The 71,752-nt window shown below is 46.2% G+C and overlaps 1 protein-coding gene and 1 long non-coding RNA gene across 2 annotated transcripts; one reads left to right on the top strand and one right to left on the bottom strand.

Moving 5' to 3' along the window:
- Nucleotides 1-24,666: 24,666 nt before the first annotated feature.
- Cops8 (COP9 signalosome subunit 8) lies at nucleotides 24,667-34,498 on the bottom strand. The gene is made up of 8 exons (NM_001013227.2): nucleotides 34,371-34,498; nucleotides 33,429-33,499; nucleotides 32,368-32,416; nucleotides 31,158-31,290; nucleotides 27,604-27,711; nucleotides 26,843-26,905; nucleotides 26,202-26,249; nucleotides 24,667-25,607 (listed from the first exon to the last, which is right to left on the bottom strand). The coding sequence occupies exons 1-8, from the start codon at nucleotides 34,446-34,448 to the stop codon at nucleotides 25,528-25,530; spliced, it is 630 nt and encodes a 209-aa protein (NP_001013245.1). The 5' UTR covers nucleotides 34,449-34,498; the 3' UTR covers nucleotides 24,667-25,527.
- A 21,152-nt stretch (nucleotides 34,499-55,650) lies between these two features.
- LOC148003844 (uncharacterized) lies at nucleotides 55,651-61,891 on the top strand. Its single transcript, XR_015629224.1, has 4 exons — nucleotides 55,651-55,926; nucleotides 57,091-57,181; nucleotides 60,328-60,414; nucleotides 61,690-61,891. It is a non-coding gene; the product is annotated as an uncharacterized LOC148003844 (long non-coding RNA).
- The last annotated feature ends 9,861 nt before the right edge of the window (nucleotides 61,892-71,752 follow it).

Below are 71,752 nucleotides of genomic sequence, written 5' to 3'. Positions count from 1 at the left end.
GGAAAAGATTGCAAAATAAAATAATCTAGAGCCAGAGAGATGGCTCAGCAGTTGAGAACACTGGCTGCTCTTCCAGAGGACCCAGGTTCAATTCCCAGCACTCCCATGGCAGCTCACAAGCATCTGTAACTCTGGTTACAGGGGATCCAGCACTCCCTGCAAGTTGAACGCAAAGCAACCATACACATAAAAGAGTAGAATAAAATGTAAATTATTTGGGTTTTAGAAAAGAAAGAATCTAAGGAAAAAGGGGGCAGAGTCAATGAATCTGTGAATCACTGGAAACAAACCAGAACTCCTAGGGAGAGATACTAAAGCATTAAGGTGAATGGCTCTGGGAGGAAGCAAAAGCCAGTCACAGGGCAGCCACTCATAGGGCAGGGATGGTACTTGCCCTTCTGATCTCAGAGGAAAATGCTAGAACAGTGTTTCTCAACCTGTGGGTAGTGACCCCCACAGGGAGCACATAGCATGTATATATGATATTTACATTACAATTCACAACAGTAGCAAAACTAGTTATGAAACTAATTACTTTTGTAGTAACAAACGTAACTATATGGTGTGGAGGTCACCACAGCATGAGGAGCTGTAATGCGGGGTCTCAGCATTAGGAAGGTTGAGAACCACTGCTCTAGAGCACAGGTAAGGTTCCCACAATTCAGTAATAACAAAATGGGAAAAAACAACCCAAAACATCCCACAAGAGAGACGGCACGGTGACCAGTAGCCATTTGCAAAGCCTCTCAGTGTCCTTGATCACTGGGGCCAGGCAAACTCTGTGTCATCAGGTTGACTAGCATTACAAAGCAAGACAGACGGTGTCAAGCATTGCTGAGGACCTAGACTGAGGACAGCTCCCAGACCCTTCCTCCCAGGAGCACAAACTGGTTCCACCATCTTTGAAAAGCCATTGGCTGACCAAGAAGCATTGGCTCAAGGATTCTGAGTCTTAAGCGTGGGCTCTCCCTGATGTTTATTTACATCTAGGACTTGTGGGTTGAGAATGGTTCTGTGAGAAGAATTGTCTGAGTGACAGTCACCAGGAAGCAGAAGGTGCCACTCTCTCCTGTGGCTGAGCTGAAATCCTGTTCCTTCTCAGCCTCACTACTCCCCATCATAGGAGAGGGGCCACTTCCGGCTCCTTGAGTTGGATGCCCCTGCTACCCCCAGGGGTCACTGTAAGGGATCCTCCAAAATGAGGCTGCCATTTTTCTTAGTCTCTTAGAGCTACTGGATCACAGATAGACAGGCCTTGCTCTGTGGATGTTCTGGGCTGGCCATTTCTCTGTGGCGGACTGATCCCATACAGTATAGGTTTTTCATTTGCATGATTGGCCTCCTCTCTGCCTGCTTGATAACAGGAGCTCCCTGCACCAGTAACTGGGGCAGCCTCAATGTCCCCAAATATTGCTGGCTGTTCCTCGGAGGGCAAAGTCACCCTGGTAAGGAGGGCTGCTCTTTCAGTAGAAGGAAGGCTGAGGACAGATGCTCAGCTCTGCGGGAACACCCATGACACACTCACCCAGTATCCAGGGTGCTTTCTTCAGGAGCTGCACAGGAAGGTGAGGACCTGACAGGATGCCTTGTGTGCCTGCTTCCTTTGCCCAAGGCCTTCAGATCACCTGCAAACCCCACCCAGAACTGAAGGCAGGGCTTCCTGTGAAAGTCACCCAAAATGAAGTAATTTTTTGTCTTAATCTCCTTAAAAAAACTGTGAGGCCACTTAGTATTGAGGAGATCAAAGGTACTAGAATCAAACAGAGGTAATCTGGTTCCAGCTAGAAGAGGTCAACTTTCTGACCTCTGGGGTCGGGGGTCAGATATGAAAGTGTGGAACTTGGAGCATGGCTCTTGAGAAGGAGGAAGGAGGACAGAATGACGGGTAAGAGAGAGAGAAAGGAGGAAGGGGAAAGAGTAGAGAGGGGAGAGAAGAGGGGAAAGAGTGGAGAGGGAGAGGAGGGGGAGGAGGAGGGTACACTGCACCCCGGCACAGATACAGCTAGGCTTCCAGCTCACCCATGCTCTGTCTTGGGCTGTCAGGCTTTCTGTACCTCCCTTAACACATGCTGCGTCCCCACCTCACCACAGCGGACAAGAATGTCAACAAGGAGAGGCCAGTTCCCTCATTGCTGCCTCTGTTCTATTTGTCCTCAAGAGCTGGGCGGTGCTGAGCCCTCTGCCCAGCTGAGAGCAGAACTTGAGACTCTTGTAAACATCTCCTGAGGTAACAGAGGACAGCCCAAGTAAACCAGTAGGTGGGGCCCACAGAAGAAGACTCTGTGGAACCTTAGGGCCAGGCCCAGGAGGGCCAGGTGGGTGGAGGAGGCAACCAAGGTGGTCTGTGGAACCAGGCCAGCATGCTAACCAGGGCTGCAGAAGTGACGCCATCAGGTGTCAATGGAAAGGGCCTGTTTCTCTCTCAGAGAAAGCACTTGAGAGAGGGTAATACAGGGTGAGGGAAACAGGGATTCATGAGTGTCTTCATACAAGTACACCTAACACAGGCTGCCTTACATGTACACATGTACGGAGTCACATACACATGTGGTCCCATGAACACATAAGCACAGACTCTCCCCATCCATTCATACACACATGCACACATGCACGCATGCACACACACATATGCACTCTCTCACAGTTAGACATCTGCCTTGCCCTTACAAAGACCACAGAGGACTCATATCTGTCTGCATGCAGTTCCCCATCTGTTAGAAGTGCCACCCTCCAGCCACCCCCCATGACTCAGGTCTCCAGAAGGAGGTGCCCTGTGGTTTGGCTCAGATCTGCCCCATGTTGAGGCCACCTCACCCTGCCTTGAGTCACAGGCTCCTTGTTTGTTCAACCTTCAACAGGCTGGCCTTGTTTCAGGTGCTTTCTTGGGCAGCAGAAGACAGGAAGTTAGCAGGGAGCCGCCAAAAGCAAAAACAGAGGAATTCTTGACAGGCAGTGAAGAGGGAGGGCAGGGCCAGGGATACCCAATGGGGCAGCTTGTGCCCCACCTATGGACCTCTGGTGCCCTCTGCAGATCAGGGGATCCTAGGCATTTGGGTCTGGCTGGTCCTTTAGGTCCCCAGCAGAGGCGTGGAATACCTGATAGTGGACAAGGGTGAGTCTCCAAGCTTGGAGCCATTGCTACTGACAGATTCCAGAAGGTGGGTGTCACCCCCCTTTAAAGAAGATCCCTTACTGGAACCTCATGCATGAGCACTGTTGAGCAGACCAAGTAGATGGCTTGTGTGAGGCACTCACAGCATACTGGGAACAAGAGATTTCAGGGGACAAAGACTCTGCCCTGAGACAAAGGGAGGGCCTTTATCCATGCAATGACAGGTCCAGAACAAGAAGCTACATAGACAGTACTTTCTCTGCTTAGTTCTCATGGAATGAAGATATGATGTGTGTGTGCGTGTGTGTGTATGTATGTGTATGTGTGTGTATCTATGTGTGTATGTACATATGTGTGTGTATCTGTGTGTGTATGTGCATCTGTGTGTGTGCATGTGTGTATGTGTGTGTGCATGCATGTGTGTGTATATGTGTATGTGAGTGTGTATGTGTGTGTGTGCATGCATCTGTGTGTGTGCATGTGTGTGTATGTGTGTATGTGAGTGTGTATGTGTGTGCATGTGTATGTATGTGTGTGTATGTGTGTGCATGCATGTGTGTATGTGAGTGTGTATGTGTGTGCATGTGTATGTATGTGTGCGTGTGTATGTGTGCGTGTGTGTATGTGTATGTATGTGTGTATATATGTGTGTGTATGTGTGTGTGCGTGTATGTGTGTGCATGTGTGTATGTGTATGTATGTATGTGTATATGTGTGTGCATGTGTGTATGTGTATGTATGTATGTGTATATGTGTGTGTATGTGTGTGTGCGTGTGTAACTCCCCATGCCAATCCACGTGTGAAGACCACAGGTTGACACTGGATGTTCTCTGCTATCACTTTCTACCCTACTCTTTGAGATAGGCTCTCTCATTGGCCCTGGATCTCACTGATTGGCTATATGAGTTGCCAGCATCCTCCTGTCTCTGTTTTCTGTCTGAGGAATTATTAGGTGGCCCCCCAGGCCTAGCTTTTTACCTCTCTCCTGGGACTCATGCTTGCATGGGGTGTCTCCCCAACCCTGCCTTACAGAAGGCATTTTAAAAGGCAACTTGACACCTAACAAGACAAATGTTAAGGTAAGAGGGAGGTTGCTAGTGATGGTGGTGTGTGTCTGTGTGTGTGTGTGTGTGTGTGTGTGTGTGTGTGTGTGTGTAATCAAGTCAGCTCAGTTAGTCAACTAGTTCTCCAGTGGCAGAGTGAGGATTAAAAACAGACAATTAGACAACACTGTGGCGTGACCCCCAGCCAGTTCTGAGGCTGAAGACAGGTTTATTTTTCCTATTCTGCCTTTATACCATTTTAACTACATGCAAGTAACAAGGTCAGTTCTATGTTAAGGAACATGCAAGACAATAAACAAAGTCCTGGGATCACTGTTTCTAAGGGCTTACCAGGATGACCAAGACACCCTGCTTCCCGGTCCTAACCCAAAGTCATACTCTTGCCTGAAGCCTGCTTCTTTGTTCTAGCCTGAAGTCAGGTTCCTGCCTGAGCCTACTTCCCTGTCCTGGCTCAATGTCAAATTCCTGCCGAGCAGCCCCCAAAGCGCTCTACATCTCCCCCATTTTATTTCATAAACAAGACGGTGTCTGTCTTAGGTTGTTCTGACAAGAATGCCTTCCTTCCCATTGTGGAGTATGCGTTACACAAAGCAATAGACTTCTGTCTTTAGTTGGTAAGGCTCTGTGCAGAATCCTATCCATCTCTGACTGCCAGCCTGTTAAACTAATGCCTCTGTCTGGGGGTCCATTTTTAAATTCAAGCCATGTACTTTGGCTGCCGACATATCGATGCTGTTAAAGGCAAACTTTATCATGATGGGCAGGAATAAAAGTATTCCTAGGACAAGAAGGGCTAGCATGACCAAGCTGTCTATGCCTTTCTTGAAGCTTGACCAAGATGGAAATACTGGCTTTAAGCCATGACTAATTTTATCAATAATATCTGCAGCATCAAAGCTCAGCAGAGCAGCATTCTTTGAATTCATAATCTCGCTATGCAAACTTAAAACACCCAGGTGTTATAATTATGCTAAACACCCTGCAAGTGTCTTTAAACTATTTCCCAATTATACTATCGTTGTAAATTTTAGAAGTAAGGCAAATCCATCATTATTAAGCATGACACTCGAGATGGCTTCTTACTCTTAAACTCTGAACCCCCTCTCCAATAACTTAAATAGCATCCTAAAGATCATCAAAACACCTATCTAGATCCTCTTGAGTGCTCAGAGCATTAGTAATATTTTTTGCTAAATGATTAACAAAAGTAGCTGTCTTAATTTCCTGTGTCAAAGCAATGGCAGAAGCAATGGTGCTAACTATTAATGTAATTAAAGCTGCTGCACCAGCAATAACCAAGCCTACTACCCTCTTGCTTCTGCTTAAAGTCTGACTCACTTCTTCCAGTACTCGAGAGCTTTTTATTTTTTTTTTCAGAATACCAAGGTCCTGTAATACTCACCGGTAATAAGACAAGAGCTGGTTGATGAACCACCATAACAGACACGCCAGATACTTTAACACATTAGAAAGTATATAATCAATACATCTTACATTAAACACTGTGGAAGAATCAAAAGTAATTTTAACATGACCAATTAATAAAAGATTAAGAGCCTTAACACTTGTTCAGAGTCCAGATCCTGTCCCAGATTTCTGCAGCTAACTTACAAATGTGTCTCTGGAAATGTCCAGAACCAGCCTTTCTAAATGAAGACCGTTAGTTCCAATATTGGATTGATTTCCAAACCAGTCCATGATTGGGTCAGAATAAAGGAAAGAGAAGAGTCATTATGACTTCTCTTTTTAAGTTTTTAAAGGTGGTTTCCACAATCTCCATGTTCTCTGTCCCTCAAGGTCTAAGACCTTGAAGCAAGGCAGCGTGTACCACCCGGGATATAGGCAAGCAAAGATGGGTCAGGAACATACGTCCAATACAGCTTTCCGTCACCCTTGTCAGGGTGCAAGCTCACGGGTCAGCATCGTCCTTTGTCCCAGCATCAGCGTGTCTCTCCAGTCACTCTGACAGCTAGCACACCCCTGCAGCATCCTGAGGAAAGAACACAAACATGCCCTCTCCCCCATATTGAATACCTGATCAGGACCAGGACCATATGGCAAAGTGAGTGGGTCCTTCCATTTCACCTAGGCATCAGTATGCCTAGTGGCAGGGTGCCATGGACACTCAGAGAGTTCCTTGGCATTCAAATTTTTAAAAATGTAAAATAAATAGACCGTGATTTAATTATGTAGTGTGTGGGGATTTAACTCCCCCTTTTTTTATTTCATGAAGATATTGATTTAAAAGTTCCACAATACCTGGCCCGTGAGAATTATAAAGAATCCCAGTAACATGGGTACCATTAAATTGTCTACAAAACATCCCAAATGCTTGACCGCAATAGCCAGTTCTGCTATCTGTTTTAATCTGATTTGGAACACGAAGCATAGAGAAACAACACACGCGATGACTGGTTACATTTTTAGTTGCTTCTCCTGCTAAAGCAGTTGCAACTAGAAGGCCTGAGAAGGTCACAAATAAATATTTTCATTTTCCCAAGTTGGAAATAGGAGTAATATCCATTTGCCATAATTGATTAGGTACAAGTCCTCGAGGATTGACACCATTATGTGGTACAGGTAGAAACTGAGGACATTCAGGACAAGTCTTTACAATTTGACTTGCACATTTTCTAGAAATACCAAATTGTTGTCTCAAGCTATTACTATTTTGTTCCTGTTACAACAGGAACCTGTAATCTGCCTGGTACGCAAACCCCCTGTGGCTTTGCCCTCATGAAGGGGTCCAGTATGGGCTCTTCATTGCCCTGTGAAGTTAAGGAACAGTACGTTAAGCTGTATTCATACTAATAATTTTAAAATTTGAGAATTAGCAGTATCTAAAAAAGGAACAGTTTCAAACAATTGTAAACCATGACATATGTATATATACATATATATATATACACACATACACACACACACACACACACACACACACACACACACACATATAGGCTATCAGAATACAAATTGAAAGCTTGACTTTCAACATTTCAAAAACAGTGGCTACAGCCCATAATTCAGTAATCTGTGCTGAAGCCGGGGGAAACTCAAGAGAATGAGCATTTGACCCAATCACATACGTTGCTTTCCCATTGGATGAGCTGTCTGTAAATACAGTAAGTGCATTTTCTATGGGTTGCCTGGGTAAATTTACAGGAAATAGGAAAGCATGCATAAAGAAAAATTGTAACAACTTGTCTTTTGGATAATAATTATCAATTTTGCCTAAAAACTTGCACATAAAAATAGGCCAAATATCAGTATTCTGCAATAACCAATTTAATCGCTGTTTGGAATAAGGCTGTTTCATCAGGTTCTTTCCCAAAATACTTCCGTGGTTCTATCCTATAATTCTGTATCCGCACAGCAACAGCTTCATTATAGGGTGTTAAAACTTTACTTGGAGATGAGGAAAGATGAATCCACAGTAATGGTCCCTTTTGCCAAAGGACTGCTGTGGGAGCGTGAGTTGTAGCAAGGATGCAAACAGCCAACAATTGATCATAATCTACATAATGTATCTGTTGTAGACTAATAGCATCCTCTACTTTCTGCAAAACTATGTGTCCCTCGTTAGTTAATTGTTGAGGGGAATTAGGATTTGCACCCCCCTTAAGAATATCAAACAGGGGGGCTGGGGATTTAGCTCAGTGGTAGAGCGCTTACCTAGGAAGCGCAAGGCCCTGGGTTCGGTCCCCAGCTCCAAAAAAAAAAAAAAAAAAAAAAAAAAAAGAACCCAAAGAATATCAAACAGGGATTTAAGTTCTGTGGTAAGCTTAAGATGAGGTCTTAGCCAATTAACATCTCCTAGCAACTTTTGAAAATCATTTAAAGTAAGTAAATTATCCTTTATTTGAATTTTCTGTGCCACAATCTGTTTAGGATATAACCGATGGCCCAAATATTGAAAAGGATATTGCCTTTGCATCTTTTCCAGAGCAACAACCACTCCCCAAAATTTTAAAGCTCTTTGTATAAGAGCAAAGGCTTGCAGTAAAACTCCTTCAGAGGGATCAGCTAATAAAATATTCATATAATGAATAATACACCCTGGAAGATTCAAAGTCCTAACTTCTTGAATTGAAGCAGCAACCAATTTTCAGCACAGTGTAGGGCTACTAGTCATTCCTTGAGGCAAAACTTTTCAATGATATCGCTTCATAAACTCTCCAAAATTACAAGCAAGCTCTCTAAATGCAAACCTTTTACAAACACCAGGATGCAAAGGAACACTATAAAAACCAAATCCATAATAATTCTATATGCATTTCCTGGAGTGGCAGCTGGGGTAGGCAAGCCAGGCTGTCATGCTCTCATAAGCTCCACAGACTCATCGACCCTTTGAGAACCCTGCAACAATCATCACCTGCATGGTTTTTCTTAATTACAAATACACGTGTGTTAAAATCCTGAGCCTGTGATCGAACTGCAAACTGCAGCCGATGCAACACTGGCAGTTTCACTATAATTTCCCTCGCAACGACAGAGCACAACTACAACCTTGGAAAGCAAAACTCAACCTCCAAACAGTCCAGTCTCTCCAAAATCAACACCAAGTGCATCAGTCCCGTGCTACAAAGTTAGGCTGCCAGTTCCAATGGTGCAACCGCCAATACCTCAACAAGGAGACATCTCCCTTGTAGAGGGCCGCAATAACATTCGCCACCGCTAGATGGCGCTGGCTTCCACTGCGCCCCACGTGGAAGGCCAGGATAGCCTCCGCCATTACAAGATGGCGCCAGCCTTCGCCGCGCCAGCTGACTTCCTTTCAGGAAGTTAACTGTGTGCGCATGTGCAAGAGTGCCTTCGTGCCAGGTCTTTGCCCACTCCGGGGCGTGCCTATGAGATCATGGGTAAGCAACCAATCAGGCGTGGACACGCCACATTAGGGTGTATATAAGCAGCGCCATTCTGGGGCTCGCTCTCTCCTCTTCAAGATGTAATAAACACTTTGCTGCAGAAGGATCCTGGTGTCTGCACGTGTTCTTGCTGGCGAGACATTGGGCGCGCGACACTCCCTAAAACCTATCTTTTAAGTCTGGTTTCTAGGATAAGAATTACATAAAATATTACTCGATTTAGAGACCTGTTTCCCTGGGTTAGCCCAGCCACATGTCGTTGTGAATGACTCCGGCTCTGAGTTACCAGTTTTAAGTCAACTTTCTGTTACCAATGTTACAAACTTTTTAATCATACCCAATAACTTATAAGCCAATAATCTATAACAAGACGTGGAGAGCATATTTGTACATAAAACCAGTCAGAAACAAACATGAAGTGGCCACATATTCACGCTTCCTTTCCCGTGGTGTCCTTCACTGTATCCACCTTACTGGAGCCAGATGTTGAGGTACCACATGACCAAGCTCAGTCAGTCACCGGGTTCTCCAGTGGCGGAGCAAGGATTAAAAGGAAAGAGACAAATAGAGGACACTGTGGTATCAGTACTGAGGCAGAGGCAGGTATATTTGTTCCTATTCTGCTTTTATACCATTTTAATTACATGCAAGTAACAAGGTCAGTTCTAGGTTAAGGAACAAGCAAGACAATAAACAAAGTCCTGGGATCACTGTTTCTAAGTGCTCATCGGGATGACCAAGACACCTGAGCCTGCTTCCCGGTCCTAACCCAAAGTCATAGTCTTGCCTGAAGCCTGCTTCTTTGTTCTAGCCTGAAGTCAGGTTCCTGCCTGAGCCTACTTCCCTGTCCTGGCCCAAGCAGCCCCAAAAGCGCTCTCTCTCTCTCTCTCTCTCTCTCTCTCTCTCTCTCTCTCTCTCTCTCTCTCTCTCTCCCCCCCCCCCCTCTCTCTCTGTGAGTACCTGTGTGTGTGTTTGTGTGTCTGTGTATGCCAGTGTCTCTGTGTGTATGTGTGTGTTGACATCAGCTTGGGCAGGGTCTGCCCAGCAGGCTCAGGCCTGTCAAGGAGTGGGGATCCCAGCCGTTTCTGGATCAACCTTTGTGTCCAGGCAGAGGAGCAGGCCAGCCTCAGATGGAGGGCTATTCCTTCTTCATAACTGCTATGGTAAACATGAAGGCCAAATACTGGTGGTTCTTTGAAAAAAAATCACAAAACTTCCTTTACCACCTGTGTAAGCCTCGTTTCTCATGACTGTAACCAAGCAACCCCCTCCAGCCAGTAGAGAGAATTTAAGGGAGGAAAGATCTGTTTGGCTCACAGTTTAAGATGGGACATGGTTCATCACCGTGGGAAAGCACAGCAGCAGGATCACTATAGGTGGTGGCCAGTCACATCACATTCACATCGAGGCAGTGAGGTGAATGCAGGGGCTTAGCTCACCTCTTGTTATTCAGTCACAGGCCCCACCACAGAGGACCATGCTGCCCATGTCCAGGTTAGGTCTTCCCTCTCAGACCTTTATGGACGCTTCCTCACAGAGTTGACTAGAGGTGTCTTCTGGATGATTGATAGTCAATATTTCCAGTCACGGGCCTAAGGACACGCAGGGAAGATCGTTAGCTTTCATCAGGAGCATGAGTTTGTTTATGTATCCCCCCTCTCTTGCTCTAGCGATGATCCAGAAGGTATTTTCAGAAGAGCCTTCTAGACAAAGAAAGCCACAAAGGCATCATGGGAATGGGGGATAAAAGGAAGAGATGGCATATTTCAGAAGAGAAAGGATGAGCAGAAACAACACCTGCGAGGCAGATGGGATACACTAGACAGTCTCCAGACACAGAGACCTGAGGGATCGTTCATGGCAAGGAAAAGGGACTCCTTACTGAAAACATTAAGTGGTCCTGTGGGAGACAGCTTTCTCCATATTTTAATAGAAATATAGTACCCCGTGTTGGCATTTCTTCTATGCCTGGCTTGCTATAAAAGGGACTGTTTGGCCTCTCTCTCTCTCTCTCTCTCTCTCTCTCTCTCTCTCTCTCTCTCTCTCTCCCTTTTCTCTCTCTGACCACCTTCGCTCTCTATCACCCCTTTCTCCTTCTCTCTCCTCCCCCCTCTGCCTCCTGTCTCCATGATTCCCGGCTGACCTCTTCTCTTTTTCTCTCTCTGTTCTTCTCTGTCCCCTCTCTTTGCCTCTACCATCTCAACTCCCCTTCCCATGCCCCCCAAATAAACTCTACTCTATACTAGACTGATACCTGGGAGGGGGGAGTGGTGCCCCCTCCCATCACACGTACTGTGCTCTACAAAACACATCCTCGGTTTTATAAAACACCACCCAGTCCTAAGGCACCTTCTCATGCTTTACACTCTGGGGCACAGCCTCCTCCCCGCTAAAAGTTTTACTTTGGGTTCCTATGGCTGTGATGAAACACGTGACCAAAAAGCAAGTTAGGGAGGAGGGTTTATTTGGTTTACAGTTCCTCAGCAATATTTATAATTGAAAGAAGTTAGGACAGGAACTCAAGCCTGGACTGGAACCTGGAGTCAGGCCCTGATGTAGAGGCCACAGAGGGGTGCTACTTACTGGCTTGCTCAGGCTGCTTTCTTATAGGCCTCAAGACCAACAGCCCCGTAATGGCACCACCCACTGTGGGCTGGGTCCTCCCCCATTGACCACTAATTAAGAAAACTCCTATCAGATGGAGAAAATATGGAGGCATTTTCTCAACTGAGGCTTTTTCCTCTCTGATGTGTCAAATTGACATGAAACTGGACAGTATACCCAAAAAACATGTATGTAGAGTAGAGAGTTGGCCAAACCCTTATTGGACTTCATGGGGCTCAAGACTCAGCTGGGTCTTGGTGAACGCAGGTTTTGAGTCAATAGATCTTGGAATCAGGACATACCTTGAGAAACAGGTCTATAGAAAGTTCAGAGTCAATGTTCTCTCGACAGTCACCAGGGGCTATCCTGGGCTTCCATCAAGGATGAGACACATCCTTTTGCTGTGAAGGCCAACTTGATGACCTTGAAGAGAAGGGTAGGCTGAAGCAGTGATGGACTTGTCACTGATGCCCATCGGAGTTTCTTCACACCAATCATAGATGGCTACGATCCTTTGCTTTTTTTTAAATTTTATTTATTTTATTTTTTATTATTTTATTTTATTATTTATTTTATTTTATTATTTTAAATTGTAACACACATTCAGATTTTCTCTTCTAAGTTCATGTCACACGTGTGTCCCAGAATGGAATGTTAGTACATTGCTGGATATTTCAAATCTCCTTTTCTCTAGTTACCAGGGTTCTGGCTCCAAATTCACCCCAGATTTTGTGTTCTATTTTGCCTCAGTAAACTATGGCTTTCCCAGCAATGACCATGAACCGACAGTCAAAGGATGGGGTGCTCAGGGTGAACCTGCGGCCTGAGAGTGCCAGGCCACAGTGAGGGGTGACAATCCATTGCTGGCCCCACTACCTGCATGCATATTGCTGTCCGCCAGGTACTTTCAACAATGCTGCGTGCGCCATACGGAGATCTCTTACTTGGAAGAGGAAAGGTGGGTGAGCAGAAATGCTTTGCTTCCCAGTCAGCAGCAGCCCTGCCCCCACAGCTGGTACAGCACTCGAGTGTGTAGTCCATATCCTGTCAACAACTGAAAGTAATTCCAAAAGTGGACAGAAAATAGGCAAACGGAAGCCCAGGGAGCTTATCTGTGAAACGGGAGTGGGGGAGTGGGGGAGGGGTGGGGGCTCTGGCTGTCTAACTGAAGTTAAATGACGAGGCAGCCTGCAGCTGTGAGACTGAGAGTGGACTGGATTCCCTGATCTCCCTTGATCCCAACCTCACAGGAATCCTACTCTAGATTTCCCACCAACTTCTATAGGGGACACGGAACATCATGGATGGGTCCTCATCACCTTAGCTCTCACCAGGCATTTCCCTCAGTGTCCTGAATTGCTCTTCTTGGAGACTTGGGCTCAGGCACATGACTTGGAGAAAATAATTAACTCCAGACTGGCCCTGGCGATTGTTTCTGTCATGAGATTCACAAGTGGAAAAATGTCTGGTTCCTCTTTTCTCCCCAATGAAAGTTTTTTTTTCTATAACTCCACCTAGAAGAGATGTGTGTCCTCTGGTCCGGAACAGGAGTGAGGGTGCACGCGGCCTCCTCACCAAGACCCACTCATTTTTGGAAGAAATGTCAGAAATAAAATCAGAACCTGCTTGTTTCTTACAACCTCAATTCACCCAGGAGGCTGTCAATTTCCAGACTACCCTTAGCTTATCTGTAGGAATTTAATAATTTAATAAAAGTGACCAACCAGCATAGTTCTCAGGGTGTTTTGAAAGCCTCCTTTAAAGTTCTATAAGTTCAGAGAAAACTTAGAACTTTGGTCACAAAGGGTGATCAAATTACCTAAGGCATTCAGTGGCGCGCTGACAATCTCCTCAAACTCTGGTGCTGCCAAGGTTTTCCAAATGAGTGGACACACAGGGATTGCACACAGGGATTGCACCCACAGAGGCCGACTCACCACAGCTGGTGAGCTGCTCTGTCTGAGTCACTAGGTTCCTTCATTTTCTTGTCTTTCAATGCTTAGCCTCCATGAAGGTTGCCGCATCTCCCCTACCCCAATCCGTGAAAGGATTACTCATGGACAGCAGTCTTACATAAGTGGTTAGCACAGAGGAATGTGAGGCCTAAGAATTACTTTTCCTTCAGCTGTGGGTTAGCTGATAAAAAGCAGCTTACATAGGGGAAGGTTTATTTTGGCCCATGGCTTGAAAGGAACCATCATGACAAGGAAGGGCTGACACCTGGTCATGTTATATCCATGGTCAGAGACCACAGAGAGGAAAATGTTAGCGCCCCCTCCCCCAGTCTCTTCCTCAGTCTGGTTAAATCTTGCTGGAAACACTCTTATCAGATCTACTCAGGAATGTGTCTCCTTGGTGATTCTAAATCTTGGTCAAGTTGATAATGGAGATGGATTTATCAAGAGTCCACCCCTTATCAATCAGACACGTAAACACGTCAGTTTTAAATCATAACATCCCGCCCCTCATCATCAAAGGTTGACGGTTCGCTCGTAATGCAAACATGCTTTTATTCAACCTATGTAAAAGTCTGTGTCTTCGTTAGGGTTTCCATTGCTGTAAAGAGACACCATGACCATGGCAACTCTTATAAAGGAAAACACTTCACTGGGGCTGGCTTACAGTTCAGAAGTTTGGTCTGTTATCATCATGGCGGGAAGCATGGCGGCACAAGGCAGAGGTGGTGCAGGAGAGGGAGCTGAGAGTTCTACATCTGGATCAGCAGGCAATGGAGAGAGTGACACTGGACCTGGCTTGAGCATTTGAGTCCTCCAGTGGAACACTTAGTCCAACAAGGCCACATCTAATAGTGCCACTCCTATGGGCCTACGGGGGCCATTTTCACTGAAACCCCCACAGTCCACAAGTTTTTAAGTTTCAATGCAGTTCAAAAAGCTGGAGTTAACTTCTCTTCTAAGACTCAAGACATTCACATAACTCCAATCTGTAAAACCAGAACCAAAGTCACCTACTTCCATGACCCAATGATACAGAATAAACATTGCCATTTGAAAAGGGGGAAATGAGGCCATGACAAGGAAAAAAAAAAAAAAAAAACCTCAGATCAAATCGATATGGAAACCCAGCAGGCCAAACAAACCCTGCAGCTCTGAGCACGACCCTGGGAACTTGTGTTAGCATCGTCTAATTACCAGTGAGCATAGACAGCTAACTCAGCACCGTCTCCTGGGCTGGCTCCACTCTGGACAGCTTTTCTTGGTAGATGTCTCATCCTGGCATCATCAGCATCCCAGTGTTTCCATAGTAACTTAGGCTCCACCTTCACAGCATTACGCAATAACCCCCAGGGTTTTGTTTGTTTGTTTTGCAGGGAATCTGGCCCTACTACACCTTGCTTGACCTAGCAGCTTTCTGGAAGCATGGTGCAAGCCTCTACAAGCCTATATAACCCTTGCATCTGCGTGCTTGCAGAGCCATGTGGATGCTGCTGCTAAATTCTGCTGCTAGCTCAAGACTCAGTCTGCCTGTCACCTACCCTAGCCTAACCTGGGAGCCTCCTCCCCAGTGGTTGTTTACGAGCAGGGAACCCCTTCAGCAGCAGGGCAGTTAGGGTTCTCCTCTCAAATGCATTTGCATTTTCACCGCTTGGGGGCTTGGATGGGTTGAATGTCCTCTTCTTTTTTTTTTTTTTTTCTTTTTTCTTTTTTTTGGAGCTGAGGACCGAACCCAGGGCCTTGCGCTTGCTAGGCAAGCGCTCTACCACTGAGCTAAATCCCCAACCCCTGAATGTCCTCTTCTAATGAAGACTAAGGGGGTTGTCTTCAGTTGCAGGCATCTCTTCAGTTGCAGCATCTCTTCAGTTGCAGCATCTCTTCAGTTGCAGCATCTCTTCAGTTGCAGGCATCTCTTCGGTCCCATGCATCTTTTCAGTTGCAGCATCTCTTCAGTTGCATGCATCTCTTCAGTTGCATGCATCCCCAAGAGCTGCAGCTGCTTTCTCGTCATCTGAGCTTGTCTGTGACTTTAAATCCACCCACGTTCCTTCCTTTACCAAGGTACACTTTGTTGTTTTTGTTGTCTGTTTTCTATAAAGCTAAATGAGAGTTTTGAGCGACAATCGAGATGCAGCTTGGATGTTTTGCTGTCTCTAATTTTTCTTTAATCAAACAACTTCGTCCATTAGTTTATTTAGCATTCAACCGCACTCACATTTTCAAACTTTGAGCAGAAAGAAATGACATTCATCACGGAATGTAGCACAGGTGGCCTCTAGCCCAGCTCCTGATGAAGTCTGTTTTCCCTTCATGAACACACTTTTACTGTCTTGGCAGGGTGGCCTTCCACATTCCTGTCAGAATGGTCCACTACCCTATTGCACCAACTGCAGCACCCTAGGGTGTTTCTAGACTGAGGCTCCAAATTCTCCCACATTCTTCCCACGAGCTAGTTCTAGAGGGTTATAAACCACATGGTCAGGTTTATCACAGTAATGGCTCTACTCCTGGTATTGAATTTCTGTATTGGCTATTTTTCTCACTTCTGTGATAGAAATTACTGAAAAATCAAATCTAAAGAGAGAGGGGTCTGCTTGGGCTCACGAATTGAGTCTCGGTTTATCCTGGCAGCTGCCAGGATAACAATGGATGCCGTTGTCCCCAAACACAGGAAGGGAGGGAAAATGTTGGTTTGATACTCAGCTCACTTCCTCTTTTTTAAAGTTTTTATGCATTCTTGGACCCCAGTCCATGGATTTAAGCTGTGCACACTTAGAACGGGTCTTCTACCCTCAGTTAAATCTCTCTGGGAACATCCTCACAGACACACCCACTACTAGGTGATTCTAAATTAGTCAAGTTGCTAATGAAGATTAACCATTACTAGTGGAGGTCTTGTGTGGCAAGTTCTGTTTGTATGTGGTGTGTGTGTGTGTGTGTGTGTGTGTGTGTGTGTGTGTGTGCTCTCAAGCATGTGTGTGTACATTTGTGGGTGCTTGTGTGTGCACAAGTAAGAATTCCTTCCCTGGAGAGAGGTAAACAAACATCCACCTTCTCTTTTTAAGACCCTGATAGCAAACCAAAGAACAATTCAACCAAAGTCTGACGTCCAGCTTGGAGAACCAATGAATTTATTGGACTGACTTACAGAGTGTGGGTGAGGGGGTGCTGCTTAAAGGAATGTGGGTAATTCTCAAGCGCCACACTGGAGAGTTCACCCAGCATAGATGGCTTCCCTACAGATGTATAAATGTTTTCACTTCTAGTGAACTTTTCAGTCTGCACTCTAGCATTGCCTGAGACCATGAGGCCATGTGCAGTTAGAGCAGAATCACACACAGATGGCTGGGAGGTATGGAGTGTTACAGCTGGAACCTCAGCTGGGGGTTCACTGGCGCTCCCCATCCCCTCCTGTGAGGGAACATCTACAGGCCAGAAGCTCCACCATGGTGGTGTCTTAAGCCAGGCTGATCTGATGAAGATGACAGGTTTTTGTACTCAGAGAAAAAAAAAAAACATCTACAACAGTCTCTCTCTCTCCCCTCTCTGTATATACTCTCTCTCTCTCTCTCTCTCTCTCTCTCTCTCTCTCTCTCTCTCTCTCTCTGTGTGTGTGTGTGTGTGTGTGTGTGTGTGTGTGTGTGTGTGTGTGTGTGTGTGTTTACATGAGGAAGCCAGAGGTCAACCTGGGATGTCATTCCTCAGGACATTATCCACCTTGATTTTTGAGACAGTGTCTCTTACTGACCTGGAACTGGCCAACCAGCAAGCCCCAGAGATCCCCCTGCCTCCACTTCCCCAGTTCTGGGTTTACAAGTGCTCACCTTCACGCCTAACTTTCACATGGGCCCTGGAGACCCAAACACAGGTCCCCAAGCACTGTGTAAGCGCTACCAACTGAATCTGTCCTTCCAGGGCCTGCCCTCTCTGCTTTTGTTACAGAACGAGGGGAGGAAGACAGAGAGAGAGACAGAGAGGGGGGAGGGGAGAGAGGGGAGAGAGGGGAGAAGAGAGAGAAGAGAGAGGAGAGAGGAGAGAGGAGAGAGGAGAGAGGAGAGAGGAGAGAGGAGAGAGGAGAGAGGAGAGAGGGGAGAGGGGAGAGGGGAGAGGGGAGGGGGGAGAGGGAAGAGAGAGGAGAGAGAGGAACCGAAGCTGTAATATAGGCAGTGATTCACCAGTGGAAATCACGCTTACTTTCAGTGACTCTGGCTAGCAGTATCTCACCAGCTCTCAGACACTCTGGCCACTCACATGCACTGTCAAGTGACTACTAAGGGCCGAGAACAAAAGCCTACTACGGCTTCTGTACAAGTTAAAAATCATAGGTGCTGTTGGCTTTCCATCATTAGAAAGCATGGGTCTAGACAGTTTGAAAGCTTTTCTTGGCATTAAGATTCAGTTGGCCTTTTAAGTTCTCTTGATTTTGTGTTGTGAAGAATCAACAGAATTCTTTCACAGGAAGTCAGTTCAGTATTTGAAGACATCCCCACCCCATCTTTTTATGACATGTGTCACAGATTATTTATGGAGACATCAAGCTGGGCGATTTTGTTAATAGCTTATCTAACTGGCTGGGCTCTCAAGGGACAGAGCTGAGTTCACAGCTGTCCCCTTATCAGTTCTAAGTAGTTCAACTAGAGAGCAAGGGATGATTTTTTAAAGTATGAGATGAAATGCAAAATTCCTGCTAACAGAGCCTGGAGATTATGGGAAGAGCATCCTGTTGGCCTTCACCATCATCCCCATCTGGTCGTTGGGGACCCAGCTCCTCATGGACTGTGTTTTTTCTAGTTGGTGCTTTTCAACTTGGAAGGAAGGGTCTCACTGAGATGTTCCCTGAGGTAGTGTCCTTCTGACCCCTGCCGCAGAGTGACAGTCTGCAACAGACAATGCTGCCACTACATTGACCAGAAAGACTTCTGTGAAAGGCCATACTCCTGCTTTGTTGTAATTTGATATAATCCCACCTATCTATTCAGATTTCCTGAGCCATTGGCTACTGAGCTGGAGACTCAAATTTGGTCTCCAGAGCCCACGTGAAAAGTTCGGCATGGTGGTGTGCACTTGTAAAGTCAGTGCTGGAGAAGTGGAGGCACGTGGGTCTCTGGGACGTGCTGTTTGGCCTGCTCCAGTCCAATAAGAGACTGTCATAAAAACAAAATGGACAGCGACCTGAGGAATAGCATCCCGGTTGACCTCTGGCTTCCTCATGTGTACCTTCAGGCTCCTGGGACTACATCTTGAACTGCTTCGCCTTGTGTTTTCTTTAGAAATTTTAGAACTTTGAGTTTTATATCAAGGTCTTTCCTCTGTTTTAAGGTGATTTTGATATAAACATCACAGGTATTTATCACTGATATTTGGCGAGAGAGAGAGAGAGGGGGGGGCGGAGGGGGAGAGAGAGGGGGGAGAGAGAGGGAGAGAGAGAGGGAGAGAGAGAGGGAGAGAGAGGGAGGGAGAGAGAGGGAGAGAGAGAGAGGGAGAGAGAGGGAGAGAGAGGGAGGGAGAGAGAGGGAGAGAGAGAGAGAGGGAGAGAGAGGAGAGAGAGAGAGAGAGGGAGAGAGAGAGAGGGAGAGAGAACACCCGTAGGCTTCTTTAAATGTTTATTTTCTCAAAGGAAGTGTATTCTTTATCGTAGTCACAGCGAAATCAGCCAAACATGCAAAATTATGTTGACAAAAACAAACAAACAAACAACAATAAAGACAACCTATATCAGGATTGGGGAATTTCTCTCTCTCTCTTTTTTTTTTCTTTTTTCTTTTTTCGGAGCTGGGGACCGAACCCAGGGCCTTGCGCTTGCTAGGCCAGCGCTCTACCACTGAGCTAAATCCCCAACCCCTCTCTCTCTTTTTTTAAGCTTTATTTATTTTTATTTAAGTGAGCACACTGCAACTGTCTTCTGACACACCAGAAGAGGGCATCAGATCCCATTACAGATGATTGTGAGCCACCATGCGGTTGCTGGGAATTGAACTCAGGACCTCTGGAAGAGCAGTTAATGCTTTCTGTCATAAGTCTTGATCTCTGTGATTGACAATTCAGCCACAACCAGAACATGAATACATGGATTTGGCCATATTCCAGAAAAAAAAAAAAAAACATGTTATTTGTGAAATGCACAGCCCACAGGCCATGGTTACCAAGTGCAGGTCTAATCTGTGATGGCTACCCAGATCTCACCCATTTCCCAAGAACCTGCCATAGCTTTGCCTTTCCAGTTGCTTGGATTCTCAGCTTCATTCTAACTGAACGTGCTTCTGATCTGTCTTCCTCTCTCGCAGAGGAGTCTGGGGAAGACAGTTACTTTGCAACACGTTCTGCACTCTGTGTCTGTCTCTTGCCTGTTTACATGGTTTACATGGGCCACAAATGCCACTGCACCAGTGTTCTCTCTTCGTTTCACATTCGGAGGCCCACGTGCCAACCTCAAAGGTCACCTGACTATGGTACTGCCACCCTCAGCCTCTCAAGTACCAAGATACTTGCGGGTAGGGATACCCGTAGGACGGATGTCTGGGCCTGGAGAAACTCCCAGTTCCCACGTGTCCGTCCACGCATATATCTCCTCAGCTGATCCTTACTTTCGTTCTCCTTTGAGATGAGCTTGAGGTATCTGACTCAAGTCAGCAATGTGCTCAGCTCTTGGCTTCTGAACTCCCAAGTGCATGGCCCCACATGTGGCGTGGATGGCAGAGGTATCTATCGGGGTATATGGGTGTCCAGACACATACTAAGCATAGAAAAGACAGCTGGCTCTTGGAATGACTTGAGTGGTCTCAGGAGGCCCAAGACCTTACACAAGTGCTGAGGCCATGGCCTCGATGCCCTACTGACATCCCTAAGTCTCCATCTGCTAGAGTTCATGACTCTGCACCGTCTGGGGCCAAGCCTCAGTTCGGGGGTTCTGAGGAATGTTGAGCAGCTAAGCATAGCTACTTCCAAGCGGAGATGCTCCATTTGTAGTTTCCTCCATATCTGAGCTGGAACTGTCTTTCGCGTGCCTGTTGCTTGATGTATTGGGACAGAAATGCAGCTTAATGGCTTGTACGATAGTTATTTATTGTGATATGAAGCTGGCCCCCGGCCCTTTGGCCTGTCTCCTATTCTTTGACCTCCCTCTCACTTCCTGGCACAACAAGCTCACAATGTCCCGAGCTGTTCTGTACCACCAGAGCTGGCTTCAGCTATTTCTCCTAGGAGCCCCAGCTCCTTTTAAAGAAAAAGCCTTTTCTTTTATCTGTCATGGTGTGGTTTCTGTCTTCTGCGCTTGCATTTTCATTAGCTGTTTATGTGAGCCTTGACTTGCTCTGCTTCTAAACTACTGAGGTGGAAGCTGAAGTGCCTTATTTAGGCATCAAAAACATGTTCCCTCTGACAGAGCTCTGCTCCCACAGGCTTTGCTGAGTATTCCTTCCTAGTTCCCTAACTGATGGGTTATCTAGAAGCGCATTTTAAATTTACTGAACTGGGGGTCATTCTTCACACTTCCTGCCGCTGGGTTCCTAATTTGACCCGGTTGTGGTCATGACACGTGACTTTAAACCTGGTGACTGGAAACTTTCCTCACAGCCCTGTGCACATCTTTCTTGTTGACAGAATGCTCTGCTTGTTGGGGCGGATGTCCTACGGGTGTCAGTGAGGGCCATGGTTGTCCTGTTGCTCAAGCCTGCTGAGGTCTGCTGATTTTCTGTCAAAAATTAAAATTTGTAGACAGAGGAAAGGAAGCTAACAGGCAAAACTGTGGGTTCAAGGAATTAATGATACAGGCATAGGCAAGAATTGACAAATGGGATTTAAGTAAAGCAGTCGCACAGCAACAAAGTGAGGACAACTCTCCCCAGCCACACTCAGAACACCTCAGATACCACTCTGGCGGAAAGATTAATAAAAAGAGATCCAATCGACAATTGTGAAAACTGATTTTGCCATTCTTAAAAAAAATACAATGACCAAAAATATAATTAAAATGTCGTTTAGTCGCTTGCCATGCACCGTGGTTCTCGGATGTTCTATTTGATGTCTGAATGTGGCATTAACTCAGTCCTGTCTTCCACCCGTGGTATTTCTTCTGCCTGATCACGTCCATCAGGGGTCGTTTCCCCCTGCTCTTTAAGGCTTCCTCTTTTCTGTTTGCTGCCTTTCAAGTTGTTTCCATGCTGACTTTCTCTTCCATGTGGCTGGGTTCATCTCTGTCTTGACTCCTTTTCTTTCCCGGCTCATCTCTTGCTCCTTCCCTTTTGAAGAAGTTAATTTTAGAAGCTGCCATTTGAATTCTTTTCCCAGCTCTTCAACCAACTCAGTGTCACTGGACTCATTGACGGAAAAGTCATGATCTCTCAGAAGCATCATGTTTGTCTTTTTCATGGTGCGGCATGTGTGTGTGTGGTTCTGTGTTGCGACCTGCAGATCTGTTGTGTTTGGTTATCTCTTCTGGACTTATTTGGGCATCTTCTTCATAAGCAGCCAACTCTGAAGGGATACCTACCCAGAACCACAAAAGGGAGACAAGTACTTGGCACCACATGGACACTAAACTGATAAGAGCTAGAAACACACTCAAAATTGAAAATTAAAATAAAACACCAGCCAATACATAACTGAAGTCCACAGAACAGAAAATGGGCAAGACATAAGGGACTACGGCATGAAGTTAAATGGGGCAATGTAGAAGTAGTAAAGGAAGGAAACAGGAAGCAGAGAAAACAGGAAGCAGAGAAAACAGGAAGCAGAAGCAGAGAGGAAACGTAGGGAAAAAGGAAGGGGGAAGAGTGTGAGGTAAGAACCGATTCCCCGGGGGTTGGGGATTTAGCTCAGTGGTAGAGCGCTTGCCTAGCAAGCGCAAGGCCCTGGGTTTGGTCCCCAGCTCCAAAAAACAGAAAAGGGGAAAAAAAAAAAAAAAAAAAAAAGAACCGATTCCCCATGACAAAGGAGTAAACACACTTGATAAACCAAGGAGAGTGAATCAAAAGTGTTTAGTTAAACAATGAAGTCTAGGACTGGAGAGGTGAACCAATGGTTAAGAGTATCCATGTGGCAGCTCACAAGCACCTGCAATTGCAGTTCCAAGGGATCTGACATGACACCCTCCTCCGGCCTCCATGGGTCCTGCACATATGTGATGTATGTCCATGCAGGCTCTGGCTTGTGTGTCCCCCACTGTTCCCTTCAGTGCTTCATGTGGTGCTGTGCTGACTGATGCCCACTTGCAGTTTTCCTAAGTTCTACACTAGCTGAGAGGCACACTCCCACCCACCCAGCCAGGAGTGAGGAAATGGGCTGTTTAGCACAGGCTTTAACTGTGGGGTGTCCTATAGGACCACTTTGCAGGTTATCCCTTTTCCAGTTACTATTCTGTCCCCCATTCTCCTGAAGGAGTCCCAGTCCCAGACTTCGAGGCTGTCCAGTGAGGGACAGCCCAGGACCAGCAAATGGGTCATGTTTGTGAATTTCTCTTGACTGTGGTTCTTGTAACCACACTGCCTTAGGGCCAGCAGTTTTCAAACATTGCACTGGCTCAGCTGCTTGGGACACTCGAGGTGGCCTTTAGGTGTTTCGACCCGGGAGCTGAGGTTTCACATACTCAGTGCCATCTCTACAATTTGTCTTTTATTTCAGTAGGAAATTCTCCAGTCTTCCTGTGGTGAATGTTGCTAACACAGAATCACATGGGAAGTCTCCATTGTTGAGAAGAGGCTGACTTGTAGGGGACTGTTCTCATTGTCTTACTTGATGTGGGAAGACCCAGCCTGGAAATGGGTAGCACCATTCCCTAGCTTTGGGCCTGGGACTGTATGGGTAGAGAAAGGCAGCTGAATATTAACCTCCCATCAATTCATTCTCTCACTCTTGATTGGTTTCTTGACTAGCTGCTTCAAATTCCTGCCTCAACTTCCTTGTAATAACAAATTCCGACTTGGAATTGTGAGCTAAAATAGACCATTTCTCCCCTAAGCTTTGGGTCAGGAAATTTTTTCAGACCAATAGAATAAATGACAGCCAAACTTGGTACTGAGGAAGGTGGAGTCATTGCTGTGACCTAACCATGGCTTTTAAGGGCCTTGGTAGGTGTTCAGGGGAAGAATGTGGAGGTGTTTTTCGTGTTGGACTGGGAAAATGGTGGAATGCTGGATGCAGGGCTCAATAGTTCTGTGGGGGCGTGGAATTGTAATGGTGCCAGAAACATGAACAGCAGAGGTCTGGCTTAGAAGACCCCAGTGGGAAACAGCTCCATCAGTAACTGGGCTGGTGGCCATCCATGTGGTATTCTGGCCAAAAATCGTGCTCAGCACGAGATCACCTCACTCCATTCCTAGCTTCAGTTACTCACAAACAAAATCCCCAACCCTGACAGGACACAGCTGGGTTCATTCCAATGAGCTATTAGAAACAGGAGCCATCCAGTCAACTTAGGCCTGGGTACTGGCAGTGATACTGCTGGCTTTACTGCCCTTATTCTCAACACTTTGACTTCTGAAGGCTTCATTTCCTCAACTGTTAAACATTTTAACATGATTTCCCAGGATGAAATAAAATGCTAATTTAAAAGTATTTCCAAATGATTTTTAAAAAATTGTACTTCCAGAAGAGCCAATAAAAATCAATCAAAACAGGAATTAGGTAACTCATCACAAAGTCATAGGTGAGACAGTTTCTTTTAAATTAAGTTCTAAGGGAGGGGTCAGAGGAAAAGGAGGATGAATTTGATCTAAACACATTAAAGGCATGTATAAAATTCCCAAATAGGGCTGGAGAGATAGCTCAGTAGTTAAGAGCACTGTCTGCTCTTCCAGAAGTTCTGAGTTCAAATTCCAGCAACCATATAGTGGCTCACAACCATTTGTAATGAGGATTCGATGCCCTCTTCTGGTGTGTTTGAAGACAGCTGCAGCGTGCTCACATACATTAAATGAATAGATAAATAAAATATGTTTAAAAAAAATTCCCAAAAGAAAAGTAGTTTTTGAAGTTAAAGTATTTTTGAGACAAGAACAAACTTATAATGTGCCCACAGTTAAGACCAAGATATGAAATTTCTAGAACCAGCTTTAGATGAAACAGTTTACGAATTCAATTAAATATTTATTGAACAAATGCAGAATAAATGAACCAGGGCCGTTTTAACCTGAAGATACATTAACCAACTCAAATCTTCAAGGGCTGCTGCCATAGGAGAACAAAAAGAGATGCACTGAGCTTTTCTACACGGGGTCTGGATGCGCAGCAGGAGGATGCGCAGCAGGAGGGCTGCAGGCCGGCCCTCAGCTCAGGAGCTCCCTCAGCACACACTGCACTCCATGCTCCTCCCTTCCTCTGAAAGGAGGCATCAGAACTTCGAGTTTCCCATCTGCACCTAAGTTGCGTTCTCATTGCAGACTGTCTGTCTCATGCAATGGATGCTTGCACAATGGGAAGACAAACATAGCATTGACAAGCTCCTCCCCAGGAGACACCTGCCACCATCGGCTCTTTCTGATTCTACATCACTGATTCCTTGTTCTGGGAAGGGAAGAAGAGCACATTCTCCAGAGCACGAGTGACAATGTGGGTAGGGCACCGCCCAGGGCAGTCCCCAAATCCCCATCACTTCAGCTAGAGGCCAGTGCTAGGCAGGAGTGTGTTGTATGCCAGAGCGCCCTCTCGCTACTTGAAGCAGGACAGCTTGTGTTCGGAGTCCGGTCCTTGACAGAAACTCTGTATAATACTGATGGCTCCAACCAAAGTGATCAATACAAAGGAAAACTGCTCCAAGGACATTCAAAAGTGTCTGAGGAGAAAACTGTACAATGCGTTTCATCTTCTATGTGCATTTTATCACACCCAAAGGACACAGAGGTGCTCACCCTGTTCCGAACTCAGAATAAAACTCCATGTCTGTTTGCCAGTGACAGGGATTGAAGGTGAATCTTGAACTCAGAGTGATCGATCAGTTTTCCAAGAAAGCCACGTAATCGGTGAGCCTGGCAAGCTGCTGCTCGTTGGGGATTGGCGGAACTGGGGCAGGCTCTGCAGGACAAAGAGGGATACACACTTTAAATAAGCTGGTGTATGGCAGAACATCCACCTTGCCATCAGCCTGTGGAGGGAGGTCTAACTTTCTTAAACAAAAATGGCTGCCAGAGGCCTGGACAGTTCAGAACAGCAGGCATGAACTCTCCATTTTGGCAGGCTGGTTGTGTCAGACAGACATGAACACATGTCAGGACAGCTGGTGATGCTGCAGCGGGCTACGTAAAGACTCAAACGTCTGCTGTGCTGCGTTTCTTCAGACCCCAGCTCTGCCTGGACAGCCCTTGGAGGACTAGGGTAAAGAAGACATCTCATGTGCCTGGTCCAACCAGAACACGGCACTGTCAACAAGTGACAGCAGCACAAACAACCTCAGGGATTTACACACCAATGCTGGATTGGACTGTGGGGGCCCTGGGAATATAGTCCAGAACCCCAGAGGCCATCAAATTAAGGACAGGAAGGCTCTGTGGCTGGGCTGAGCTACAGGAGCCTACAGCTTTCTTACAGCCATGCGTATCACTACTCATTACAGAAAACAGGTCAGCCAACAATGCAACACTTAAACATGTCCGGTGTGAAAACACATACCTGATAAGGGAATAAACCTGTTCAAGGAAACATCCAGGGCTCCAGGGGCTAAACAAAATAAGAAAGACAGTTACACACAACCAAGAGAAGTCACATCAAGACCTTAATGGCTCACACCCACAACAAACAACTGATTCTCAAGTGGAGACACGAATCTGCCCTCTTTAAACACTATCTGTTCAGTCTTCCTTATAGCCCATGACTGTGGGGCTGGGGCTAAGCACTGACATCTGACAAATAGCAGGTGCCCAGAGCAGGGGAAGGGAAGTAGGGTTGATGCAGGAGGACGGTGATGAGGGCACGGCACCTGACTCTGAAGACTGGGGAGGACAGTCCTGCACCCAGGAGGAAGCAGCCCAAACAGGAATGAGCATGTCCTGAGGGTGAGATGAAAGGGCAGGGATGCAGATGGAAACAATGGGGGCAGGGGCAGGGGCAGGGGCAGGGGCAGGGGCAGGGGCAGGGGCAGGGGCAGGGGCAGGGGCAGGGGCAGGGGCAGGGGCCTGGGCCCGACCTGAAAGAAGATCTAAGCAACTAATCCAATCAGTTACAGGAGTCTCTCGTAGGTGACCTTCAATGTCACTCTGCTCTCATATCAACTGTTCAATGCTTCTGTGTCAAGTGTCTGAGGTCCCACTTACCTGGCTTCCTGGGAAGAACCATTCTTGTGGTGGAGTCAGCCTGCCATCCTTGTTCCAACACACCTGAGAGTGCAGAGTTCACACAGATGGGAGAAGGGCACAAGCAGTGCATGACCCAGTCCCACCCCCTCACCATGTCATGTGTGGGATATTTACTAGGTTACTACAGACAACTTATTTTTGAAATATTCTACAAAATACCAAAGGCCTCTCAGGGGCCAATAGAATTACGGACAGATGCTTGGTCTTCTGGAGTAGTAGCTAGTTAGTCTAACTCCAAACAGACATGAGAAATTTCTATGATGACTCTCTTAGTGCACAAGTCCCTGGGTTTAATGTCCCATCCCCAAGCCAACTGCTCACAAAATAATACACCGCCACCCATACTGCCACCTCCAGCGCCTGCTGTCCTGTGAGCCTGAGACTGCTCCAGCTCTGGAAACTGAAGAAGAATAGTCAATACTCTACACTTATGGGCTCCCATTTTAGCTGGAGAATCCAGACTGTCAATCACCGTAAACAGTGTGACCAAGTGTACCCAGTGTTCTTCCACTGGGTTAAGAGTCTCTCTCAGCAGGCGTGGGACTGACTTTGAGTAGGTGCTACACGGAAAGCTATGTGAGAAGTGCTTTATATCACTTCCTCAACAAACCCACCACCCAAGTTGCAAAAGCATTGTTGTTCTAGAGTTCTAGAGCCACAATGAACCTATGGCTTACATCATTTCTGTCCCCTATATGTAACCAGCCAGCTCCAAGTACCTTTCACAGCCTCTTCCACAGGAAGTCCGACAAAGGCTGCAAAGTCGTCTGCGATTATGGAGGTGTATGCTTGCGAGACCAGGGCAAAGGCACGCCTCCTTGTTGCATCTATTGTAGGAGGAAGGGACCAAGAGAGGAGGACACGGCTCTATCATCCAGTTTCTATTTATAGGCAAGACTCGACCCACCAAAGCAGACACCACATGCCCAGAAGGTATGAGGGACCCTGCACTCTGTGACCGCACACATTCCTCTCATCAGACTGCACAGGGACAAAAGCTACAGAGACGGAAAACAACACCCACAAGACCCCAGTCATAGGAAAGCAAATGTTCATGAATTTAAGGTGCAAGCCTTTTAAATCTCCTTTGCTCCATTTCTCTTGCAAACACTAGGAGGAGGAACACCACTGCCCCTCCCGGGAGGGTCTCCGATAAAGCATCTGTTGGTGCAGATGGACAAACCTTACCCCCAGCACTTGTTCTAACTCACAAGTGTGCATTAAGTCAGGATCCTGAGCCCAAGCCTGAAGGTCTGCTCTCTAGAGAAGTGCTGCCAGGCCCCAGCACAAGAACTCTTCCTGCAAACAGTCTTCTGCATTGCCCAGACTCACACTGACATTAAGGAAATTCCAGAGAGACAATTGCCCCATCCAACACAGCCAGTCTTCCTATTTAGTGCCCTTTTGGTAATACTAGGGCTTCTCCAGAAGGCTGCCAACCTGGCTAAGAAATACTCAGATTTTATAAATTACTCCTGAGGGCTGGACGTGTAAAATCAACCCTTACCACACTGAAACTCCCTCTGCACTCTTAACTAACCAATGTAGGTCCTTGCAGGAACCTTTTGCTCCTGAATAGTCCAGTCCCTTAGCCCAGACTACTCCTCCTATTCCACTCTTGAGCTCTGGGCCCCACTGTCTAAAGGTCTGAAACAGCCCTTGCTGTATTCCTGTGAACATGGGCATACTGACAGTACTGCTGGAGCCAAAATGGGGCATGACCTCAGCCATAGGCTTTCTCCCAGGCCTCAAACACTCCAGACAATGGCCCTAAAAATGGCTCAGTGGGTAAAGGGACCTGCTACCAAGCCTGGAGACCTGAGTTTCCATGTGAAGATGGAAGGCAAGACCCCTCTTACCTCTGCAGTCACACACATGAACAACACACGGATGCCATGTTGCATTCCCTCATTCCCCACCGAGGACAAGGGACATTTAGAATGTCTCAAGAGGTGCAGAGATTTCCCTATGAAACACTCAGTGGGAAAGAAGCAAGGCAGCAATGGCAGGAACACACATGCAGCATGGAGTACGCGCCAAATCTCCTACCATCTAAACTTACTGTCTTAGGTCAGGTATTTTTGGTCAGATTTTTGGAGTAGGGAATACAGAGGGGCCAACCATGAATGGAAGAAGAGCAGCAGGTTGTGGAGAGGCAGGAGAGGTCTAACAGGCAGAAGCAGGCTTTCTGGTGACAATCAGCAGCCACACCCTTGCTCTAGCTGCCATCCCTGCACAGCTCCGTAATCAGTCCTGTTCTACAGGCCCTCATGCCATCCTTCAGGCTGTGTGTGAAGACTGGCTGCTTGAACAAGTGCTCCCTCAGTGCTTTGCCAGCCCTTTCTGTAATAAAGAGCTCTCCTACCAGGCGCTTCAGCCAAGATGTCTGATTTCCTGGTAGAACTGACTGGTGCGCACAGAACTGAAGGTGCTATCATTTGAATGCACTCTGCCCCCACAGGTTTGTGTCTCAACTCTTGTCCCCAGCTAGTGGTGCTGTTTGGAGACATTGTGGAACCTTAAGAGGCAAGGCTGTGGTTGTTCTTAACTAGCAAGTTTATCATACACAGAGAAACAAAACTTGAAACTCTGAACAATTCCAATTTGTTCTAAGACTGCCTTTCCCAGGCTGGCATTTAGAGAGAAAAAGGTGTATGTACCACTTAGGGATCAGTACCATTTCAGTCTCAAGAAAATCTCTTCATGCATAGAACAGAATAGTACCTCAGGTATGACCAGTGTTTACAAGTCACCTCTTCAATTTTGTCTTACAACACCAGCAGGTGAATGTACAGAATGAGAACTTAAAAGCCCGGCTCCAGAGATCAAGCTCCAGCATGCTACACTAGACAGGACGGGTGTCTGTGGGCTGGAAGCAACTCTTAATCTCACAGGTACAAGGCGGTACGAGAAAGAATAGAGTTCACACAAGAACACTTGCTGGATGAGTTGGGAGCTCCTATCCAAATCCTGCCAATGATCTTGCAGTTCAGCACCAGGAAAAGGCAGCTTGCATCTTTAAGACTGTACTTACTACTTTTTGGGCTGACCTAATCCTGTCAATCCCACCTTTCAGTGACTCCTCCCACTGATGTTTCCTAGATTAGCTTGCGAGCTGTCCCAGGGCATTCGCATGACCTCATTCCATACTCCCTCCTCCCCACCCAGTCTACCCAGAAATTCTGCTCTTGATTCAAAGCAGCTCTTTCTGTTTTGTTGTTTATACTGTTTCTTTGAGTGCTGATCCAGGTACTAAGGCAAAGAGCTGATTGGTGTAGCTGCCTCCAGGCAATCCTTACCCTCTGCTTCCTGGTAAACCAATGTCCTTACCGTGCTGAGGAGGACCTGCCCACCAACTGAATGAATACCCAGTAAAGGCAGGTGGTGATGAAAGAAATGAAGGGACAGGAAGAACTGAACAACGTAAGAGAGCTCACTGTCTGAATGTGTGTGTTGGGGCTAGAAACTTGGCTCAGCTGCTAAGAGTGTGTGCATTCTGCTCTTATAGGACTGGAGTCTATTTCCTAGCTCCCATGCTGGGTGGGCTCAAAACGTCAGGGAGTCCACCCCAGAGGATCCAATGCTGTCTACCTGAATTGGATCCCCCTGAACAATGAAAAGAACACGAGTGACCCAGAAAGACCCTAAGCATGAGAACGTGAGAAAGGAAGGCAGCAAGGACAGAGCTATCATGTGTCAGAGCCACACCACGCCAGCCTCTAACATCACAGAGGAAGTGAAAACACAACTGAGCCTCTAGGCGCTGTGATGGTTCCTTTTACAGGATCTAGAGAGGGGACATAACAGCTATCAAAGGCCGAGGCCGACAAAGCCCAAAGTCCAGCTGCTACCTTTGATTACTGCCTGGTTCATTGCCATGGATTTTTGATTATTACCTGGTTTCATGTTAGCAGCAAAGAAGACTCTCACAAGGCCACACGTGTGATACCCACCAGTAACCAAAGAAGGAAAGGACAGTAGGGACCACACACGAGACCCCGTCTACCACAAAAGCAATGATGAAGAGGATAAGATATTGCAATGACACAACTGCAACCTGGAATCCAGTGACAGCCTCTACTCCCGATACATTCCCAGCAATGAGATGAAGAATCACAATTAGCATGGATCTAGCTCAAATCTGAACGGTAGTCCCAAAATCAGAACTGTCTACTTTGACAGTACACACTGACACAGCAAAGCACAGCAGAGCACTGTAGAGTTCCAAGGACAGCTTAGTGCAACATGGCTTTTAACCGCAGGAAAATGCTACCTCTAAGGGCTTCCATGATTGGCTGCACAGTCTCTGACCACTGGTGTGCGTTGATGGTCGTATAGATCCCAGGGAAGTCTCTTTGCCAGATTCGCTGTCCTACTGACCAAATTCCCCCAAGTTCAGAATTTGCCTGCAATAAAAAGTGTTGTCTTTGAAGGTACCTGCTCTGTAATAACGAACATATCTTCAAAAATTATCAGAAGTGACAGAATTTGTTAGCTGTATCATTAAAATACACTCTATTCATTTTAGGAGATGAAATTACTTTTCTAATAGATGTATCCAGCCCGCAGGTCACAGGGCCAACAACAGGTATAAAATGTGAAACCTTTTCTTTTTGGTAGCTTGCATGCCCAGTTCTAGACTATGAACTCTGCAAATAACATCATTTTGCAATGTCCAAAGGTTGGATCTGCCTGATTCTAAAATGCTGTGAGCAGTTATGTCAACAATTTCTATAATTAATGTTTTTATTGCAACAACATGAGAAAGTAAAAAAAAAAAATTTCAGAATGAAGTCTGGGGATCAATTATCATAACTAAGCACTGCTGCTTAAATTTAAGATGCTAGCACTTCTTCATGGGACAAAACTACCACCAGAAAGCTGATTAACAAGGCCCTGTCAATTAGAGCCTACTTGCAGAGTTCCCATTCATAACAGCTCATCTGTTTCATTCTTATAAAGAGAATGGGAAAGGAAGTGAAGTAAGTCTTACTTCATTCTACCTGGCAAGACACCTTTCTCAGGTCATTTCATTTCATCTCCATCCCAAGTAAGAAAACCAACTAACAGAGTGAGTGTGATCTTAATACAGTGACTATCCATGTAAATAATGCCAGTTTACAAATAGACATCATTACAGCAAATTAAGTAGTCTGCTGAAATTCCTCAGCCCTTCAGCCACCTCCTAGACCTCACTGGCCAGTGTGAACAGACCGGTCCACACGGCAGGCCTCATAAAACCATCATTACATAAACAAGATTTCTGAACCTCCCCGTTAGAGACCTGCTGGTCTGAACCTCCCCATTAGAGAGACCAGATGGTTTGAACCTCCCCGTTAGAGAACCTGCTGGTCTGGAACCTTAATATTCACTCAACAGTGGCTTCAGTGATATACATGAGAAAGAAAAGAGGAACTGGATGCTGTCATTTAAGTAAATGCTAGTATTCTAAAAGCAACAGGGGACACTGCAGGAGTACTTACAGACTTTATAGCAGGTGGTATCCTCTTCCAAAGATATCTTGCATTATTCCTAATGTACACAAAGATCAGTTTAAGCAAGTCATCTCAGTCAATATACAGAACGATAGGACCTAATGTAAACGCACAATAGAACACCTACCAAAAGAGGCCACGGCACAACTCAGTTCTATATGAATTTGTTGAGGAAAAGCGGTTTTCCAGAAAAAAGGACATGAAATAACTTTTATTCAGGGTAATTTTTTTCATTTTTTTTGCTGAATTTTTAAAAATTAACAATTCAGATCCTAAACTACAGCAACAGATTTAAACCACGGACTTAGATACAAATGTGTCCATTTAAAGGCTCTGAGTGTCCCTCTCAATATATGTGTTATATTTTTGGAGCCATTCTCCTACTGAGTGCAAAGGGGTTGGAACAATCATAGGACACATGATCACAAAGCAGAAATAACTCATGTATGTATAATGAAGAAACTGAGCTTAGTTTCTGTAAAAAATATCACAACGGGTTGTTCGGAACCACACCAGGCCTCTATTCTCTAGCCCTCTCAAGCTTCTGCTTCCCACCCAGGAAGACTAATTCAAACATATCTAATCCTTCCTGGCTCTCCCAGTGTTCCCTGCCAGCTCCAGCTTCTTCGCTTCTACTGAGTACAAATTTGCTTTGCTTTGCTTATTTGATTTTTTGAGGCAGGATTTCTCTACGTAGTCCTGGCTGTACTAGAGCTGGATCTGCAGACCAGACCGACCTCCAACTCAGAGAGCAGCCTGCCTCGGGCTCCCAAGTGTGGGGAATTAAAGACATGCACGACCACCACACAGTCTCTGAGTAAACATAAGTTAAAAAATAAACACCATTGTTTTTATGTTCCATTGGTTCGTGATGCTAGATTCTCAAAAAAACTTACCATGTTTTTTAGGGGTATATAAAACACACACAACAACAACAAAGAAAAATCTAGCTTAATTATTCATGTGACTGAACAAGAAACAGATACAACATATTATGGTAAAGGTAACCTATCTGTTACTGCATTATCAGTGCAAAAGGCACTACTTACATGTCGTTCTGCAGCAAATACAAAGCGAGAAGCTGACCATACACTGGCGGCGTGGCGATTCCTCCAGGAGCCTACATAAACAAAGGGGGGGGGGGGTGGGCACCTTATTTCCCAAAAACGTTCAGAAAAAAGAAAATTAAAACTTAAAAAGTAAGTTTTCTAGTACTACAGATGCAGACAAATGCTGAGGGAAGTACCACAGATGAAAATCTGAGCTTAGATGTTGTGAGCTGTTATTGATCCCCAGTGAGCTATCAGTTTCTTTCCATATTCACAAATATGTAATGCCATCACCTGCTGAAATTCCTCAGCCCCTCAGCCGCCTCCAGCACCTAACTGTCCAGCTGGGAACAGGCCAGTCCACACCAGCACGGCAAGCCTCATAAAACCATCATTACATGCACAAGATTTCTGAACCACCCCGTTATTGAACTAATTAGTCTCAAATTTAAAAAAAAGTAAGAAATACTTCCAACAGGTTCTTAATGCACTATTTCTCTGCCCGTTATTTTAAAAGGTTAAGTAAGATTAAAACAGAAGACTACCAACGGGTAGTTATGGAGGTCTCTGCTCAATCTTTATTCGTTCAACATGGTCTGCGGTCTGCTAAATGCTCATCGACAAGCTGCTGCTGTCCCCTTCAGTCGGTGAGCCCCCTGCTCTCCCTTTTATTTTTTGTTTTGATTTTTCGTAGCCCAAGCAGGCATCGAATTTACCAGCAATCCTCCTGCCTCCGCCTCACGTGTGCCCACGGGATTCCTGTGACACTGCACCCAGCTTATTTAGTGAACTTTTTATCTTAACATTATAAATGGAAGTGTCTCCTGATTATAGCCAGAAACTGGGGCTTGATGAACCCGGACTGTGCTCCTAGCAGGCCGCGGCCTGGCCCGTTACCCTGGAAACGGGCGCCCACCCGACCGCCGCACTTTGCCGCACTACCTCAAGCTCCTGGTTCTCGCACTGATCCAACAGCTTTCTGAAACTGAAGGCGTTGTCCGCCATCACCGCCACTGGCATCTTCCCGGCCGCTCTCGCCGCCGCCACCCCGCCTGACCAAAGCACAAGCTGGCCCTCGGGGCGTCGCGCCCTCGATGACGTAAGAAGCTGGCTCTCCGTACGCATGCGCAAATGTGTCGTCATTTCCTAAGCGACGCCGTGGCTGAGAAGCAGGGCAGCGAGCGCTCTGCCCCGCCACCTCGGTGCTCTGGAGGACCTGCTCCAGACTTGGAGGAACCGGCTTTCTAAGACAGGCCACTGTCACTGGGAGGGGCTTGGCTGCGGCTTGGATTCTCCGCCCAAGGAAGGAAGTGATAGTGGGACTGCATCTTTCACAGCCACAGTCGCCGTGGGAGAAAAGTAAAACCATTGGACCTCCACGTGTTTTGAGAACGCTGAACTGTACTTCTAAGCTAAGGTGTTAAAGAGGAAACTCTAAACCCGAAACTCTTCTTGGCTTGTGCTATACACACATCCCTTTTCTAACAATGCACTTGGCAGCCTGAGGATCTCACCTACACCTACTATTCACACACACACACACACACACACACACACACACACACACACACACACACACACACCTCCTTTTCCGAACAACTAACACACACACACACCTCCTTTTCCGAAAATTCACCTAGCAACTGTCAGAAAACCAGGACCCCTGTCCACAACCTGTGTGGAGCTTGCAGGCACATCCTCTCCAAGTAATGGGATAAGTTTCTCCTCTCTCTACTGACCTTCAAACAGATTCTATTCACTGATACTTCAGTTATGTACAGTATGAGGGCAGGAGGTCTGATCTAACCTGAATTGGTTTTAGGTGACTGCCCAGGAAGGTAAATCATGTCTTCTAAGTGAATTTGCTAGGAGAAACTCCTATTTACCGTCTTGATTGTGCATGCTTGGGAATGCATTTGATTAAAATCAAATACATTATGGGAAGAGATATATACAATGGAAAAAGGGAGGTAACATAGCTAAAATCTTGCAATCATAACAGAGTGCAATGCCTCTTAGCAATCAGACTCCTTCTTGAACTCCATAAAAGCCCCGAACAGTAATTGGGACTCTAGTATGCTAGCTCAAGTGGCCAACTGTCACTCATGACAACGTATTTCTTTCTAATCTGTAGTATGGCTTTGCTTTTGCATAAGGTTTCCTTGCTACTTTGCATATCTGGGTGCCTGAATTTCAGTTCCGGGCATGAGAGGTAAAAACACCTAGCCCATACCCTGACCATTCCTCAGACATGGGAAGCGGATACCAACCAATGGTACGGATACCAACAACTGCCCCTTTGCTGTCTTCTTGGGCAGAACTGGAGATTGGAACACAGGCTTTGTGCATAGTTTTAACACTGAGCTGTACCTCCAGGTCTCCTTTTACTTACTGAAGACAAAGTCTTACTAAGTTGCGCAGGCTGGCCTTGAAGTTTTGGAAAAGCTCCAAGCCTAACTCTCACTTCTCTCTTTCTACCTGCCTCAGTCTCAGTAGACCCCAGCACCATGTTACCACCTGTGTATGTCTCATGCACACACACACATACACACTAGAGGTGAGTGAAGTCTCTCTAGCTTGAGCCACTGGTGTGCCTGACCTTTCCTGGTCTCCTGATAAGCAAGTGCTCCTTGACTCTTCCCTGTCCGATGTCTTTTCTTTGAAGCCCAAACCATACCTTTTTGTTTTTCTGCTCAAATTCATGTGAACAAAAGTTCCCATAAAGAAGCTACCCCTTACTAATTGACAGACTGGTAAAGTTTCCCAGGTTGGGAAGAGGTTGCAAGGTTGCAGGTTCAGAGTACAATTGTGCTTTATCCTGGCCTATCTTCAGTTCCCTTGACAGCTAGTCCTATGCCTACTTGTGCCTAACCTAGTAGCCCTGTGACTATTGAGTGAAACCTTCCATGGGCTGCTCGCTCCTCAACTGTGAACACACTGCTTACTCAATTATGCTGTGACTCACTTCCCTTGTGTGATTTGGAGACCTGCGGATCCTGTGCCATTTTGTTCCCAGGAAGTTTTGTGCTTCAGGAATGGAGGGAACGTGAGGTCAAAATTAGCATATAAAATCAAGGAGCCTAGAAACCCCTTTCCCTCCAAGGTTGACACACAACCGAGTCTGGGCAAACAGAACGCATGTACTATATAAATGTTCCAGTCTGCAGTCGGGCATTCTGAGCTTTTGACCTTTCTCCAGCTCTGCTCCCACTTCATCTCGGAAGCCATCTTTGCCTTACTGAACTCTTTCTTCTTCTGTTCCTATCCACATGTCTGTCTAGATCCTTGTTTAGGGACATAAGAACCTAGAAATCTCTGTGGGTGCCCACCAGACCCCATATTTGCCTGTAACACTGGCACACTGAATGGTATATGGAAAGGCAGTGGACATTCTCATGACAGATTTTTCTCAACTGGTGTGTGCTCTGTTGCCTTAATGGACATCACTGTTAAAGCCCACATTTTAGATAAACATATTAAACAGTCGAAGTTAGTAACAGCCATCACTGATGATTTTAGTATAATGGAGATATCTGTTTAGAAATAATTATGTTTAACGTTCGGGTTACAATATAAAGATTAAGGGCTGGAGCGATGTCTCAGCAGTTAAAGGCACATGGTTCTCTTGCAAAGGACCTGAGTGTAGTTCCTACCACCCACTTCAGGAAGCTCACGAAGCAACTGCCTCTAACTCCAGCTCTGGAATCCAACACCTACGAACTCCAAGCATGCATGTGTGTGCGCGTACACACACATACAAATAATAATAATAGTTGCTATTATTATTATTATTTCAATATAGAATAGAAATATTTTAGAATCAGTAAAAATATTTCCCAATTCCATAAGGAATTGCCACTAAGTTATTATTCTAATCTTTAAAAATCCCAGAGAGTTCATGTGTTGGTCTAGGTCCCACCTTGCTTGGCACTCTTGGGGGCTGCTGGAAGCTTTAGGAGGTGGGAAGTGGTGGTGAGATTTGGAGTCACTGAGGGCATTTCTTTGAAGAGGATAGTGAGACAACTGCCCCTTCCCCCTTCTCTGTTTCACTCCTGGCCTTGAGGGGAGTTACACTGCTCCACCACAAGATACCGTGAGCATATGCTTCCAGAGGCCGAACGCGGCGAAGCTGCCAAAGACCGTGCTCCCAAATATGCCTTCTCTCCTGGTGAGTTGCTTACCTCAATTGTTTATTATAGCGATGGAAGGCACACTACCACACAGCAGCAGCTAAGGGAGCACATGGCCGCCATAACCAGAGGGATGTGGAGAGAGAAAGTAGCAGGGCTCTCTCTACAGCTGCAAAGAAGAGATGGGCTCTGATTACATCATTCAGAGATCATGTACATAAAGCCGAGGACCAGGATTTAAAAGTTCAGTACGTGGTGATGATCTCCCAGTCTGGTTGAGGCTGTGAGAAAAGTGTGGGCTCTTGAGATGGGGACGGGGTCATCTGGACTTTGTATCCATGGCTCCAAGTCTTTCCCTGTACAGAGCCATCTCTACTTCCAGCTATTTTCACAGGGAGGGGTGATCACTAGGAAGCTAGAAATCTTATCAGGATCACTGATTCAGAGCTCTATACTTTTTACCACTTGATCTATTTCAAACATCTGTTCCATTCTGCTCCATTCCGGAGTGATCGAAAATGCACAAGACTCTGAGAGAAGAAGCCTCCTGAAGAACTTGGCTTCCCTTTGGAACAGTGATTCTCAACCTTTCTAATGTTGTGACCCTTTAATACAGATCCTCATGTTATGGTGCCCCCTACCATGAAATTATTTTTATTGCAACTTCATAACTGCTACTGTTATGAATCATAATGTAAATATCTGATATTTCCAATGATCTTAGGTGACCCCTGTGAAAGGGTCATTTGACCCCCCAAACTGATCACAATCCACAGGTTAAGAACTGCTGCTCTAGAAAGTTCCATCCTGTCAACCCACCCTGGACAGCAAGGCTAAGTGTCCAAGGACTGAAGAAAATGCCAAAGATCTGAATGAGGTGCCCAGGGGACATAGTTCCTTTGAGTTCAAGAGTAATGCAAACAAAACATTTTTCATTTTATTATCGAAGCAAGCAAAACATGAGGCAATATCTATCTACTTATGCAATACAAGCATATCGAGGGACTATACCTGGTGTTACGCCTTATGAATATTATCTTTGGTCCTGGGAAAGAGCCAAGAATATTCCTTCCAGGCCTTTCCCTTTCCCACAGAGATACGTGGACACACCAGGGCATTTCCTCCATGCCCTTGCTTTCAATTGCACCCACTTATCATAGTGCATGGAATTCTTTCTAGAAAGCCACCTTGCCGGAAGAACACTCCTCACTCTGCCCTGTCACGGTTCACAGTAAGTTCACGGCTTCCTTCCTCAGGCTCCCATACCATATCAGCTTTCTACTTGCTTCAGGACCAGAGTTGCCCTAGCTGTTCCTGATGCCACGTGCCAGATGTGATATCAAAGGAATCCAGAAGGAATAGTCAGTGAGTGGAAGGCTGTCTGCCACGGGGCTTCTGTCCCCTCTGTCCACAGATGACTCCATCATGTCAACCAACATGACAACAGGAAGCAGGGGGGGGGATACTTAGGTGGGAATTTGAGGACAATACATGGGAAAGAACCATTTATGGGGACGTCCGCAATATGCTGGGCAACTATAGGACACACACCCCAGAACTAGTCAGAGTGTGACATCATGACCACCCGAACTGTTCAGGGGGTGGTCTCCTTCTGGGAGGGGAGCAGAAAGCACCTCTGAGACTATCCTTGGTGAAATGATCACTATGAATGACAACTATTTCTAAGGAGACTCAGTCCAAGGAAAGGATCTTAAAGGGATAGAGCCAAGAAGAAACATTTATTGAAGGAACTCCACTAAAATGTGTCAGGAATGACTGGCATGTGAGCCATGAGCTGTGTGTGTGCATCAAGAGTTAGGAGTCTTCTCTCCCATCACTTCTCAAAGAAGGGGTTTGGTATCTCCTCAGGAAGGTTGGATGCGATTCTAAATCCAATAGGCAGCCTTTTGGGTAAATATGAGAGTTTGGAAGCTCCCTTCCTCCCCTGGTTCTTTTTCACTAGACAAAGGAGAGAGAGGGAGGCTCTTCGGGCTTTCCAGCATCTCTCTAACTCACTTTAACGTGTCATTCAGCAGGAAAACTGAGATAACTGAAGGCTGACACCGTAGTACCAAGTCCCTGCCAATGGCACAGAGACATTTGTTCCTGACAGAAACACCCTCCTGTAGGAGCTGGGAGATAGAAAGGTGCCAGCAGAAATACTGAGTTTCTATGAAAATGAGTCCCAGTGGTCCAGGAGGGCAGGCATCAAGCAGAGCTGCCCACTGGATACTGACAAAGGATGGGGAAGGCCTAGTCACTGTTCTATTGCTGTGAAGAGACACCATGTCAACGCCAACTCTTAAAAGAAAGCATTTGATTGGGCTTGCTTACAGTTTTATAGGGTTAATCCACGCTTATCATGGTGGGAAGTTGACTTTATGGAGCTGGAGCAGTAGCTGAGAGCTTTACATCCTGACCTATAGATAGACAGCAGGCAGAGAGAAAAACTTGATCTAGCTTGAACTTTTGAAACCTCAAAACCCATTCCCAGTGACATGCCTTCTCCAACAAGGTCAAAGCTCCTAATCCTTCCCAAACAGTTCCACTCGCCCGCTGACTGAGCATGAGCCTGTGGAGGATGTTCTCACCCAAACTACCACAGGCAATAAGAATTGCAACAAGAAGGGCTGTAGCTGAAACCAAGAATTGAATATGGTAGAGAAAAGCAAGGGAAGGCGAGGATTATCTTTTGGAGGTGCAACAAAATTGGTGGATTGAACTGTAAAAAGAGAAAGAACTAACTAAATGGGTGAAGGACCTTGCAGCTGACCCGACTGAACAAAGAGTTTAAGGGAACTGCTAAGAAACTGAATATCAACAAATGACACAAGCCAGGTCAGAAAGACACAAAGTTCCAAACTAATACAATTAGAAGAAACTCTGGAGAGCCAGTAAGAAGCTTGGGCTTGTGAGGAAAGTCCAGTGGGGTGGGGGGTGTTGCTAGTTGATTTCACCAAATGTAGTGAGAATTCTGGAATTTTGATTTAAAAAAAAAAACAAAAACAAAGAAGTATTGTAAGGAAGTGTTTTCATTTTAATGCCAGGTGTGGGGGTTTGGGGCTGCCTCACAGCAGCTGACTGTGATTAGCCTCATGCTCTAGCCGAGGTGTGGTTTGGCCAGCTGCAGATGGTTTCTGAAATTGTGTGACACTTAGAATTTTGGGAACTTTTCAGAATGTATGTAAATGCTAGCACCCAATACGTGGTGTCGGTTCTTGGTTGCTCATGGGGGTTGGTTGTGGTTTGTTAGTAGTCATGTTCAAAGAAGAAACAAAAGGAAAGAAATTAGATTCGGGGATCTCTCTCTCTCTCTCTCTCTCTCTCTCTCTCTCTCTCTCTCTCTCTCTCTCTCTCTCTCTCCTCTATTCTTTTTTATCTCCTATCTAGTAATAGGGGGTGAAACTGGATGGGTGATAAAGGGTAGGAAAGAGAAGAACCACAAAGTAGCAAAGACCTGTTCCAACCAAATATCTAGAAAACAAGTCAAATCCCTTCCTTCAGAACTTTCCTAAGAAATAGAAGAGAAGGGGCCTTTCCGAGTCATTCTACAAGGCAAGGACCTCCTGGGTGTCAGCAGAGAGTGCACAGGCAGGCTGCAAATAGACTTTTTATGAGTATAGATGCCAAATGCAAACATGCGCAGAAATATAAGCAAAGTGGATTCAGCAGAGCTCTGCACCACAACTGAGATTTATGTAAAATAAATCAAACACTCAAAAAATGAATCATGCAATACACAGTATCAACAGAATAAAATATGCATTTGCTTTTTCAGATGCAGAATAAATTACATACACACATGTGTATGTGTATGTACAGAAATAGTAAAGATTACTGCTAAACTGGTTGAAATAAATAATTGAAGATGATAGAGAAAAATCCAGCTTCTCTTCATAATTAAATACCCAGTGGACTATAGACAGAAGACTTCACCCTCAAGTTCATATATAGAACCCATGTAGATGCCACAGGAGTAATGGTTGAACAATTTTCTCTTTCATCAGTAAATTCAGTGCCTGCCATTTATTCTACACTGTAGTAGTGGTTCTAGATAGACCCATCAGCCACAAATAAATATGTGCACGAATTAAATGCATAAACAAACAAATGGTATTGCCTTAGTTAAGGTCTTATTGCCGTGAAGAGACACCATGACCATGGCAACTCTTATAAAGGGAAACACGTAATTGGGGCTGGCTTAGTATCAGAGGTTTAGTGTGTTGCTGCCACGATGGGAAACATGGTGGCATGCAGGCAGACATGGTGCTGGAGAAGAAGCTGAGGAAGGTTCTACATCTTGATCGGAAGGCAGCAGAAGGAGACTGTGTGCCACATTGGGCATAGCTTGAGTACTCCAACAGTGACACACTTCCTCCAACAAAGTCACACCTCCTAATAGTGCCTCTCTCTGTGGGTCAAACATTCAAACACATGAGTGTAAGGGAGCCATACCTATTCAAGCCATCACAGGCATCTAGCTGGGATAAGAGGAATAGCCAGTCTGTATGAAAGTGGCAATCCTGATGATGGTACAGGACTGTCTCCAAGGACAAGGTTATCATGTTCAATTATCGACGTATGTGATATAAATGCTTGTAGGCTGCTCGTTAACAGAATTTGGGAAGATGGGGGATTCATTGTGATTTTCATTTCTAGTATATTTTAATTCTGTAAACTTGTTTACTGTGAGCTCTTAATGAACAGATACTTGGTAAATGCTTGCTGACTTGCTGGCCAGATGTCCTCTTATTTGGTTCCTGACAATAGAGCCTTGCCTTCTCTTTTGCTGCCCACTCTGGATGCATGCTCGTTAGCCTTTGGCCTGCACTAGCAAGCAGGATATGATAAGTTTTTAGCACCATCGGAATTCTGATGTAGAGGGCACTACAAAAAAGGATGTGCAGAGTCCACCCTTTCTGGTCCCAGTGAAGAGGATTTGACTCTGTGTTCTTCTACCCTGGGTTCATGTCTGGCTAGGGATGTTGCTGTCACTGCTATCTTCTTGCAGGCTGGACAGGAAGCCTGGGCTGATGTGTCTCCAGTAGTCCGTGCTCCCTGCTTGACATGTGCCAACCTCCAGGACATCCATGTCTGCCTGCGAACGTCTTTGCCTTGCCTGGCCCCCCATGGTTTTATGCAGATGCTGCCTTCATTCATCCAGGCCTACAGAATCGCCCAGAGCACCTATCCATTCTCAGAGATGAGGGCTCCGACAGCAAATCTATCGCTCTGGAATCTTCTCCCTCTGCATTTCCTCCACCCCTAGTTTTTAGAAGAGGACGGTGTTGTGCACATGCAGTTGTCTTGGGACCAATGAAGGTAAGTTCAGACTGGTTCCTGCCTCTGCCTCAGATACCAGCCATGGCTGACAGAACTAATGAACCCCATTATTGTGTTAAATAATAAAAAAAAGATGCACCAACCCACGCTAGCACCATTTACTCTCTGGCCCCAGCAGTCTCGCTGTCTCTATGGCTAGCCCCATGCAGCGACTGCCTATCTTGTGGTTAGCTGTCACAAATCCCTTAACCCGGTAAAATCAAAACTCCAGAGGCTTGTAATGTATCAGTCAGATTTATATCAGTAAATTCTCAACCCACAAAACGCCCAAACAAAGAACTCAAAGGCAATTGATATTGATATAAGCTGTCCACTTAGATTGGACAAATTGTCCTGTAATAATCCATCCCTTATATGATATTCATGGCTACCTGTGGCTATTTAAAGCCACACAGATCTTGGGTCACCCTTCTCTTCCTCCATCTTGCCTCCTTCCTTTTCTCTTTACTGTCTGTCCTGTATCAGCCTGCCTTTCTTTTTCACTGCCCTCACAGGCCTTGCCTTGTCTTGTGCCTGCCCTTACCTGCATATAGACAGTAACCCATGTCCCACCTTCCTTTTCTGTGTATCTAGGAAATCCATTCAGAGCTTTTCTCCACAGAGAACGGGTGCTAACACCTATCAAAGAGTAGGGTTGGTATTGCAGTATAACCTGCCACCATCTCTATGCCAGAGTGAAAGTCACCACCAGACTTTTGTCCACAGATTTCTTGAGTCGTCACACTGAATGCCAGATCATGGTCTCAGTCTTCTGAAAGCATTTCCAGAGATAGTCAAATTGGTTTGTGCCCCGTGAAAGCCCTCTTCCTGTGCCTGTTTCTCTCCTGCCAACTTCTCGCTCCACCCCAGCTGCCTCCCAGCACACTTTGTGCCTGAGTCTTACTATGTCACAGTGACCATCCAGTTAGATCTGTGGCAGCAGACTGAAGTGATCTGGCTCCGAGTGTCTCACGGAAGCCTTCCATTACTGCTGCCAGTCACCTTCTGGGGAATGGGAGCCTCCGGTCAACTCTCTGCCCCCCTCAGCGTCCAACCCGGCTTCTCACAAATAGTATGCAATCTATAAACTCTCCCAAAGGGATAAGCTATACTCACCTAGAAACAAACTGGAATAAGGAGCTACTGTACGGTAGCCAGAACAAAAATCAAAAGTCAGAATTTTATAAATAAAACCCGAGTTTATTACATGGTCAGGAGAACATGCTTTCCAGGCACTTGAGAGCTCAGGCCTGGGAATCTTGGTGTGACCACTCAAGCGGACCTCATCTCACCTGTAGAACTTAAGCTAACATGCTCTGGAAGCTGCCCTGAGGGCTGCGAGGTCACATGTCTACATCCTTATTCACACAGGACTTTAAGCCAAATCTTTTAAACCTCTGATAAAGAGACGTAGGCCTTATATCATATTAACTATTCTGGAAAGAGCACAATTCTCCAGAAGTCATTTACAGGTTTTTCTGCTCTAAAGCAGAGAGGGAAGGGAACAGCCAAGTAGAAACCGAGCTTGGATACCTCAGGCTGATCCTAGGCTGCCCAGCAGGGGGCGCTCTGCTACCGCTGCCGACTTCAACTCAGTGTAGGCCGATTTCTTAGTCTAGGGGTGTTGTTGTTGTTGTTTGTTTTGGTTTGTTTTTTGCTTTTTCCCCAGCTTAGGAAAGTTCATTCCTCACAGTTACTTTTCAAGTAGAAATTTGGGACACCGCTTTCGACTTTTGTCTCTCACAGCCTCCCTCTCTGTCCACCCCAATTCAGATGGCCCAAATGTAGGTGCACATTGGGTGGAAGGCTAAGTCAGTGGGCAGATGGAGTTCCCAGGCAAGAAGGCAGGGGGCGGAGCTTAGGAAACTTCTCCCGTGGGGGGGGGGGTCCCTCAGTCTCTGAGTTGGGGAGGTCACTCCCTAGTGATCGGAGTTCAGTTTCTGTCTCAAGTATCTTACAGTTCAAGGCGGAGGATTCGATCTGGGAGTAAATGGAGCTACTGGGCTCTTCCCGGGCTGGCCGTCTTTCAAGACAGACAAGGTCTCTTCTTCAAAACAGGGAGGTGGCAAGCACAGCAGTTCTCGGCTCACTGCTTCTCTGATTTGTAGTGGGGGCAAAGTTAGTAGCTTCCAGAAGAATGAAGGCTGCCCATAGATTTCTATTCATCGTGGCTCTGACCTCTAAGATTCTGGTCCTTCTTGTCTTCACAAAGGTAGAACTATCTGTACCCAAATCACCCAAAGTGCTTTCAAGTTGTTTATTGCCAGCATGATCTTGTGAGTTTAAGGCTCCCAACATCGTGCGCTGTCTCTGTGTCCTTTGGTCCAAGTCAGCAGTGTTGCTGCTGGTGGAACTGTGGGAAGGTCACACGGATGGGTCCAGCAAGTAGGTGAACTAAGTCTCAATCTGGACGATGGATATGTGAGGAATAGTGAACTGCTATGTGAAACCTCTCTGTGTCTTACTGTTTCATAGTAGATGCTTGACAAGTTCATTCTTTCTTTCTTCCTTTCTTTCTTTCTCCCTTCCTTCCTTCCTTCCTTTCTTTTTTTGGTTTATTTTTTGTTTGGTTTGTTTTTCTTTTGAGATTGGGGATGGGGGTGGGGTCGTCTTACATGGTAGCCCAGGCTGGCCTAGAATTTACTATATAGTCCAGACCGGCCTCGAACTCAGCAATCCTCCTGTTTCTTGAGTGCTGGGATTGCAGGAATGGGCCATCATGCCTAGATGGAAGTGTGTGTATGTGTGTGTGTGTGTGTGTGTGTGTGTGTGTGTATACATGTGTCTGTATGTGTGTGTGTGTATACATGTGTCTGTATGTGTGTGTGTATACATGTGTCTGTATGTGTGTGTGTATACATGTGTCTGTATGTGTGTGTATACATGTGTCTGTATGTGTGTATATGTGTGTACGTATATGTGTGTATATGTGTGTGTGTGTGTGTGTGTGTGTGTGTGTGTGTACCTGACTAGAGAAATCGATGAACAGATTAAAGAGTCCAGAATGGACCCAAGTCCCTGTGAGAGTCAGAATGTAATGGAAATGGCATTTCAAATGATAACGCAGTGATCTCCAAGAAACAACACTGGGCTGTTAAACAGCTCACAGCACACACAGCAACACACCAGCTAGTGGGAGAAGGGAAGGTGTGCAGATACCAGGGGAAAACTACACAGCACTTCTATAAGGGCATCCAATCCAGGCATCAGGAAAGGGAAGCCTGATAAGGTTAGACTCACAAAACCAGAAATATTCACAGTCTGTAACTCTCACAGATTTCAAGATAAACTGGTGAAACACGGTCTTGATTTGTGTTAGAGACAGAGCTGACTTCATTTGTCTTTCAATAATTCTGAAATGTGGAGTGGGTGAAGATGCCACATTGACTGTCCTGTGTGTGTGTGTGTGTGTGTGTGTGTGTGTGTGCGCGCGCGCGCGCGCGAGTGCGCGTGCGTGCGTGCTTGCGTTTGTAAGAAATGAGGGAGAATAAAGGCAGAGGGATTCCATGAATCCTCTACTGGGCTTCAGAAGGGAGAAACTGAGACATTCAGGAGTCCTTCTCTAGAAGGTGTGAGCTAGAGTAGAGCTCTGGCATAGCCACTCAGGCCTGGCCAAACTGTGGACTCCGGCACTGGATCCTGCACAAAATTTCCTTCACATGGCATACAAGTCAGGGAGAAATTCTAGGGTGGAACAAACGCTTGTCCAGAAAGGGGCCATAGGGAATCAGCTAGGGGAAGTCCAGGAAAGCCCAGAGCAGGAAAACTGTCAGCATGTTTCTGAAGCCTAGCCCCCAGATGTTTTTGAACACTTCACAAAATTGTCCAGCAGAGGGAGCTCTGCAGAGCAAGGAGAGAGCCCACAAGAATCTAAGCACAAAAGACTCCACCCAGAAATGCACAGAACTGAGAAGGACTTCCCAGCAAAGTGGCAGGTTACAAACACACACACACACACACACACACACACACACACACACACACACACACACACACACACAAATCTGTAGGTGTCCTATGCACTGGTGACAAACACGCAGAAATAATCCCATTCACAAAATAAAATAGTGTCTGGGCACACATCTAGGCAGGGAAAGGAAAGGAGTCTACACTGAACTGGAGAGAGAAGTCGAGGGAGACAAGAAAGACCTGCCAGGCACATGGATGGGAGGAAAGGACTTTGCTGGCCATGACCATTCTGCCAAATGTAGCCTACAGATCCAGTGCAATCCCAATCAAGTCTCCAGGTCTTTTCTTCACAGACATAGAAAAAAAAGAAAAACCTCAAAATGTATACGGAAGCACAAAAGACCAAGATAAGCAAAGCCACCTGAACACGAAGAAGACCGAAGAGGGTGCTGCTATTCCTGGGCTCAGCTATGCTATGGAGCCATAGTGATAAAAGGCACCCTAGCGCTGGCTGGCACAAACCAAACACAGACACGTACATCATGGAAATAGAGCTGAGGTCCTGGATGTAAGACCATTCGACTACAGCCCCCTGATTTTTTAAAACATTTTATTTTTTATGGGTGTGAGCATCTTACCTGCATGTCTGTATGGACACTACATATATGCAGTGGCCATGAAGGCCAGGAGAGGACATCAGATCCTCTGAAACTGGAGTTTCAGACCTACCCTTGTGACCCACCATGTGGCGTTTGCAAATCGGACCTGGGTCCCTTACAAGAGCAGCCAGTGCTCTTAACCACAGAGCTGCCTCCCCAGCCTCCACCACTTTGACAAAGAGAACCACGATACTTTTCAACCAAAAAGAAGAAAAACAGGAAACAGAAAAAGAATGGGAACACGCACAGTTTGATAGGGAAAATGGAGGTGAAAAAGACCAGAAACGCATTGGGAACATGGACAGAGGCCTGGACAGACCCTCAAAATACACACTAGGCACAGGAGAGCAGAGGCTCTGCTCTGTTTGTGGCAAAAAGGTAAGAAAATATGATGTTTTCTCCATGTTGCCTCAAAAGGGTGTCTTTTTAAGCTGTGTGTGTGTGACATTTGAAAAAAAAAAAAGGCAGAAAGATCCTGGGCTACGTAGTGAGTTCATCCTTGGCTACTTAGTGAGTTCAAGGCCAGGCTGGACTATGTGAGACCATACCTTGCTCAAACCAGAATAGAAAGTAGGAAGGGACTGTGTCCTGTGTGTGGGGGGCAGGAGCCAGGGAAGGGGGCTAGATACAACTCCAGGTTCCCCACAGCCATGGGATGAATCAGATTCTCTCTGTCCTTAGCTTCCTCTCTGTTTTTAATTTGAAAACATTTTAAAAGTTGCCTTAACACTTTCAAGGTAAAATTCTGGAGTTTGAGAATTAGCAATACCCACCTGTCATTGTGGCAACCACACTTACCTGGGCTCCCAGGGCGCTGGAGGTTGGAGGGATGGAGGCACCTGTGGAGAAAGTGTAGCTCCATGGATTGTGGGACCCGGTTTAATTCCCTAGCAAAGCTGTTACCATGAGTTTGTGGACAGAGGAGTAAAGGACACTTGCAGAGATAAGACAGGAGAAGCAAACTGCAGCGCTCCAAGCATCTCTGTCCTGTCTCCTGTCCTGTGGTCCACTTCATGCTGCCCCACGCCCGTGACTTAGAGCTTTAAGTAGGAAGATCACAGCTGGTTGTTTTCAATAGGAGCTCAGCAGGACAGAGCGATATAGGAGGTGGGTGCGATATGAAGCCATTCTCCACCTGCAAGCAGAAGGCTGGATAGTGCTTCTAGCTCAAACCCCAAACCTTCCCGTTATAGGTCTGGAGTGTTCTATGAAACTGACTGAAGCATCCTTTTCCGTGGATTGCCCAGGAGGATAGGGACTCACTATCCTCTTACTTTTTACCTTTTGTAAAGTCCCTCTTACTTTTACCTTTTGTATAGTCTTTTGGGATTTCCCAGAGGCACTTTAAACAAGATGCACAGGTCTTTTCTCTTCTGCTTTAGTTTGCTTTCTGATGCTAGAACAAAATACTGGAGGCGAGAACATTATCACGACAAAAAGGTTTATTTCAGCTTACAGTTTGAGATGTTGTCTGTAAACTCTTATAACAGCTTTGCTTGGGAACTGGGGTGGCTCTGGGATGGGCCTGGGCTCTAAGGTGGGGATGGCAGAATAGGGTGGGTTTAACATGAGTATGCAAGTGTGAGAGGCCAGGAGAGGAGAGGCTGAAGAGCTGGAGTTTGGTAATGGGTTTTACTACCAGCCTCAGACCATTACTTCCTGCTCCTGGGAAATATGAAAGGTACCACAAGGTGGCGCTCATCACAAAGTCTCTGACCAGGCACAGATCAGTCAAGGAAAGACTAGTTCTGGATTTGCAAAAGCAAGGCAGACAAAGGCGGTTAGACTCCCCCTAAAATTTGATTGGTACGATTCCTAGTTCAGCTGAGGCTGAAGAGTTGTCATCTTTAGGAGTGACCTTCAGTCTGGGAGTGTGTACAGACACAGATACATGTGTATATACACACTTATGCACTCAGACGCATCCTCTCATACTAATACATGTGCACATGCACACAGGGCACTAGAAGAGGGTAAGAGCCAGGCTGTGGTACCTCAAGTCATCCTGTGACTTTGTTCTAGTCCTCAAACTACAGGCCCATGGAGGGGTTGAGTTTCATGCAAAAGTTCCCCCCTTTCTATACACTTGCTGCTTATGCTGCTGGCCACCTCCCCGTCCATGGTCCCTGATTGTCCCACCAAGACACGTACCAAGGCTTCAGACAATAAGAACCACAGAGACTTTCCAGGGTCTAGTGTGTGGCCCTGAGGACACAGCAGGGAGGAAAAACAGTGCACTTGGGAGACGCATGTAGCCCGGAAGGAATTCAGACCTGATGGTTGGAAACATCTTCTGGAAACTCATTTAAACAGCACAGTGTTACTGTTTCCTCCTGTTAGCCTGTGGAGTGAGTGTCCTTTGGGTTTGGGAGTTTGTCTCATCTTGAAATACTAACTTCTGGTGTGTCTCAGACACTCCCACAGGGTCCCCTAATTCTTGTGGCCAGGTTCTTCCTTGAGACCTACGTGGTGTCTCTGGGGAGGACTACCTTTGTGAGGCTACCATTCCCGTGAGTGTATCCCTAACTTCCCCACACTGAGCACCTCTGACACGGTCAGAGTCTATGTCTGAGCTACTTGGCTCCACAGTCCATGGAGCTGAGAGGATCTGCTCTGAAGACCTGGGCCCACCTCACACTAACACCACACTGGTCTCTCACCTCAGTGAACAAAGCAGAACTGTGCAGCGAGTCCCCAGCCTTACCTATGAGTCTGCCTTTCACCACAGGGCTTCAAGGACACCACACAGGACCTGAGGGGCAGGTGGTCTTGGGTAGGACAAAGTGTGAGAGGTCAGAGACACCCAGGCATCACCTTGCATCACCAGGCATCAGAGCCAGCGGGACCTACAGGACTGCAGAGGCCCAGCTCTGAGCATGACCTCTGCTCTTGTTTTATCTCAGTCCTGAACTGTCCTCTGTGTCCCCACGGCTGTGGGATCAGGACCACATTTTAGCACGTGCCACAGAACTGGTCTCAGACGTGAGGCTTTGTTTCATTGCCAAACCGTTATGTAGTTAGAGAACTAAATTGTTCATGTTCCTAAATGTTTTACATGGTAAATGGTAGACGGCAAGGACAGGCGAATGCCTGCAGGAGACTGCCACCGCCTTGGTGGCACTGCAGTGAGGGAGTCCTCCAGTCTTAGGTAGACACTGAACTCTCTATGCAACAGTGGTTCAGGAAAAGAGTGGGTGACTTGGATGTGAGTAATCTGCTCTGTCTGATTCATGATCAGCTTTGTCCCATAGCACAGCCCACCATACTGTCTTTGGGTCTGTGGGAGTGTTGTTGTTGCTGTTGTTGTTGTTGTTGTTGGTGGTGGTGGTGGTGGTGATGGTGTTGTTGTTGCTGCTGTTGTTGTTGTTGGTGGTGATGGTGTTGTTGTTGGTGGTGATGGTGGTGTTGGGGTGTTGTTGCTGCTGCTGTTGTTGTTGTTGGTGGTGGTGGTGATGGTGTTGTTGTTGTTGGTGGTGGTGTTGGGGTGTTGTTGCTGCTGCTGTTGTTGTTGTTGTTGGTGGTGGTGGTGGTTATGGTGTTGTTGTTGTTGTTGTTGTTGGTGATGGTGTTGTTGTTGTTGGTGGTGGTGATGGTGGTGTTGGGGTGTTGTTGCTGCTGCTGTTGTTGTTGTTGGTGGTGGTGGTGATGGGGTGTTGTTGCTGCTGCTGTTGTTGTTGTTGGTGGTGGTGGTGATGGTGGTGGGGGTGGTGATGGTGGTTATTGCTGCTGTTTTGACTGCTCCTGGCTGAGCCATTAGTTCCAGTCTGGGCCATAGGTGCAGGGCCCATGAGCAACTGAGTGAGCTGGGGACATCTGCATTCTGACCTCTTCATTGTGTCCTGTCTCCTTCCATTCCCTGTCTTCTCCTTGGCACCTTGGCCACGATGCCTAGTCTTCCAAACACAGAGGGCAGTCAGCAAATGGATCCCTGCTCATCAGCCTCAGGAGCAGCCATGAGGAAAGGCAGTGGTCTGTGGCTGGAGCACACAACTCTTCAGTCACAGGCTGAAGTGGAGTGGAGGGGCTGTGGGGATAGAAAATGCAGGCTGAGGTGTTCAGGAACTGCCCTGTGTGGCCAGTCCAACCGAAGAGCCTGCTTTATCTTTAAGAAGACTGCCTTTCTTTTAGCCACACATACTAGGCCTGACCTTTAGACCAGCTTGATAGGATAACTGAGCTCTTGTCCAGTCATCAGGACCCACCAGCTCCTAGCCTTCACTCTGGACTCCTTTGTTTAATAAGACTCCAATGTCTCTTTGTTCTCTGAACTTCTAAGAGACCTCCCTGGCCTCTGTCTGTCCTGGATGACAGTTCCAGCTTTGCAATTCGTCCCGAATAAAACCCTGTGGTTGGTTGGTCATCTCTGTTTCTTGACCTTGACACCTCCCATCCAGGCAGCCTAGGGATTGTGGCACATTGAACACGGGGATAATTCAAAGCATCCAGAAATCATGAGGGCCAGGAATGGTGCAGGACCCTATGAAACAGATTGCTAAGAGGAAGTCCTCAGGGGAGTAGAAAGTAGGGGTTTGTCCTGGGTTGTTCCAGGAAATAGATGCCAAGATGTCCAAATATGTAATAATGGCATTTTAAAAATGTCCCTGAGGGACAAGGCAGACCAAGTGGTGCTTGGATGGAAGGGGTCACCGGCTGAGCCAAACCTGAGTCTGGAGAAGGACTGAGGGAGATGAGGGTGACAGAGGGCCCCAAGTCACCATGTAAGGGAAATCTGCGGTGATTGGCTCCTCGGTCATGGGTAGAGCAGCCTGAGGGGCCCCCTGGATAGATGCAGATATTTAACGGCTCACAAGCTAGTGCTCAGGGAAAACACAGCTCTGCTGTCTTGGATAAAGGCAACAGTGGGGGAAGGGGGAGACGTGGGAAGAAGTGAGAAGGAATTCTTGTAGCATGAATTCTGCTCACATCTAGAGGAAAACATATTGAATATGAAGCCTGCTTCGAACCCAGCAATGGAGAGGCAACTTTGAATGGGTCTGGAAATGAGTGTTACATATTTATGAAACAATACTGAGAGACCATGGATGGCAGAAAAGGCAGCTCTGGACTGCAAACAGCCAGCTTGTCTCTGTAAGCAGAAAAAGGAGTGAGCTCAGGTCAGGTTACCAGCGCACGATTCCCTGTGTGGAGAGTGGCCTTCGGTCTGGGTCCTTGTTGTATTCTAACCAGTTCTGGTGCTGCTGCTGCTGCTGGCGATCAATCCCAGGGCCTCATGCATAGTGTAGGTAAGACCTTTACCATACGGCTAAACGCGCTCTGTCTTAGTTCCAGTTTCTATTGCTGTGAAGAGACGCCATGACCACGGCAACATTGGTAAAGGGAAATACTGAATTGGGGCTGGCTGAGAGTTCAGAGGTTTAGTCCATTGTCATCATGGCGGGAAGCATGGCGCCATGCAGGCAGACATGGTGCTGGAGAGGTGGCTTAGAGTTCAACATCGAGATGGGCAGGCAGCAGGAAGAGAGAGTGACACTGGACCTGGCTTGAGCAGGTGAAACCTCAACCCCAGTGACACACTTCTTCCAACAAGGCCACACCTCCTAATAGTGCTACTCCCTATGAGTCTATGGGGGGGGGCATTTTCATTCAAACCATTGCACGCTCCCTAATTTAAAATAGATACTTGTGGATTCCCACCTTTAAAACGCTCTCCACATGCCTGGGGTTGGGTTAGGCTCTCCTGCTGACCCCAGCTTGCCATCAACAGGGAACAGGCCGGTTCACTGAAGCATGGTGGGTTCACTGATGCTGGCTCACTGATGCATGGTGGGTTCACTGATGCTGGCTCACTGATGCATGGTGGGTTCACTGATGCTGGCTCACTGATGCATGGTGGGTTCACTGATGCTGGCTCACTGATGCATGGTGGGTTCACTGATGCTGGCTCACTGATGCATGGTGGGGTGTGTTCAGGTGCAGCTCTTGCCATGTCAGGGTACAGGAGGGAGCCCCGTCCCTAGGCAGGGTTCTGTTGCCTTTCTGTTCTTCTCAGGGCCTCTGGTGCCAAGGTGAAGCTTCCGGGGGTCCAGATTTGACCCTTGTATGTGCAGAACTAGAAAGTACCAGGAAGCACTGAGAACCCAGAGGTGGCCCCTGCTCACGTGAGCTCATAACCCTCCATGGCTCATCTTGGGGGAGAATAATTAACTTCTCCTCTTTTATCTCAAAGTCAGACAACCTAGGACCAGCCAGTACTGCTGGGCCAGTCCTGTACTGCTGGTCAGATCTCCCACAGTCCTTGCCCTCTACAGACTACTGGGCTGGGAAACAAGTTAGTGCGCCCACTCTGCTCAGTTCTGCTTCAAAGCCCTAGGCAGGAACTTGGCCTCCGAGCCATCACTGCTAACTAAGCAATGTCCATGGACCCATAACCCTGAGCATTAAGTGGACCTGCTGGAATGTGACCCCGGTGAATAAATTCTTCGCCTACCCCCGGATTCCAGAAGGTTCTATAAACAAAGGCCTTCATCTGTTAACTGCTCATTGGGGATAGAATACAATCTCCTGCCAGTTATCTGGATTGTTTTTTTAAAATGGATTATTTCATCTCTAAGGTTTGCGGGTCCTTTCTTTTCTGACAGTAGGAGGGAGTCTTGGCAGGAGCAAGCATTGGTTGGCCACATTAGCTCTGTCCCCTTCCAGTCTAGCCTTGCTCCCAACTCTCGTAATAAGAACCAGTTCTTTCCCTGCGTGACTTTGCTGCTTAATGGAATAGCTTTGCACAGCCTCATTAGGGTCCAGCCTCGTTCTGACAGTTGCTTGTGACCTTTACATAGTCCAGCTGCTACCATCATCTCTAGAAAGGAGAAAGTGGACATTGCTGGGGGCCTGGGTTCCACACACAGCCGTGAGAGTCACGTGGCATGAGCCACACTAGGAACATGCTGGGCCAAATTTGTTCTTAAATATTACCTAATATTGCTGGGCAGCTGGTCTTTGGCTTGGATGGGGGAAAGGGGCTTCAATTAAACTCCTGTTTGAGGACGCAAGGATGAAGATTATTAATGAATGCTCTCGGCTGTGTTTACTAAATCCAACAGAATGGCTGAGCTCTCGGCACATCCCCACACACACGTTCACAGGCTGGAAGGCCTCGCACCACTGAGATGTGGTTTCCACCCAGCCTGCCACATGTGGCCCCAGCCAGACCGCTACTAACCCTGGCTTCCTCCTCTTCTCTCTGGTTCCCACATCCCGTACAGAATGGTTCATATATCAACCCAGTGCTCCCCAGGTTCTGTCCTGCCTGGAACAGCTGCCCCCACCCGGAGCAGGAATAAGAAGGTGATATGGTCTGAGAAACCACAAGGACAAAGGGTCTATAAGCCAAAATTAGTTTTAAGGCCTCAAGAATGTCAGCAGTGAAGCGTCTAGGGGTCCACCCTGTGTTTAAAGACTGCATCTTACTCTCATATCCAGCGTTTTCATTACATCACAGAGGCAGTATTAATGAGGTCTTACTAAATAATCTACACGTTGCACTAAGTATTTGAAACACTTTATAATACACGTACAGTGTATTTTCAAACATGTTAAAAAGTTCACGGCAACCGCTCGCTCTGTGTTTGAATGTCATAACACACTTGAAAGTTTATCTTTCTGTTTCGTAGTAAGTGAACTGAGTGTCTGGTTTTTGTTTTTCCTGGTTCTAGGGGTGGAACCACCGCCTCAAGTATGCTAGACAAGCATGCTGCCACTGAGTCCTGGGCACCCATTTTAATTCAGAATTAATCACAACGAAATGTGAAAATTGATTTGTCCGTTGCGGTAGCTCCAGACTCCAGCAGTCACAGCAGCCAGCGGTGTAGCGAGCCTGGATGTGCAATAGATTCACACGCGTCTCGTTTCCAAAACCTATCACAGCGACAGCTCAGCAGCTCCTGTCTGCTGTCCATGTGAGCAGGAAGCCTTGGGAGCTTCCTCGGACAGCATCGTTGGCCTTAGGGCTGTCTGACCAAGGCGGGTTAGCGTTAGAAGGAAATGTAAAAATCTAAGCATTTCATTCCAAGTGGACTCCAAACCTTTACCTCAAAAAGCACAGACCTGCAACACCCCCAGCGCTTTCCCACCTGCGGTGCTTCCAATAAGAAACGTCCCCATAGGCTTACGTATTTGGACACTCAGCCCCGAGTTGGCGGATCTGTTCCAGGAAGCAGCAGCACCGCTAGAGGAAGTACGTCACTGGGGGCGGGCTCTGAGGTGTTACAGCCTCACTGTCACTTCCTGTTATTTCTGTTTCCCTTGTGTGGATGAAAACATGGTCGTCCAGTTTTCCATCCCTGCCTCTAGCCTGTAACTTCCCCTCCATGCATCCTTTCCCTCTGACACCATAAACTAAAATAAGCCTTTTCCCTCCTAATCCGCTTTTGGTTATGGGGTATTAACACAACAGAAAAGTAGTTAATGCATTGCTCATCGCTCATTCAACACTCAAACCGTTTAACTGAGCCTTTGAAATCGGTAACTATTTTTAACCGTTGATTTTGTGGGAGTGCTGCATAACCTCAGCGCTGATGTCTAAAAGCGATTGTGGCTTGTGTTTAATTTCCATACAAAGCTCATGCTAGCCAGGAAATCTTTCTCATAGCCTGGATGTTGGAGGCCCCCTGACACCAACATTCAGGTTTTGATGGTAGAGAGAGACGTGGGAACTCAAATACTTGAACGCTCCCTAATGAGGGAGACACATATGTGTTCAAGTTGAATGCGTGGTGTGGGCCATTTCCAAGTTGTCAGAGAGAGAGAGAGAGGAGAGAGGAAAGAGAAGGGGAGAGGAGAAAAGGGAAAGAAAGAGGAGAGATGAATGAGAGGAGAGAGGGAGAGAGAAGAGGAGAAGAAAAATGAATGAGAGAGCAAAGAACACTCACAATGGCTCTGTTATGCCCAAGGAGAGGCCAGCCTGCCAGCAATCCAATATCCAGTTACACACAATACAGTCTCTGCATAGTCTCCTGTAAGATAAGTATCCATTCCTGCACTGATCCACTCTCCTGAAATCCCTGGTATTCAGGATGATGGCGCTGTCCCCCTTCCTTCTGGTTGGTTTTCCTATTCCTGGTATTCCTACTGCAGCACCATTGAATTGGGGGACACGCCAATCAAAGCTCTCTCCTTCAAAAGTCATGCCTTGTATTTTTAGCTCTGATTAGATTTTTTGAGACCAAGCAAGTTATTGCCTTTAATTAGTTCCAGACTTCAATTAGGCTCATGACGCATTCTCAGGAATTCTTGAGTGAAAACCCACAGGCTCAGTCCCTTCTCTGGCTTTCTTTGCTGACATCAGTGGGGTCCCTTTGCCCTTGATCTCTTCTAGAAGCATCCTGAGGTTCAGACATTAACTCCTTAGCTACTTTGCTCCCTCACTTTCATTATTTTCTGGCTGTAAGCCCCTAGTCCTTTCAGATTTCCCTTTCCTTCATATTCATGACACTTGGGGTCAAGGGAGTCGGCGTTAGCATTTACAGTCATGCGTGACTGTAGCTTCCTTCTTTGTGTTCAGGCTGGGCTGTTGAGTGTTTGGACACTAGTTCTTGCTACTGATTCACACTCCTAACCCCCACGATGGTTATATAAGTACATTTAAAAAATTTTATTTTACTTTTAATTATGTGTATCTATGTGTAGGGGTGTGCACTTGAGTGTAGGTGCCCTCAATGACCAGGAGAGGATGTCAGATCCCCTGGAGCTGGCTACAGAAGGTTGTGAGCTGGCTTATGTGAGTATTGGGAACAGGACGCAGGTCCTATGGAAGGGCAGTCTACACTCTTAACTGCTGAGCCACTGGCCTAGCCCTGCGAATATATTTTTGTATAAGTATGTACTAAACATGTAAGGAATAGGTATACAAAACTGCTTCTCTATGTATCCAACATTCCAATGTAGCTAAATTCTCCAGAATTAGTTCTGGAGTAAATGTTCTCCAAACTGGCCTCTTCCAAAACAATAGAGCTTCATGCCCTAGTCATTTACAACTTCACACTTACTCATTCAGTTGTGGTCTAACTCTGCTTTGTCCCAACAAGACCATTGTGTAAGAGCCATGACATCAATACATGTGGTTAGTACGTTCATTAATGAATATTTGTAACACAGCACAGTGGGTAGGAAACTGAACTGAATGTCTTTTTATAACTCTGAATCCTCCTGAGCATCTGAGCGCTTCATTCTTGTTATCCTCAAACATGAGAAGCATGAGTGCATATACACACATGAGCACATGCACACATACATGCATGCATGCATACATGAATGTAAGTATGTGTGTATGCATGCATAGGTTCGTTCATCTTCCCGGAAGTACACTGATGGACAATAATTTGCACATGCTAGTCAGTCTGAATCCTCAGTTTCCAAAGCGTCATTTAAAAAATAATTTTGCTGGTATAATTTTTAAAACCTGCCCACATTTTAAGATGTGTCCCCAGTGGCCACCAAAATGATTTACCTCCTCAGAATTATATTGTCTTGATAGTCCCTTCCTGTGGCAACTTCTTTTCCCCTGGAAAGCACTTTCGGTGAGCTGTTTAATTATGCAAATATGAGAGAAATGTGATGAGCCGGCCTCGAGCCCCAAGGCAAAGTCAAATCTGCCTTCTCCACCTAGGAGACTGCTGATAACCTAAATGACAGGGGGTAAAATTAGGAAATAATTTGGAAATGTGGAAAATTGGTATTAGTGGGCGCTCTTTTAGCCAACCCTCTGTTCTAAGTATTTTGCATGGATAAGTCAGCACAAAGGGAGTTCAGGGGCCCTGGTCGAGACTCCCTGGTCTGGTCCCCTAATCTCCTCTTTCCAGACACATTCCCATCTCCAACTCGTTTGTGTTTTTCTGTCCATTACTTTCATACTTTTACCTACAGAACTGATATACTGGACACCTTTGCATGTTTCCCAACTGTGCGTGTGGTTTGAGACAGAATTCATTTTCCCTCAGATCTGATTATATTTCATTTGGTGTTAAGTTTCAAGATCCTCATCACTGTGTGTGAACGTGGTTTTTCCATCTAGTTTATTAGCACAGGGACACACTGCTGTATCAAACACACTTGCTCTTTCAGAAAACATAATAGAACATCTTGGTGCGTTCCAAGATACCAAGTCCTAAGTCTCAAAGCCGTGGTCCTTCTGAGACAGCCAAGAAACAACAAGGAGACCTCTTCCGGCTTACTCTTCTTTTCTTCAGAGAATTTCCATGCCCCAAAATGCAGTGGGCACAGCAGAGCTTGCAGTTAAAAAAAAAAGTGAAGCAGTGTGGCTGACACTTGACATCTTAAGATAGACCCTTTATCTACAGATGGCAGTCTGCATCTGAGGTCATCGAGGTTTGAACTGAACTCCAGTGAGAAAGATCTGCACAGAGTTGAATCTGGAGATGTGTACAGGGAGATGTGCACAGGGACAGCCTTGAGTATTGAACTTGACACCCATTATCACACGCATTTAAGGAACCCTTCAATGTGGGAAAGAAGCCCCTAAGTATTAGCAGTGATGGGTGTGGGAGCTCACCTAGGGCTGACAGTGTGATGCTCCCCCAACCTCTAGCCAGGTGGTCACACTGCACAGCCTGCAGAACATTGATTAGAGGCCACAGAACAGCCTCACCACCATCCTTAGGGTATAGTTAACACCAGGCTGATCAGTCATGTTTCCAACTACAAGAAAAAAACTGTCACAAACAAACAACAACAAACCAACCAACAGACAAGAATATTGAAAATATGTATCCAGGCTTCAATTACTATGACAAATACTCAGGAAAAGAGTTTAAAAGGAGGGAATGTTCTTCTTGGCTTATGATTTCCATCCATAGTCAGCTGACTCCATCAAGAGTCAGTCCACTGAGATGGCTCAGTGGTTAAGGGTACGTGCTGCTTTCACAGAGGACCCAGAGTTGAGCTCCTAGTACCTAGTCGGAGTGGCTCATGACCACCTGTAACTCCAGCACCGCGGTCCTAGCAGCCCTCACCCAGCCTTCGCTAGCTCTGCATTCATGCATGCCTGTGCTCTCTCTGTCTCGGTCTCTGTCTCTGTCTCTCTCTCTCACACACACACACACACACACACACACACACACACACAAAATTAAAAAACAAAATAAATCCTTAAAAGTCATATATTTTAGAAGTGTAAAGCATTACAAAAATGTCTGATGCCATGTGTTTGTATGCTACTGACCGAAGTGCATGCTGTTCTGTAAAAAATATATATATAATCTTTTCCCATTTGCTGTCTACTCTGCATCTGTCCTTTGAGACAGATCCTCTCTCAGTGGCAGCCATTTCAGGATACTAGCCTCTTTTCGTTATACAAGAGGGTATGTGTTTATTCGTTTGTTTTTGCTGAGTTTGCAGTGGTTGGCAGACACAAAGACAGGAGAATAAGGTCAGGTATTTACAGATGAGGATATCAGTCACTTTGTATGAGTATAAGTCTCAATTCTTTGCTTTTTCCCTCATTAAAGTTTTTGTTGTTTTGTTTGTTTGTTTGCTTGCTTGCTTGAATGGAGCTAGAGTGTCTGGAAGTCAAACTTTCCATGGTCCCAACTTTACTGGTGTTTTTTTCTTGGGCAAGCAGCAAGATTTTCAAGCCCCTTCATTCTGCTTTATGTTGATAAGTCATACTGTAAATTTGGCTATCAGCAGCAAGTAACAACTGCACAATACTCTGAATGCTGGGCTACCTTGAACTTTACCCTCCAGGTTAATGCAGCCACTTTTTTTTTTTTTTTTTTGGTTTTCTTTTTTTCGGAGCTGGGGACCGAACCCAGGGCCTTGCACTTCCTAGGCAAGCGTTCTACCACTGAGCTAAATCCCCAACCCCACAGCCACTTCTTTTAACTACAGTCTTTTATCATACCTCAGGGCACAGACAAACTGTAGAAAAGTTATTCACGACTGCATCTCTGAAGAAGCCTCTAGTAGTTCTCATTCCCACCAGAAACCTCACAGGTACAGTCTTTCTTTGTAAAGCTTTAACTTGTGGGTGGAGGACTTTGGGGATCATGGGAAACTGAAGTGCTGGATGCAGATTTAGCAAAATTAAGGCAGTCAATCAGGCCATGAGCAGGCTCCACTCTGTAACAGCAGCAGCAGCAGAAGCTACAATAACAACAACAACGTTTTTAAGTTGTCAGGATGTCTGCATCCACTTTCCACTTGTCCTTGGAAAGTCCTGGCTGAGTGACATTAAGGACTGTCTCTCCACCACCTAAGTTGATCTCACAAAGTTTCTCTGGGACCTGAAATCAGCCTTCATCAGTGTGGCCCATCCCCATGTTTTAGTACCAGTGAGCCATGGGAGCCAGGCCCCGGGAAGTCCCAGGGGACCCCATCTTAATTTCTACAGCATTGCTTCAATTGAGAGTCTGAGGGTTTCTTTCTTTCCCATCTCCTCCCCTCACCTCCTGCCCTGACCCACGTGTGATTGCACTCCTGTAAGTGAGCTGGTATGGAGGGTTTCTAAACTGCCTCAGACATCATGGTAAAGGTATCTTTTCAAATATATCAGTCCTCAGCTTTTGGTGGTGGTTTATCTCCTAACAGGTAGGTGAGCACTCAGGCAGTGCCTTGTGGAGCACTCAGCATGAACAGGCAGGGGCAGGCCACTTGAGGAGCACTGCCCTAGCTTTGGTCATTGTCACAGGCCCCAGTCCTTCCATGTAAAGGTAGTGATTTATTTATTTATTATATATAAGTAAAGCTGTCTTCAGACACACCAGAAGAGGGCATCAGATCTCATTACATATGGTTGTGAGCCACCATGTGGTTGCTGGGATTTGAACTCAGGACCTCTGGAAGAGCAGTCAGTGCTCTTTTTTTTAAGGGTCTTTTTTTAAAAAAAAGATTTATTTTATTTATATAACTATACTGTAGCTGTTTGTTTGCTTGTTTGCTTGAATGGAGCTAGAGTGTCTGGAAGTCAAACTTTCCATGACACATCACATCAGAAGAGGGCATCAGATCCCATTACAGATGGTTGTGAGCCACCATGACAGTCAGTGTTCTAAACCACTGAGACATCTCTCCAGCCTATTGCCCTGCCTTCTGATGACGCCTGTAACTGCTTCCTGGGAGTTGGTTTGGCTCAAGTGTGATTCTTAATGGAGAGTCTTCTACAAAGGGCAGAATATTGTAGAGAGTTATTTTGTTATCAAGTTATGATGAAGGTTTATACTTAGCTTACCTGCACCTCTTTTTGTAAAGGCCTCCCTGTTTTCTTTTCAGGGAGCTTCCTTTGTCCATTTCATGGTGGTTTTGTGGAATTCCCAGAATGACATCCCCCCCTCCCCACAAACAGCTCCTCTCAGGCTACAACTGCTTGTTTGCCTCAGAAGGTCTCTTTTGGAAACGCTGAGAGATGCCTCCACTTATCCTAAACATTTCTCATTATGGATTTTGCAAACTAGTAAAAGAGATTTTAGGATGGTCCAGTGTACATGTTTTTGTTCCTGTGACAAAATGCAAGAGAAACACAACTTCAAGGGAGAAAGGTTTGTTTTGGCCCCTGGACTCTGAGGTTTCAATCTTTGGTTGGCCCCATGGCTGTGGGCTGGAGGGAGTTAGAACATCCTGGGGTGAAGGGGGGCATATGAAGTAGAAGAAAGCTACTCACTGCAAGACAGGACTGAGAGAAGATGAGGAGGAGGGAGAATGTTTATCTGTGGATATGGTAGGCCCTTCAAAAGCACATGGCAGTTTAGTTTGTTAGTAAAGGACCCACCTTCGAATAGCCCACTCACCTGTGAAATCAACAGTAATTAATTCATTGACAAATGCCACTACCAACTGGTTACCAACAGAGTGGCCTTTCTGGGGGACTCTTCATATCAAACCATAGCAGGCAATGCCCCTAAAACCTTAGCAACATTGTTACCATTGGACATCTTTGAACAGGCAATGCCCTGAAACCTTAGCAACATTGTTACCATTGGACATCTTTGAGCATTTATTGTTTCACACAAGACAAATGACCGGAGAAATGAAACAATTTTTTTCTGATTAGATCTTTAAATATACTGGCCTTCCAGGAAACTCTGAAATGTGTCAGACTAAACAGGACAGAGAGAAAATGAAGACCAGTTTGTGTTTGTATGTCTCAGAATTGTCCCTTGGACCACGTCTGCTCAGTTTGGTAGTTAACCAAAGGGTTAAGATTTATTTTATGTATATGAGTACACTGTCATCATCTTCAGACACACCATCAGATAGACGACATCGGATTCCGTTACAGATGGTTGTGAGCCACCATGTGGTTGCTGGGAATTGAACTTAGAATCTCTGGAAGAGCAGTCAATGCTCTTAACCGCTGAGCCATCTCTCCAGTCCCTGCTTGCCTTTTTTTTTTTTTTTTTTTTGAATATTCCTCTTTGTGCTTTTAAAACTTCTACTTGGAGCTGGCAACCACAGGAGTTCCTGGCCAGTGTGAATATTTTCCTTAGCTCACTGCCTTCTCATCCCATACATCACCTGAGCTTAGTGCAGACCTGGTGATGGTGGACAGGGCAGAGAGGAAGCTGAGAAAGAGGATCTGTCACCCAAGAAGTCCCATCTTTGCCTGGACTCTCTTATTTCCTTTAAAGTGAGTTCAGTGACTGAATGAATGAACAAGACAGATCATGGTGACGGCTTCCAGGAAGAAATTGCTCCCAGAGTCCTCCAGGCTCATGCCATGAGCTTTCTGTATAGGGACTGCACAGATTATGTATGCTTTCTTGCTTGGGTTCTCACAAAACAAAATCCAAATGAGTGCTGTAGGATGTGGGTGATGGAAAGGAAGAAAAGAAAAGCTCTCTACATGTCTTGTTGTCAAATTTCTTTGGGAAAGCATATTGAGTCAAAAATCTCTTTGATTATTTCTCTTTAAGAAGCCAGTTGCTAGCATAGGGCTGGAAGCTTTTCCTGTAAACGCTGATTGTCTTTCATCTTCTGTGAAGGTTCCGAGAGCACACCAGGAAAAGGAAAGTGACTGTTGGGTGTCCCGAGACATTGTCATAGTGTAAACACCAAGACCTAGCATGCAGGGCGAGGCCAGGCTTCCTCCCATCTTCATAGCCTGGCGTATGCCACTCCCTTCCCTTCTGAGAAAGGACTAGCCCTTCTTGTCTCCCCTCCTGCCTTTCCTTAGCACTACAGATTCCTCTGTGGAGTCCTTTCTTAGTTTTATTGCCAGCAGCGATGAAGTGTCATGAAGTTCCTTTGTGTGTTTGCAGTGACATTTTAGCAATTGCTGTGTTTTCTCCATTTTGTACCAGAAAGGGAAATTAAAAGGCAAGTGACAAATGTCAAAGTCATTAGGTCATCAGACCGTAACCCAGATGTTTCCATGTGCACGATTATGGAAGCAAACCAGAACATCCACATGGTGTCTTGAGGCACAATGGCGAGAATAAATATTTAAGTCATTGTTATGGGATGAATCACACAGAGCCGGGAGATTAAAAGGAGATGGTGGCATCAGTATTCACTCACTGGGGCATCTCCAGTCACCTCTGTGGTGTCACTAAGGGTGGCTGCTGAGAAGGACTGAGTCTCCATGGAAACAGGGCAGATGCAGGTTCATGATTGAGACAGCCCAGAGGTCAGAGCTTGCAGAGCATTAGTTAGTCGTTTAAACCCATGTAGGTACTCACTACCCACCTAGGTTTACAGAGACAATGCACAAGCTGGTTCCTTCATTAGTAAAGGCAGCATTTAAAAGAAATGCGATTGTATTGCAGGTGACTGTGGGGCACGTTTGGATGAATGGTTAACTTGTAAAGAGAGACTATTGATCAGAGGATGAGCGTCTCTGTCTGGGACCCCCTGTCAATGTCTCTAGACAGCCTTTAACCACCAACATCAGCATGGGGTGTGTGTGGATTATTCAAAGGGTTTGACATCTGTCCCTCTGTTGCCTCATTTTCTTCTCAAGCAAGGCCACACCTCTGTGCTATGTTCTCATATGCCCTCCTAACCCAGGTTGTGATTATACATGTACTTTGAGAATGGGTTCATATCTGTTTCCTCTAGTAGCCTAGGGAGCCCCAAACAGACAGGATGCAGTCAATGGAACATTAGCTTCCAATCTGGAACAGGGGCTACAGATGTTCCTGCATCCTGCAGCTCCTGGAAGATTAGGAAGAAGGACGCTGAGAGACCACACACTAGATTGCTAGCGACTTATTCACTGTGCTTATTCACTGAAAGAGGATCCCAGGGAAGACTGGTGGAACCCCCAGGCTGCAGGGGTGGGGTCCTCACTTGGAACTGAGAGCTAAGTACTGTCCTACTCCTGAAATGAAGTGCTTCATCAGTTAGGGTCTAAAAACTTGCCAACGTCTGCATGAGAGCATGGAGAATGGGGGGGGGGGGATATTTCAAGTACATATGTGAGGAAGCAGGTGCTTAAAGAAAGGCAGGTTTGTGTTCAGCAGTGAAGGTGCCATCAAAGCCAGGTCCGTGGGCTGCAGAGTCCCATGTGCTTGGCCACCACATTATCTCATTATAATAGCTTTCTTGTTCCTGTGAAAAATATTTGACCAGCAGCCACTTATGGGATGAACAGTCTGTTTTGGCTCATGTTTTGATTGGTGTCATCTGGGGCTAGAGAGATGGCTCAAAAGTTAGGGCCATGTGGCTGCTCTTTCAGAGAACCCGAGTTCCATTCCTATCTCAACTACCTGTTGTAACTCCAGCACCAGGGGACCTCCAAGAGCACCCCATCCTTGGAGTATAAGGACATGCACACTTACACAGAAATAAAATTTAAAAAGGAGGTGTAGTCTATTGCAGCGAGGAAGGCATGGCAGGGTTTGTGGCAACAGGACTCACATCTTGAGAGGTGAGGAAGCATCAAAGTCAGGACTGTGGACTGCAGGGTCAGGTGCTTGACTGTTATCACACAGGGGGCATTGGCCCCACACCCTCTCCATATCTTCTGCTGTGCCATCAGCTACAGAGTGGCTGTTATGACAGGTTCTTGTGGACACTGACCCTGCCAGCTCCTTGACTTTAGATTTCCTGGGGCCCAGACCTTTAGGAAATAAGTCTTTGAATTTTATGAATTATCCAATCTCGGGCTATTTTTGTGCTAATGGCACCAACAGAATAAGATAGTGACCTTATTTGGAAATAGGGTCTTTGCAGATGCACTCGAATGAAGATGAAGTCAAAATAGAGAAAGATGTGTCCTTGTCCAGGGCGACAGGTGATGCTGTGGGAAGAGAGGACCGTGGACAAAGAGGAGGCCACTATGTGGAGGCAGGCAGAGGGTCCCCTGAGGCTAACACAGGATGAAGAATGGTAAAGGGTGGATGTGGTAGCTTAATAAGTTAAGTGATTTTATATACATCCCTGCAAATTCTTCATGAACGCTTTGCATTTTTTCCAGTTTGGATGATCATTTTTCAAAGCTAGCACTCACTCATCTGGGAAAGCGCTTGGCTGGGGTGTTTCAGGGCTTACATTTATGCCTCGCGCTTTGTGTCCTGTGCCCTGCAAAAATAGTCTGCTGTCACCTGTCACCAAGGCAGGACCCTCTGTCTGCCCTTGGCTCAAAGTGAACTGTTTAACCAGCTATGAGGAGATGTCTCTTTAGCCGTGATCATTTATAAAATGCTGTTGTAGGCTAGAAGGCCTTGCTGGGATGCTTGGCGATTAAGATTAATATCAAAGAATGGGGAAGACTCAACATTTTTATTCCCTTTCCTGAAAACAGAGACCCATCTCCTGTTAACTCAAGGTCAAATGAAATGATTCAATTCATGAGGAACCCAGCATAGAGGAACCCAGACCCCACCTCTCAGTGCCCCGGGGTCAAGAGAACCAAGTGGCTCAGCTGCCAGCCTAGGTCTCCCTCTCCCAAGGAAGCTTCTGCTGGCTCCCAACCCCTTAGACATCACATATAACCAATTGCAGGAGTCGGTTAGCAGTAAATGTAGCAGGAGATGGGCCCAAGACACATTCTCGCTAAATGGCATATTTTTATTTTTCGTTATTGCATTTGGAATACATTTTAAATATGGTTTGCCTGTCATCATAATGGATTGGCAGTTAAAAATAACTCGGGGAATATGTAAAAAAAAAAAAAAAAAACACCAACAACAAAAAAGCCAAATAATGACACTGGTAACCACGGCAATGCAAACAGCAGTCCATCAAGTTCATGAGGAAATGGATTTGGGTCAATGTCAAGTAACGGCCGCCAACACACTCTGTAGGTCTAAAGTCAGAACTAGCAATTTCATTTTGGAAAGATAATGCCGTCCATCATATCCAACAGATACAGGCCTGAGTCGCGTTCGTTTTAAGGTCAGAAGGAGAATATGTGTTTTCTTCATAGATGCACAGTGTTCATGGAGAAGCGCAGCTTAGAGCTAGCTCTGTGCAAGTTTGTATCTAAGCAACATCGGGATGAAAGAATTAGCCAGTGTGGGAATTTAGAGGATTATTTTCTTTAAAGAAAATAAGCATCAAGGGGGGAGTGGCAGCACCCTTAGGTGTTCCAAAGCTGAAAAATAACATTTTCCATGGGGATCTATGAGTAGGTGTCCATTTCAACAACAACCCAACAATAATAACTGGTAACTCCTACCCACAGTGTTTGTGTGTGTGTGTGTGTGTGTGTGTGTGTGTGTATGTGTTTTAAAGATGGTGTCTCAGTTAGCGTTTTATTGCTGTGAAGAGACACCATGACCCTGGCAACTCTTATAAAAGAAAGCATCTAATTGGCGCTGGCTTACAATTCAGAGTTTCAGTCCATTATCGCCATGGTGGGAAGCATGGCGTGCGGGCAGACATGGTGCTGAGAAGGAGCTTACACTCATACATATGGATCGCAGGCAGCAGGAAGAGAGAGTGACGCTGGGCCTGGCTTGAGTTTCTGAAACTTCAAAGGCCATCTCCTGCAACACCCGGTCCAACAAGGCCACCCACCGCTCCTAATAGTGCTACTCCCTATGGGCCTATAGTGACATTTTCATTCAAATTACCACAGAGGGGTTTTCTGTGTTTAATTTAATAAAGCTCAAATAATATGAAACTGTAAACCTCACTCAGGGTGTTACAAGATGGTCATCTTCAGAGAGCAGCACACCACAGGGAGACAATGAAAGTGATTCCTATCAGGAAGTGGGGTCTGGTGTTGGGTATAAAGGTGTTATGTGGTGAGATTTTATCAGCATGCTGGCTGTCCTCCTGCTTGAGAAATGCTGGAGCTTGTTGAGTGGCTCCACTGGGCCCCACTGAGACCCACATCCTCTAATCTGGGCCCTCTAGACCAGACCCACAACAGGGATGGGCCTGCAGGACCGGAGCCAAAGGGGGGCTTCTTCAGTACGTGGAAACACCATGTGACTTCAAAAGATTGGCCTTTGTAGTTGTGTCTGGATAAGATATCACCCATGTCCATACAAACAAAGCTTCTAAAGTGGAAGTGGGTGGGGAGTAAAGAGGACATTGCATGGAGAAGATTCTAGTTGGGGCACTTTCTCCTGAAGTCTCAGATGGAAAAAGTCTGGTGAGGGAAGGAAACCTCGAGGATCTGAGGTATGAGTGATAGGTTAAACACAGCTATCAGCTCCACAAACGTGAAGCCTCACCAGGGCTGCATGCTCTGTTAAAACTCACCATCAGTTCTTGTCTCAGTAACTTTCCTATTGCTGTGGAGAGGCACCATAACCAAGGCAACCTGTAAAAGAGAGTGTTTAGTTAGAGTCTTATGTACAGTTGCCAAGGGTGAGTCCATGACCATCTCGGTAGAAGGCAAGCAGGCATAGGACTGGAGCAATAACTAAGAGCTTAGGTTTGATCCCCAAGCATGAGGTGAGGTGGGGGATAATTAACTAGGAATATACTTTGAAACCTCAGACACAGTGACACACACCTCCTCCAAACAGGCCACACCCCCTAATCCTTCCCAAACAGTTCTATCAACCGAGTACCAAGTATTCAAATCAATTAGCCTCTGAGGGCCATTCTCATTCAAACCACCACAGTTCAGTAAACTGGGTCAGAAGGCCCAGGCTGGAGAGGTCATGGGCTCAAGAAGGCAACATATTACCATGGTTTCCCTAAATGGATTATTGTGGAAATGCCTTCATGAGACTCAGCTGTAAGGCATTTTCTCAACTAGTGATCAAGGGGGGAGGACCCAGTCCACTGTAGGTGGTGCCATCTCTGGGCTGGTGGTCTTGGGCTCTATAAGAGAGCAAGCTGAGCAAGCCAGGGGAAGCAAGCCAGTAGATAACATCTCTCCATGGCCTCTGCATCAGCTCCTGCTTCCTGACCTGCTTGAGTTCCTGTCCTGACTTCCTTTGGTGATGAACAGCAATGTGGAAGTGTAAGCTGAATAAACCCTTTCCTCCCCAACTTGCTTCTTGGTCATGATGTTTGTGCAGGATTAGAAACCCTGACTAAGACAGACAGATAGACAGATAGATAGATAAATGCAGCATTGTGGCTGGCACAAGAGGTTCCTTTTCACAGAGGGTGTTGGCAAATGCAGACTCATATCTGGTTGAGAATAAGTGATTTCTAAGTGCTCAGTTCTAACAGGACATCTGTAACTCCCTCAAGGCCTAAGTAATATCAGGAAGAGTGCTCAGTCCTAACCAGATTTCTATATCACTCTCTGTCAAGGCTTACTCAGTATCTGAAAGAGGAGCAGAAGGAATACAAGAGCAAGAGAGTTGGGGGGCAATGCCATAAAACGTTGTCAACTGGCTATAACACAGACATTGCAACCATGAACACAAAGCAGCAATGGATACCTGCGTAAGATTGGCCCCTCCAACTTCCCATAGTTACTGTGATGCCCCGCCCTTTCCAGGGGAGTTATTGACTATTAATGGTTGTTGGTGGTTGGGGTATCTTTTTCTTCAATGATGTGGCCATTGGGGACTAACTGGGAAGAAAAAGAGTTCAAAGGTAGAGGAAATAGGCAGAAGAGGGCCGGGAAGGGTGTGTGTAATCACACAGTGTGTGTGTGTGTGTGTGTGTGTGTGTGTGTGTGTGTGTGTGTGTGTATGTGTATGTGGCTGTCAATAACAGAAAACAAAGTTCTAATACAGACACAGCAGTCCCAAAAAGTCTCTGTTCCTTCTCTATTCTGTGGAAACCTCTTAAGCTACGGCCAAGTATCAGTTTCTCATTTTATTTTTAAATGTATTTTGAAATCAATTTGGCACATGGATTCATAAAACGGCACACAACAACGAGACATCACACCAAGTCTGAGTGTGTGTGTTTCACATCATGTCTAAGTCACATTGAAAAATACCTATCTGACGAGTTTCTTATCCATTAATGAAAAAAGGCCCCTCATTTTTAGTAAAGTTTCCAAAACACAACCTCCCCAACAGAGGCACGTCTACGACACTTCCACTTAATACTGCTCCTTTTGACATGTTACTCTTCTGTGTGTCCCAAAGTCTGTCCTTTGATTCCTCCTTTCTCCCCAAAACAGAGGGAGAGGTGTGTAGAACCACAAACACACAGATAGTGGCTGCAGGTGTCCTAGCACAGGGCTTCCTTGGGTTGGCTGATAAAGAAGGCACTTTGGGAGCCTGGAGTGAGTAACTTTTTGCTTGGTCAAACACGCTGGCTTCAAAGCTCAGCTCATCTGTCAATCACCAACTGCCTAACTTCTGTCACCCTCCTGCTGAATCTGAATCACACCAGTGTCAGGCCTGGGTTCTTTGATGCTAGGGGAAAGTATATTCCCGGAGCCCCTTACATGGTGCTTGGTGATTGCTGTGGATTGAAAGAGAGGCACCCAAAGATGTGATTAAAAGGGGGATGGAAATACCACCCCAACCCCACCCTCAGGCCACAGAACAAACCATGAAGGAAGGATCTCACTCCTGTAGGCCAGCTGTTTTCTATCGCTTTGTCTTTTCCCTTGGTAAATTACCAAAGAGGCCCTAGAGCCCAGAACTCATTCAAAAATTAGATTGGTAAGGGTGTTCTGTAGCCATTTCCTGCCAAATCACGGGAGGGAAAAGGGGGAGGTGCATGGAATTTATAAGAAGGTCACAAATTCATGAAGACTCTCCCTAGCATTGCATAAGCAGTAAGCCACTCCTGGGTGAGAGAAGACTCTTTGGTGGAACTGCCTAGAACCTGCACACGAAGCTCCAAAGATACAGCCTTGTGAGTCATGACTCATCCTGGATGGGTGAGGGCAGACTTTTCAGCGGTGCAGTTGCCAGGGTCACTCATGCTCCTGTAAGCAACCCCAGCCATTCATTGCTTCACCAAATAGACTTGATGGAATCATTGTTTTCATTTGTTGCCTGTGTCCTGTGGAAGATGAGTAGACATGTTTATGTCTCCCCAGGAAAGTCACAAAACAGGCAATCAGATAGCCCTAGGTTCGATGTCGGGGTAGGTGTGGGGGTCTCTAATTTCTTTCTCCAGTTTTGTAAGGGCCTTCAAAGTAGAGGCCAATGCCCCACTGAGAGGAGTGGTTGCTGTGTTCCAGTGAGCACCTCGGCTGGTGTCTAGGAGTCTGCAAGAATTGGCGTTGCAGTTTCGAGAACCCTCCAATCCGGGTGAGAAGGATGAGTTCACTACAGAGGATCTGCTCATTTCCTAATGGTCTGCTCAGCAGCTTACAAGTGGCTGAAAAAGCAAATTAGGTCCATGTGGTCAGTCCTCTAGAACCATGTGCCTTGCGTTTGCAAAGTCAACCCACTCCAGAGCAAGATAGCAATACAGTCTGAAGAGCTGTGCACCCAGCATTCACACTGCACTGGGCGTTATGGGCCATCTTGGGAAGACTTCAAAATAGGAAGGCATGCACAGGTTCCATACAAATACCAGGCCGCTCTCTGTGACGTTTCTGAATAGCACAGGTGTTGGGATCTGAAGGGAGTCTTGAAGCTGCACGGTCACCGTGGTTAGCTTTGTATTCACGCTGGTAGGAATCTACATCCTGGCCTTTTTTTCCCCCCAGCCATTTGGTTCTAGAGACTTACTTAAGCGCTTCAATCCTCAGTTTTCCCATCTGCAGAATGAAAATAGGGCTACTAAACTCCTAGGGATGTGATGTCCACCAGTCCCAGTCAGTTACACAGCATCCCACTCTGGCAAGCAGCTGCTGGGACGTGGTGGTGTGGGTCCTGTGAGGTAAAGACCCAATAAAGCTTCAACAGAGCAGTGCACTGCCTCTTCCTCAGCACATGGCCCAGTCTGGGAACAGCTTTGCGTGAGTGCCACGCACTTGCGAGGGGGACAAAGCACACATGAAACCTTGTGTGTACATCTTAAAGTCAGGGTATCCGAATGTGCCAAAGAGAGAAGCATGGTG

The sequence above is a fragment of the Rattus norvegicus genome, chromosome 9 (assembly GCF_021556685.1).
Source record: "Rattus norvegicus strain SHRSP/BbbUtx chromosome 9, alternate assembly SHRSP_T2T, whole genome shotgun sequence".
NCBI classification, from domain to species: Eukaryota; Metazoa; Chordata; class Mammalia; order Rodentia; family Muridae; genus Rattus; species Rattus norvegicus.
The sequence above is the reverse complement of the archived record's forward strand: the minus strand, read 5'-3'. Positions and strand labels throughout refer to the sequence as shown.

Excerpts from the sequence above, each read along its gene's own strand:
- Cops8 (NM_001013227.2), bottom strand. The coding sequence starts at position 34,448 with ATGCCAGTGGCGGTGATGGCGGACAACGCCTTCAGTTTCAGAAAGCTG. Across the intron at positions 27,712-31,157 it reads AATCATGGAAGCCCTTAGAG|ATGCAACAAGGAGGCGTGCC; the intron begins GTAGCATTTTCC and ends CTCCTACAATAG. Across the intron at positions 25,608-26,201 it reads CAGGTTTATTCCCTTATCAG|AGCCTGCCCCAGTTCCGCCA; the intron begins GTATGTGTTTTC and ends TTTGTCCTGCAG.